The following is a 64,569-nucleotide window of genomic DNA, read 5'->3' on the forward strand; positions in this document are numbered from 1 at the left end:
CCCCTGGGTACTGGTGGCGGCTGTCCCCGTGTCCCCGTCCTCTCGCGGGGGGTGGCAGTGGCAGCCAGCCCTGTGTCCCGTCACCTCCTGCCCCGCCGGCGAGCCGAGGCCGCGTCTGCCTGAGCGTCACCGCGTGCCCCCGTCACACGGCGTCCGCGCGCACGCAGTCACACACGGGCAGGCCTGGTGCCGCACGACGCCACGCGCGCCATCGTACGCGGTCACACCCGGTGTCTCATGCGCGCAGCGTGACGTGGAGGGCCAGGCGCGGTGTCCTGGCCACGCATCCGGTGTCGCACACACCATGTCACACCTGGTGTCACACACACCCACGCTGCCACACACACATGGTGGCATGCACACAGTGTCGCACACACCCATGCTGTCACACACACCCAGTGTCACACACACCCCCAGTGTCACACACCCCCAGTGTCACACACAGTCACACACACACGCACACCCACGGTGTCACGCACCCATGCTGTCACACACACCCAGTGCCACACACACCCCCCCCCCCAGTGTCACACACCCCCAGTGTCACACACAGTCACACCCACGGTGTCACGCACCCATGCTGTCACACACACACAGTGTCACACACACACAGTGTCACACACACGCGTAGTGTCACACACACGCGTGGTGTCACGCACACCCACCGTGTCACGCACTCATGCTGTCACACACACACAGTGTCTCACACACACGCGGTGTCACACACACGCGGTGTCACACACGCGGCCGCCGCTGTCCCGGCCACGACCGGGTGGGCGGGGCGGCGGGAAGGGCGGCCCCGGCCCCGCCCTAGCCCCGCCCCGCTCCTGCCCCGCCCCCGCTCCGGGCCGGGGCGGCAGCGCCGCCTGTCACGCACGGACACGCGCACGGACACGCGCTCCCCTCAGGCCGCCCCGCCCGCCATGGCCCCCCGCCGCTGAGGCCGCGCCGCCGCCTGGGCGTCCCCGCGCCGGGCCGGGCCGGGTCCGGTCCGTCCCGGGTCCATTCCGGGTCCGCCCCGGTTCCGGTTCCGGGTCCCGGTTCCGGTTCCGGGTCCGTCCGGGTCCGGTCCGGCGGCGGTGGGGCCGGCGGGACCGGCGGCGCGGCGCAAGATGGCGGACCTGGAGGCGGTGCTGGCGGACGTGAGCTACCTGATGGCCATGGAGAAGAGCCGCGCCGCGCCTGCCGCCCGCGCCAGCAAGAGGATCCTCCTGCCCGAGCCCAGGTGAGGCCCCGCGGCCGTCCGGCCGTCCCGGCGACCGCCCGCCCGCCCGCCGGCCCTGCCCCGCTTCCCGCTGTCCCGGCGCAGCGCGGGCCCTGCCCCCGGGACGCGGCCCGGCCCCGGCTCCCGCGGGCAGGCAGGGCCGGGCAGGGCCACCGTGGCCCCGGCCCCGCTGCACCGGCCTCCCGAGCGCACCCCTCCCGCTCTCCCTGCCCCGCACGGCACCCGCAGGCGCCCCGCCTCGGGCAGGCACACGGGCGTGTGCACGCACACCTGCGCACAGGTGCGCACAGGCAGCCAGGCTGTACACACACGCGTCCTGCCTGCCACGGCCACGGATACACGGACACACGGACACACGCCCTCCGCGGTACACAGTCGCACCCAGGAGTGCGTGGTCGCTGTGTACACCCGCACGCCATCCCCTGCCCGGCACTCCCGCAGCTGCATCCGCACCCTTCTGCATCCGTGCACCTCCTCAGCACGCGTGCGCTTGTGTGTGCGCGCGCACACACGTGTACACACGTACAGAGTGCTGGGGGCTGTGTGTGCACACGTACGTGTTTGCGCACGCGGTGTACGCCGTGGCACGCGCAGGACCTCTGCCCTCCCTGTGTGCACACACACACCCCGAGTTGTGGTGCTCCCCGCTGTGCACGCCACCCCCGCGCCTGTGTCGCTCCCGTGTGCACACCCCCTTCTGCCCACACAACCTGCTTCACAACTTCCCTTTGCACGCCCAGCCTGCGCCGGCCGCGCGCGCAACCGGACCCGCGCAGCACGGCATGGTGAGCGTGGCGCGGCACTCCACGCGGAGCACAGCGTGGCACGCCACCGCACAGCATGCGGGGCGCAGGTGGTGCAAGGTGCAGTGCACAGGCACCCCGCGCAGCTGGATGTGCATAGCAGCCCGACACGACGCCCGCTGGCAGTCTGGGGTGCACCGCCCAGTCTCCACGCTCCCGGGACACACGCAGCCCTACACACGTGGGCACATGCTGCCCCGCTCCTCCCCAGGGGCAGGAGGGGACCCAGATCTGGCACCCCGGTCACCACCACCACTACCAGACCCCACTGCCCTCCTGCACCCCTGCTGCTGGGCACCAGGGAGGCTTTTTTGGGGCTACCCTCCACCCCAGGAGGGGGGACACACAGAATGGGAGGTCATGCACCCAATGGGATTAGGGGTGGCATGGGGACATAGGAGGTGCAGGAGAGGAAGGGCATGGTGGGTACAGGCAGGCATGGGGGGCAGTGGGGCTGACGGGAGCAGGCAGAGGGCACGGGGCAGGCGGGGTGCTGAGCCCCTCCGGTATCTCCCCAGCATCCGCAGCGTCATGCAGAAGTACCTGGAAGACCGGGGAGAGGTGACGTTCGACAAGATCTTCACGCAGAAGATGGGTGAGCTGGGGCCACGGGGGCTGTGGGGGGCACGTGGATGAGCACCCACAGAGGGACGCTTACAGTGTGCCTGGGCAAGCGCAGGTGGGCTGGGAGGCCAGATTGGTGGCAGCCACAACAGTGGTAGTGGCCGTGGCCATTCCCCTTCCCCTCAGCATGGCCTGGGCGAAGCAAGGGGGCTGTGGGGCCGGGCTGGGCAGAGGTGCCTGCGGGCTGCGTGACATAACCCCCTGTGCCATGTTCCCCACCCCACGTCCCCCGCCCTGTCACTTCCCCCAGCGCCAGCACTAACCGTCCGGGGCAGGAAGCGCCTCTCACTTCCTCCTGCCGGCTCTGGCGGTTTCCGGGCACGTCCGCCCCACGGCAGCCTGTTCTGCGGTGCCTGCCTGTGCCCCTGCCCTATTGCACCCCGCACTGCACCAACCGCCTTGCTACCCTACCGCACCCCTACCCCATAGTGCCCTATAGCACTGCACTGCTCCTCCCTGCCGGTGTCCCTGCCTTGCCGCATTGTCCTGCCAGACCCTGGCCAATCCCTAGCTTGGCACTTCCCCTTCCCCGAGCCTGCCGCAGGGGTGGCTGTGGGGACAGGCAGGCCCAGGGGACATCCCTGTGCCCCTTGGCCTGGGCTATGGGGCACGCACTGCTGCTGTGGGGCAGGCACCTCTCACACCTTGGCTCTGTCCCTGCCAGGGTACCTGCTCTTCCGGGACTTCGCCTTCAACCAAGCAGAGGAGGCCAAACCTCTGATGGAGTTTTATGAGGAGGTGAGATGGGGGGACCCATCTGGATGGACAGGAGGGTTAGGGATGGGATTTGGTACCTACAGGACCCACAGACGCGGTACCAAAAGCATGCAGAGTACCCAAGGGGCCAGGAGGTGATGCCCTGGGTACCCAGGGGACGTGATAACCATCAGGTGCCCGTGAGACGTGGTACCCAGAGGGGCTGGGGCCGTGGTTCCTAGTGTACCAGATCCCAGGGGCTGTGCCTGCCTGGTGTGGGGTGAGGGCTGTGCCCCATGGCGGCGCAGGCCTGGGAGTGGTGTGCCCCTGTGCCACGGGAGCTGTGCCCTTGCCAGATCAAGAAGTACGAGAAGCTGGATTCGGAGGAGGAGCGAACCGCACGGAGCCGCCACATCTTCGACCATTACATTATGAAGGAGCTGCTGGCCTGCTCCCACGTGAGTGTCGTGCTGTGCAGGTGCTGTGAGGCACCCCAGAGCGGGTGGGAGGGATGTACCTAGTGTGCCCAGGGCGCCTGGTACCCTGTGTCTTCAGAGGGAGCTCCAAAACCACCCCTGACTCTGGTCTGGGAGCCACAGACCCAGCCCTATGGATGGGGGGTCCTCTGTGAGTTCCCCTGCTGGTACAGGCCTGCCTGGCTCCTGTGGGGCTGCCTTGCCCCTGTGCCCCCATCCCTTCTGCCCAGGGTGACACGGTCCTGTCTTGCCTCACAGCCCTTCTCCAAGAGTGCCACGGAGCACGTCCAGAGCCGCCTGAGCAAGAAGCAGGTGCCCCCAGACCTCTTCCAGGTGGGCATCACCCGGCACAGAGAGGGGGTCCCTGCCACCTCTGGTACTCGGAGGGTTAATCCTTACAGGGGGCTGGTGGTTACAGGGGCCCCTGGAGGTGGGAGGGGGGGGCGTCCCAGAAGTTATGGGGACCCCAAGGGATGATGAGGGGATCCTCAGGAGGTTGGGAGTGAGGGGAATTGCTGGTGGTCCCATGGGCTGGTAGTCAGGAGACTGGGGGCTGGAGGTAGCCGCTCAGAGGGTGGAGATTGGGACCCTGGACATAGAGGTGACCCGGGGTGACAGTGGGGTCCTCAGGGATGGTGATGTTGGGGTCCCCAGAGGCACAGGTGACCCTGGGTGGCAGAAGTATCTCCAGGGGACTGGCAGTGGCAGAGGATCCCCTGAAGGATGGCAGTGGGGATATGTGAAATCCCAGGGGTGGAGACCTCAGGTAGTGGTGGGACCTGAGGGGTATGGGTGGCCTGGGTGGCACTGGGGACGCAGCGCTGAGCCCTGTCTCCCTCCAGCCCTACATTGAGGAGATCTGCCAGAACCTGCGTGGGGGCATCTTCCAGAAATTCATCGAGAGGTGAGATGGGGGAAAATCCCACGAGGATCAGGGTGTCCCATCCCGCTGGGGACCAGGGTCTCCTGGCCCAGAGAGGGGCCAGGGGTCCCTTCATAGGAGCTCCAGGGGTGTCTGTCCCCAGACCAGGGACTCAGGGGGGCTCTTCTCATCCCCAGGTCTGGCCCAGGGTCTCTCTGTTCCCAGACGGGGGTCCTGGGGGGTGCCTCCTGTCTCCAGACAAGTCCAAGGGGTCCTTCTTCCCTGAGACGGGTCCTGGGAGGGGTCTCTCCAGGGGCTCCACTCTTGCCCTCTCTGTGCTTCGTTGCAGTGACAAGTTCACACGGTTCTGCCAGTGGAAGAATGTGGAGCTGAACATCCATGTGAGCAGGGAACCTTGTGCCTCAGGGCACCTCGGGCACTTCTGGGCACTTCCCGAGAGGGGGATGTGGGCACAGTGAGAAGGCTGCTGCCACGGGGCTCACCAGGGCTGGCATGGGCACCCCCTCGCACACTCCCAGGGCTTTTGCTCGCTCACAGGTGGCTCTCCCGTACCTGCCCATGCTCACGGGGACATGTGGAGCAGCCACCGTGTTCCTCACCCGGGGAAACTGAGGCGGGAGCAGGACCCCCCACCATCACGGACACGCACAGCTCTTGAAACAAGGGCACTCACGCGCCCAAGCTCACCCCCACCGCCTTCTCGCCCTCTCCAGCTCACCATGAACGACTTCAGCGTTCACCGAATCATCGGCCGCGGTGGTTTCGGGGAGGTCTACGGCTGCCGGAAGGCGGATACAGGCAAAATGTAAGGGGGGATGCTGTCTTGTGGAGGGCTGGAGCGATCCGCCTGTGATGGGGGGAGCGCTGGGGCTGTGGTGGTGGTCCCGAGGGCATCTGCAGCGGTGTTGCCGTGACGACAGATGTTAGGGGGTTGCGGAAGGATTGCCATGGCTACGGGTCTCTGGGGGATACGGGGACGTCACGGCTGTGGGTGGTAGCTGGATGCGGTGATGTGGCCGTGGGTGCTGGCAGTGGAGGGACACGATGGCGTGGCCGCGGTTGGCGGGGCTGCGGGCAGGGCAGGGCCGTGGCGGTGGCACTGGAGGGACGTGGCACGGTGGCCGTGGGCAACAGCAGGACCCTGCAGGGACTCTTTGCCCCCAGGTACGCCATGAAGTGTTTGGACAAGAAACGCATCAAGATGAAGCAGGGCGAGACCCTGGCTCTCAACGAGCGCATCATGCTGTCCCTTGTCAGCACCGGGGTGAGGGGACGAGGGACCGGGCAGGGCTGGCACCCCAGCCACAGGCGGTGGCACAGGCGCGGGGAGAGGGAGGGTGTCCCCGGGGCAGCGCCAGCACTGCGTGACCCTGTCTCTCCTGCCAGGACTGCCCGTTCATCGTGTGCATGTCGTACGCCTTCCACACACCCGACAAGCTCAGCTTCATCCTTGACCTCATGAACGGTGAGAGGCCCTGGTCCCGCGGGACCCCATGGCTGATCCCTGGCCCCAGGGCCACGGCTGGCCTGAGCCACGGGCTCGAAGCCCCCTGCCCGCACCATCCTTTGGGTGCGGAGGGCAGCTCCAGGGTGACAACTGGTCCCTGTCACCGCAGGGGGAGACCTGCATTATCACCTGTCTCAGCACGGCGTCTTCTCAGAGGCGGAAATGCGGTTCTACGCAGCCGAGATCATCCTGGGCCTGGAGCACATGCACAGCCGCTTCGTGGTGTACCGCGACCTCAAGGTGACCAACCCTACAGTCACCCTGCAGACACCTCGGGCACCCCACGGGCACCCTCCTGCCCCTGCAGTAGTCTAGAGGCCCCATTGGCATCCCCGGGCCCTATAGAAACCCCTCCCCGGACCCTGTGGGCACCAACAGGTGTCCCAGGCACCCACAGACCCTGCAGGAGCCTTCGGACCCTGTGGGCACTCCCAAACCCAGAGGGCACCCCTGACCCTGCAGGAACACCCCCAAACTCCATGGGCATCCTGAGACCTCGGGGGGCACTCGCAGACTCCACTGGCACGTCCCGGTCCCACAAGCACCTCAGTCCTGTGGACACCCCCAAATCCCACAGAGCACCCCAGCCTGAGTCATGCGGGCACCTCTCTCTGCGCTTGGGCTCAAGGCTGGCACGGTGTCTTGGCAGCCGGCAAACATCCTGCTGGACGAGTTTGGGCACGTCCGTATCTCAGACCTGGGCCTGGCCTGTGACTTCTCCAAGAAGAAGCCCCATGCCAGCGTGTGAGTGTGCCCGCATCCCTGCCTGTCCTGCCTGCCTGCCTGGCATGGCCCCTGACCCTGCTCTGTGTCCCCGCAGGGGCACCCACGGGTACATGGCTCCGGAGGTGCTGCAGAAAGGAGTGGCGTACGACAGCAGCGCCGACTGGTTCTCACTGGGCTGCATGCTCTTCAAGCTGCTCCGGGGGTGAGTGAGCAGGCGCAGGTGGGCACAGGCGGGCACGGGTGGGCACCGCTGAGTTGCCCTCTCCCCTCGTGGCCGTAGGCACAGCCCCTTCCGGCAGCACAAGACGAAGGACAAGCACGAGATTGACCGTATGACCCTCACCATGGTGAGTTGGGGCACCCCGGCCTGTGCCCCGTGTGCCAGGGAGGGCTGAGGCAGGTGTGGATGGGGTGCCAGCACCCCTGTGCTGCTGTGCCCCCCACCACGTGCTGGCAGAGGCCTAGGGGGTGCACGGGGGCTGTGGGGGGTCAGGGACAGCTGGTCCCTGAAGGTGAGCAGCACCTGGAGCGTGTGTTCGTGCCCATCTCTACGTGCGTGTGCACACGTGTGTGCAGAACGACGTGCATGTGTGCAAGCGGGTGTCTGCACGTGGGTGTCTTTGTGTTCACGCACGCCTGGGGGGGTAGGTTGCACACGGGTGTGTTTGCAGCGTCTGCGCGCACACTTCCCCGTGCGTCGGGGTGTATGCTGTGCGCACACAGGTCTGCGCGTGTGCGCACGTGTGCCTGTCTGTGTGCGCGCCTGTACCCATGCACACGTGTGCCTCGGTGCTTGCATGCTCACGGTGTGAGCGGCCGTGCCCTCTCCCTCAGGCCGTCGAGTTGCCGGACTCCTTCTCCCCCGAGCTGCGCTCCCTGCTCGAGGGGCTGCTGCAGCGAGACGTCAACCGGCGGCTGGGCTGCATGGGGCGCGGGTGAGTCCCGGCGGGCACGGCGGGTGCCGGGATGGTGCCCGGAGCTGGGGCAGAAGGCGGGCAGGGAAGGAGGGTGTGCTGGCACAGCACTTCAGCCCCAGGGCTGCAGCCAGGAGCCTGCGGCGCTCACCCCACCTCGCTCCCCAGGGCTCAGGAGGTGAAAGAGGAGCCCTTCTTCAAGGGCCTGGACTGGCAGATGGTTTTCCTGCAGAAGGTGAGGGGCAGGACGCCAGGGCATGGGAAGGAGGCGGGGGGCACGGGCAGCCACCCTTTAGAAACCCCTTTCCTGCCTGCAGTACCCACCGCCCCTGATCCCACCCCGTGGCGAGGTGAATGCGGCCGACGCATTTGACATCGGCTCCTTCGATGAGGAGGACACAAAGGGCATCAAGGTAGCGGGGTGGAGGGGCTGAGCGTGGCGGGGCTGGGGTGGCGGGCAGCCCCTGACCCGGCGGTGCCTGCCCGCCTGCCTCCCTGCCCGCCAGCTGCTGGAGAGCGACCAGGAGCTGTACCGCAACTTCCCGCTCACCATCTCGGAGCGGTGGCAGCAGGAGGTGACAGAGACCGTCTTCGAAGCTGTCAACGCCGACACCGACAAGCTGGAGGCTCGCAAAAAGGCCAAGAACAAACAGCTGGGCCACGAGGAGGGTGAGTGGGGCCGGGTGCCCTCCGGATCCCCTCCCCTGACACCCCCCCAGCTCTGCCCGGCCTCCTGACCGTGCCCCGGGCTGACCCTGCCTCTCCCCCCGGCGCGGCGGGCACAGAGTACGCCATGGGCAAGGACTGCATCATGCATGGGTACATGGCCAAGCTGGGCAACCCCTTCCTGACGCAGTGGCAGCGCCGCTACTTCTACCTCTTCCCCAACCGCCTCGAGTGGCGCGGGGAGGGCGAGTCGCCGGTAAGGCGGGCAAGGGGCGAAGCGGGGGGCGCAGGGCAGCGCGGGGCGAGCATGGTGCTCAGCGGGCGCACCTCCACGCTGGCAGAGATCAGGGTGTGGTGGGCACGGGGCGCGAGGGATGTGCGCAAGCAGGCATGGCACTGTGAGGGGTACGGGGGCACGGAGAGGGGGTTTGGGGGGACCTTGGTGTGGAGTCGGAGGTCTGGGGGCGAGGGCAGGGCTGAGCCTGTCCCCCCAGCAGTCCCTGCTCACCATGGAGGAGATCGACTCAGTGGAGGAGACGCAGGTGAAGGAGCGCAAGTGCATCCTGCTCCGCATCCGCGGCGGCAAGCAGTTCGTGCTGCAGTGCGATGTGAGTGTGCCCTGAGTCACCCGCTGGGGCTGGCCTCCATCCCCTGGCATCACCGGCCACCCCTGCCAGGCACTAGCCACCTCCTGCCCCTCACTGGCCATCTCCCCTGGGTGCCAGTTGCTCCTGCTGGGCACTAACCAAACTTTGCTGGGCTCTAGCCACTCCCTGCTAGCTGCTAGCCCTCCCCTCTGCTGGGTGCTAGCCACCTCCAGGCCATCGCTGGCCACTAACTACCTCCTCCTGCCAGCTGCTGGCTGCTAGCCCCACATATTTAGCCCCCCAAGCCCTCCTGGGGCATGAATACAGAAAGCTTGGGGCAATCCCAGAGCCCTGGCACCCTGGGGAGCCCCGGCCTGACCCCTGCCCTGCCCTGCACAGAGCGACCCCGAGCTGGTGCAGTGGCGGAAGGAGCTGCGGGACGCCCAGCGCCAGGCCCAGCAGCTGCTGCAGCGGGTGCCGCGCATGCAGAACAAGCCCCGCTCGCCCGTGGTGGAGCTCAGCAAAGTGCCGTTCATCCAGCGCTCCGCCAACGGGCTCTGACCCCGTGCCGATGCGCCCGCGTGCCCTCCTTCCCCCTTCCCACCCCGCCTCTAATTTATTGGGTTGGGTTCCCACGTGCCCCCGCTCCTTTTTGTCATTCCCGGGCCGCCCATTGGAGGATGCCCGGCGCTGGTCTCACCCGCCGGGCACGGCCGCGGCGTTGCCATCCCAGCCCAGCCTCTGGCACGGAGCTGGCCCTGGGCGCATGGCACGGCTTGGTGCCTCTCCCCGGTGTGCCCCCCCACCCCCCCACCCCAAATCCTCTACGAACTCTCCGGCTAAGATGAAGGTAGCCCCCGCGCCCCCTCTCCATGCCCACCCGCTTCGCCACTGCTGTGTGTGCCAAATGGGGCGAGTGGGTGCCCAGCTCTGGCCGGGCAGGGAACCGGCCAGCTCGTCTCGCCCGTAGCCTTTGCCCACCTCCCTGCGAGCCGGCTGTGCCCGTCGTGTGGGTGCCAAGTCCTTGGTGTGTGCGTGTGTGTGTGTGTGCGCGCGTGTGCCCAGGGGCCCCCCTGTAAATACTGTGCCATGGGTCCCCTGCCCCTCCTGCCGTCCCCCTGGGCAAGGGGGGCACCCCCTGCCTTCCCCCCAAGCTGTGGGGCATGGGGTGGCCAAGGAGGAGGGAGCAGGTGGGATCCCCCCAAATCAGCCTCACGTGCCGCTGGCCCCGGTCCCCAGCCGGTGAGCACAGGGGGGTGTCCCCCAGGGCCCCCGGCCCGCCCTGGTCCCCAGCAGTATCTGTAAATATTGGTCTCCGGTGGGTCTGCTGCCGGGGGCTGGGGCAGGCAGGGGGCTCCGGGTAGGGCCGGGGCCGCGGGTGGGAGAGATTTTAATGAGCAGAGATGTGAGAATGCAAAACAAACAAAAAAAGAGTTTTTATAATAAAAAATCTGGAAAACCACCGTCCGGCTCCACCTCATTGCGGGGTGGCAGAGACGTCCCCGTGCCCCCCGTGCTGTGTCCCCTCACGGGCACGCCGGCACTTCGGGGACGTACCAGGGTGCAGGTGGGAGCTGTCCCCGTGGAGAGGGGGGGTGGCAGTGGGAGCAGGGGGTCGGGTCCCCCGTTGCTGCGCTGTCCCCGTGGGTGACCTTGGCTGTCGCCTTGCCGCGGGGCTGTGCGGGCAGCACCCCTCCTGCCCGCAGGCAGCACCCCTCCTGCCCGCAGCCTTCGGCGTTCCTGCGGCCCGCCGGGGCCGCGGGGTCTCCCCGGTGCCTGACGAGACGCGGGACGGAGCCAAACGGCCGCCCGCCGGAGCGCACCGGAGCCGGGGCAAGGCCGGGGGTCCCCGGACCACCGCTGCGGGGCCGAGGACGGCGGCGTGAAAGGGGACGGGGGTCCCGGGGCCCCGCGGGGTACCCAGGAGGAGGTGCCGGGGAAGAGGCGGCGCCCGGTAGCGGGGCAGGGTGCCGGCCGACGGGGCCCCCGCCGCGGGGCGGGCTCGGGGCGGGGCCCCACCGTGCCCGGTGCCCGGTTCCGGGGGCCGGTGCCCCGGCCGCCGTGCCCGGTGCCGGCCCCGCCCCGCGCCGCCGCGCTGCGCCGCCGCCGCCGCCCCCGCGCGCGCAGCCATTGCGGGCAGGCCCGGCGCTGCGGCCCGTCCGCCCGCGCGCTGCCCGGCGCGGCCCCGGGGACATGGTGGCGGGATGGCGCGGCCCGGCGACACCTTCCCGCTGCACCGCCTCGTCTGGCACAACCGGCACCAGGCGCTGGACAGCGCCCTGCGCGCCGGCACGGTGGGCGCCGGCACCGGCACCGGCAGCGGCACGGCCGGGGGCACCGGCACCGAGCGCCCCCCCCACCGCCGGGGCGGCGCGGGGGGGAGAGGGGAGCAGCGGGAACCCGGGAACTGGGGTGGGGGACCGGGGTGTGAGGGCAGCGGGGGCGGGGGAGCGCCGGGAATGGAGAACGGAGGACCCGGGGCTCGGGGACAGGTCACTGGGGGAGACTGGGAGCACTGGGAGCACTCGGCGAGACTGGGAAGACTGTGGGCAATGGGGAGTCTGGGAGCACTTGTGGCACTGGGGGAGACTGGGGGCATGGGGCTGGGGGACTGGGAGGACTGGGAGCACTAGGGGAGATTGGGAGCGCTGGAGGAAACTGGGGGCACTGGGGACTGGGAGCACTAGGCAAGACTGGGGGCACTGAGGGGGGGCGGGGGTAACTGGGATACTAGGGCACTGTAGCAGCAGAGGACTGGGAGCTCTGGGAGTACTGGGGGCGCTGGGACAGGGCACCGAGGCATTAGGGGCCCGGGGGCACTGGGGGGTGTGGGGCTGGGGGGACCGGGACCCCGCGGCCAGGGGGCAGGAGGACCTGGGGGCTTCGGGGAGGGGTGCCGCTGGGGACGGGGGGGCTCTGGGCCTCGGGAGCGAGCGGGTGCCGGGACGGGAGCAGGGGGGGCGCAGGGAGGGCTGCGGGGCGCCGGGGGCACCCCAGCCGGCGGCAGTGACCCCACCTGGCTGTGCAGCACGACGTGGAGCTGACGGACCCCCGCGGCCGGACCCCGCTGGAGCTGGCCGTGTCCCTGGGCCACCTGGAATCGGTGCGGGTGCTGCTGCGGCACAACGCCAACGTGGGCCGGGAGAACGCCAACGGCTGGACGGGTACATGGGCCCCCCCGGTGCCGCCGTCACGGGGGCGGGGGGGCACCGTCACGGGGTGCGGGCGTTGGCGGCGCCCGGCTGACGGTGCCCCCGCGCCCCAGTGCTGCAGGAGGCGGTGAGCACGGGGGACCCCGAGATGGTGCAGCTGGTGCTCCAGTACCGCGACTACCAGCGGGCGACGCGGCGCCTCGCCGGCATCCCCGAGCTGCTCAGCAAACTGCGCCGGGTACGGCCCTGCCCCGGGCGGGCACTGGGTGGGCACCCCCCAGAACTGGGGTCCCAGCAGGCTGGGGGATGGGGGGGAAGAGGGGAGCCCCTGGACCCCCCAAGTCTCCCCAGGACCCCCATCTTCTCCACAACCCCGCTCTTTCCCCGAGGAGCCCCTGCCAGACCCCACACAAGACCGTGCTCTCCCAGGCCACCCTGATCCCCACCCAGGGCCCCAGTAGGGACCCCCATCCCTGCCCCCAAGACTCCCCATCTCCCCAGTGATCCCAGCAGGGACCCCCCCCCCGTTCCTCCAGCCCCCCGTGTCCCGCAGCTCCTCCGTGACCCCTTCGTCTCTTCCAGGCATCTGACTTCTACGTGGAGATGAAGTGGGAGTTCACCAGCTGGGGTGAGCAGAGCCGTGGGGCCGGGGGCCGGAGGGGTGCCCCCCGCCCCGCGCCGCGCCACTGATGACACGCGCGTGCCCGCAGTGCCGCTGGTCTCAAAGGTGTGCCCCAGCGACGTCTACCGCGTCTGGAAGCGGGGCGAGAGCCTGCGGGTTGACACCACGCTGCTGGGCTTCGAGCACATGACGTGGCAGCGCGGCCGCCGCAGCTACATCTTCAAGGGGGAAGGTCAGCTCCCGTGGGACGCCCCGGGACCCCAGGGACCCTCCGGGACCCTCCAGTGGCCCTGGGGAGGACCCCAGACCCCATACACTATAAGTGCTCCCCCATAAGGACCCCAGATCCCCTACAGGCACCCCCTGGGGACCCCATTCCAGCAGCGCCGAGGGCCACCTCAGCCACCACACATACCAAGGACCCCCAGTTCCCCTCTGGGCCCCCCAAAGCCCCCAGATAACCCTGAGACGCAGTGACCCTGCAGGCTCGGGGGTGCCAGGGCAGCCCCAGCGGGCGCTGACCCGTCTCCCCGTGCGCAGACGAGGGGGCGGTGGTGATGGAGGTGGACCACGACAAGCAGGTGGTCTACACGGAGACGCTGGCCCTGGCCCTGCACGAGCCCGACCTGCTGCTGGCGGCCATGCAGCCCTCGGAGGAGCACGTGGCCGGGCGACTGACGTCCCCCATCGTCTCCACGCACCTCGACACCAGGAACATCGCCTTCGAGCGGTGGGCTGCCACCCCGGGAGGGTGCTGGGGGGGCAGCGGGGGGCACGGGGCCGACCCCGGCGCGGCGAGGGAAGGGGCCGTGTGAGGGCTCGCGCTGGGGAACCGCGTGCGAAGGGGAAGGAAACGCTTGTGCAAGAGGGCGAGCGGCGTGCGAGGAGCCACCCCCGCGGGGGGCTGACGCCTTCCCCCTCCCCAGGAACAAGTCGGGGATCTGGGGCTGGCGCTCGGAGAAGATGGAGGTGGTCAGCGGCTACGAGGCGAAGGTGGGCGCGGCAGGGGGACGGGGGGATCCCCCGGTGCCCGGCGGGGCTGATCCTGTCCCCCGGCAGGTTTACAGCGCCAGCAACGTGGAGCTGGTCACCAAGACGAGGACGGAGCACCTCTCCGACCAGGACAAGTCACGCAGCAAAGGTGACAGCCCCGTCGGCCAATCAGGGAGCCAGCCCACAGTGGGGACACGCCCCCCCTCCCGGTGCAAGGCCCGCCCTCTAGTGCAAGGCCCACCCCCTTCGTGGGTGGGACACCGGTCAGGCATTGGGTGCCACACGGGGTGTCACCGGTCAGGCGTAGGACGGCGTGGGTGCTGGGTGTGACCCGTCAGGCGTGGGTCACCGTGGGTGTGGGGTGTCACCCGTCTAGGCGTGGGTCCCCATGACAGCCCGGGCAGATGTGGGGGTGCCGTGCGCCCCGCCCGCGCCGCACCCCCGCGCCTCCCCTCTCTCCCCGGCCAGGCTCCAAGACCCCCTTCCACTCCTTCCTGGGCATCGCGCAGCAGCACAGCACCCACAACGGGGTGAGTGGCCGGGGCGCGGGGTCCCCCCCGGGGGGCTGGGGCGCACCCCCCCGGTGCCGGGGGGTCCTGGGCACCGGGCTGAGCGGTGCCGGTGCCGCCGCAGGCGCCCGTGCTGCAGGCTGCCAGCCCCACCAACCCCACCGCCATCACCCCCGAGGAGTACTTCGACCCCCACTTCGACCTGGAGACCCGCAACATCGGGCGCCCCATCGAGATGTCCAGCAAGGTGCAGAGGTGAGGCCACCCGCCCCGGGGTGATGCCGTCCCAGGGACGTGACGCGGCACTGGGGTGTCGGGACCCCCGGGGGTGGTGACGGGGTCCCACGGGACGTGGCACTGGTGGGGTTCCCGTGCCCACGCCGGTGCCCGGGCAGGTTCAAGGCGACGCTGTGGCTGTGCGAGCAGCACCCGCTGTCGCTGGCGGAGCAGGTGACGCCCATCATTGACCTCATGGCCATCTCCAACGCCCACTTCGCCAAGCTGCGCGACTTCATCACCCTCAAGCTGCCCCCCGGCTTCCCCGTTAAGATCGGTGAGGGCGGGGTCTACCCAGGGGCGGGGTCTACCCAGGGGCGGGGTCTACCCAGGGGCGGGGCCATTGACCCCTGTACCCCCAGAGATCCCCCTCTTCCACGTGCTCAACGCCCGCATCACCTTCAGCAACCTCTGCGGGTGCGACCAGCCGCTGGGCTCCGTGCGGGTGTGCACCCCCGCCCACCCCCCTGGCCCCCAGCCCCCCGGCCCCAGAGGTGAGGCGGGGGGGGCGCTGGGGGCAGATGCGGCTGGGGGGCTGCTGTGGGGTGAGGGGTGCCCTGGGGTTGTGGGGTGTCCAGGGGGTAGAAGTCATCCCAGGGCTGGTGTGTGTGGGTGCAGGGGGGGACCCTGGGGCATAAGGTGCTGCCGGGACCCTGGGCTGGGGGTGCTGGTACCACCAGGCTGCCCACGGGCACGGGGTGATGGGTGCTGCGGGGTGCCAGGGCGTCAGGACCTGCGTGCCCTCCGTGGACACAGGGTGGCGTGGCCGTGGGCAGGGGGTGCAGGGTGCTATGGGGTGCTGAGGGGCACGGGGCACCCACGGGTGCGGGGTGCCGTGGGACGCCGCGGGGTGCTGAGGGCGGCCCGTGGCTCGGGGGTGCGGCAGGCTGGCCCTTCCCGTGCGAGGTGGAGGCGGGGGTGTTCGAGGTGCCGGCGGGGTACACGGTGCTGGGCGCGGGGCGCAGCGAGCCCCTGCGGGACGAGGACGACGACCTGCTGCAGTTCGCCATCCAGCAGAGCCTGCTCGACGCCGGCACCGAGACCGACCAGGTGAGACCACGCCTCCCCCGCCTGACCCCGCCCCTGCTGTGGGACAGGCCCCGCCCTCCCACGGCCGGCCTCCCCCCCTCGGCGCAGGCCCCGCCCCTCAGCCCCGCCCCACCCCACAGGTGACCATCTGGGAGGCGCTGACCAACACCCGCCCGGGTGGGGACCCGCCCCCGTACGACGAGGACCTCCAGCTGGAGCGGTGAGGCACCGCCCACGGGGGCGGAGCCTGAAACCACCCTGCCCACCCTGTCTAGGGAGGGGCCAAGGCGGGAGGGGAGTGCCTTAAAGGTGTCAGGGTGGAGCAGAGAGGAGCGGCCCTGGGGGTGTGGCCTAAAGGGGAGGGGCTTCCTGCTCCCCGGAGGATGTGGCCACAATGGGCGGGGCTAACTGCATATGTAGGTGTGACTAGCGGGTGGGTGTGGCTCGCCAACCGAGGGTGGTGCTGTGAGGTGGGCGTGGCCACTCAGGGTGGGGCACGGGTGGAGCCCTGTGGGCGTGGTCTCTGCGAGGGCGCATGGCGACAGCGGCTCTCCCCGCAGGGCCCTGCAGGAGAGCATGCTGCTGCAGGCGGGCCCCAGCGCCGACCCCCCGGCAGCCGGGACTCCCCCCGGGGCGGGCGGCAGCAGCCCCCCGGCACCCCCAGGCTACGGCAGCTTCGCAGAGCAGCTGCGGCTGGCCATGGCGCTCTCGGAGCGGGAGCAGGAGGAGCGGGAGCGGCGCCGGCGTGAGGAGGACGAGGAGCTCCAGCGTATCCTGCGCCTCTCCCTCACCGACAAGTAGCACCGGGGCGCTCCGCATGGGGACAGGGACGTCCCACATGGGGACACCCTACGCAGGGACAGGGACGCTCCGCCGGTACCGCCTCGCCCGGGGACTGCCAGGCACGGCCTCGTATCGGGACAGCCTGGCATGGGCACCGTCCCGCACTGGGACACCCCAACCTGGGCCCAGCCCTGCCTGGGGACCAGCCAGTGCCAGGGTGGCACCCCCGTGCTGGGGACACCCCTGACGTGGGCACAGCCCCCACACGGGGGGAACTGATCCAGGGATCCCCCTACCCCTGGGACCCCCGATCCAGGGATCCTCTCCCAACCAGGCTCAAACCTCAGCCCAGGGACCCTGATCTGGGGACACCAACCCCAGGGACACCCCTATCCCCAGGACCCCCACCCTAGGGACCCCCTCTCTTCTTTGGTGTTACACGTCGACCCCATGGTGGGGGCAGGACGGACCCGTGTGTCCCCGTGGGATGCAGCTGACCCGCTGTTGGGGGCTGCGTGGCCAGGCACGGACCCCGGGTGTCATCCCTCAGTGGCAGTGGGGGGGCCGGGGGGGGCCCGGGTGTATGTACATATACCTATACATATATATATATATATATATACACATGGATGCGTGTAGCCTCTGCCTGGCAGCGTGATGGGTGGGATGGCCCAGGAGGCGGAGCCTGGGAAAGGGGCGGAGCCTGCAGGAAGGGTGGGGCCCAGGGGCGGAGCCAGCAAGCATGTGGGTGGCACTAGGGGGATTCCACAGGGTTTTCCTCCCCTTTGACCCCCCCCCGCCAAATCTGGCCCTGTGCCCCCATTCCCTCCCCCGGTTTATATTTCCTGGGGAGACCCCCCCCCACCCGCGGGGGGGCCCCCCCTGCTGAGCCACGGGGTGACAGGGGGCTCGGGGGGTCCGGTCTGGGGCGGGACGGGGTGCCCCAGCTCCCGGGGTGGGGGTGAGGGTCCCTGGGCACAGGGCTGAGGCAGGGGGACGGGGTGGGCTGGCACCCGCGGGGTCACGGCCATGGGACCTGGCGCAGCGCCAGGGTGAGGGGCTCCGGGGCGGGGGGTCCTGCGCACCGGTGACCCCGGGAGGTCTGGGGGGTTCCCGGTCCGGTGGTACCGGGGCGAGGCCGGGGTGGGGGGCGCCGCTCCGGCTGCAGGCCGTGCCCGGCGCCGGGCCGTGCCCGCTCCCCTCCGGGCGGGGCGGCGGCGGCGGCGCTTCCTGGTGCGGCGCGGCGGGGCATGGCGCTGGTCACCGTGCGGCGGGCGGCGGGCCCGGCCGGGGGCCCCGCGGTGAGTGCGGGACGGGCCCGGCGACACGGCGGCGGCGGAGGCTCGCCGGGGCCGGCCCGGGGGCGGCGGAGGCTCGCCGGGGCCGGCCCGGGGCCGGCGGAGCGGCTGGCGGGGGCGGGCGGGCGGGCGGGACAGGCCGTCCCGAGGGCTCCCGGCGCCGGTGGGGGGGGAAAGGCTGTCCCGGTGCCTCCCGGTGGGAGGTTACTGGGAGCCCCGTTGCCCCCAGCAGACCTTGCTCCCGCCTGGGGGTTGCCCCGTAGTTTGGGGGGTGGGGGAGGGCGGTTGTCCCCATTGCTCCCAACTGGGCTAAGTGTCCCCAGTGCTCCCAGTTCCCCTGCCCCCCGCCTCCAGTAACCACTGGACCTTCTCAGGGTGCACCCATCCCCCTCCCAGGGCACCACCCATCGGGGGCGGGGGGGCACGGGGACAGCACCCCTACCCCCTGAACCCCAGGGCCGAGCCCCAGGGATCTACTCCTCCGTGGGGCCCTGCCAACACCTCGTGCTGCTGGGGGGAGCGTTCGGCAGGGTGTCCCTGGCCCGCGGTGCCCAGGCGGGAGGTGCCAGGGGTGCCTGCCAGGCCCCCCCGGGCACGGTCCGTACCCCGGGGTGATGCTCCCCCGGGGCCACTGTCCCCCCCTCCCCATGCTTTGCAGGAGGAAGATGCGCCCAGGCGCGGCCAGCTGCAGCGGCGGTGAGAAGGGGCTCCAAAGCCACGGGACGGGGGACACGGGTCACCAGGGTGGGGAGGGGACACAGCCACCCCCCTGAGGAGCCCCTCTTTCTGAAGACCCAGACCCCCAGCTCTCCCCCCCTGCTCTCGGGGGAGCGCTCTGGGGGTACCCCAGCCGCAAGGGCTGGGTCCCGCTGCCGGCTGGGCCCCCCATCCCACTCAGGGCCCTCCTGCCCCCCAGGCAGAGCTTCGTCATGGTCAAGGGGGCTGCCCTACTGCTGCCCGCCGAGGAGCCGCCGGCGGCCGAGCCCCCCACGGCTGTGCCCCCCGACCAGGCCCCGGGGCGGCAGGAGCAGCACCTCCAGCTCATGATGCGGCTGCTGCGCCCCCAGGACGCCATCCGGCTGGTAGGGCACGGCCACCCCCCCGGGATGGGGACGGGGATGGGGACAGTGAAAGAGATGGATTGGGATGGGGACGGGATGGAGATGGGATGGGACAGAATGGGATGGGGATGGGGTATGGCCCAGCCTGCCCCCCAGTGTGCTTGATGCTCCTCCCCGGGCACTGGGGTCACTGGGGGGAGGCAGAGCCCACAGTTTCGCCCCTGGGGGTGGAGGGGACACCCCTCATGTCTCCCACCCCCCAGGCGGTGCGGCTGGAGTCGGCGCGGCCGGGGCGGGTGCGGTACCTGCTGGTGGTGCGGCCCGAGGAGGCAGGAGCCGAGGGGCAGACGGCGCTGCTGGGCGTGGACTTCGCCCACGAGGGGTGAGTGGGGCACGGGGGGGGGGGGGGAGACGGGAGACGGCTGCACCCCCTGACCTCTGCCCGCCCCAGGGCCACCTGCTGCACCCTGGGCATGGTGCTGCCCCTCTGGAGCGATACCCAGGTCTTCCTCGATGGCGATGGGTAAGGGGTAGGCGGGGCTTCACAGAAGGGGAGGGGCTTATGAGGGTGGGGCTCACAGATTGGGTGGGGCCTGTGGGGAGGGGCAGGGTCGGGGTGCCCACCCTGACCCACACGTCCCCCCGCTGTGCCCAGGGGGTTCAGCGTGACATCCGGGGGGCAGACTCGCATCTTCAAGCCCATCTCTGTCCAGACCATGTGGTGAGCGAGCCCCGGGTGTGTCTGTGGGTGCGGGGGACGTGGGCACCACCGTGGGCACGGGGGATGCGGGTGCCACCATGAAGCGGTGCACCACCACGGGCACAGCCGCGACGCGGACACACAGGCACCGCCACGGGCACCTGGGCACAGCCGTGGGGATGGGGGAGTTTGGGCACGGCCACCGGCCACTCAGCTATGCCCACGGGTTGTGCATGCCTGGGAGAGGGGAGGTGGCACCCACATGCCGGGGGGAACCCACCCATGTGGCACCAGCACCGGCACCGCCCCGGGGGTGCCCTGGCCGCGGCGGTGGGGAGGAGACGCGGGCACGTGCCGGTGCCGGGGTGGTGCGGTCGTGGCAGGTGGTGTGCGGCAGGGCCGTGCTGCAGGAGCTGCACCGCGCCTGCGAGGAGGCGTCCCGCGGCGGGCACATCCCCGGCGGCCCGGCGCTGGCCTGGGCCCGCGGCTACGCGGCAGCGCTGGCCTCGGAGCAGAGCTGCCTCAACGAGTGGCTGGCCATGGCCGACCTGGAGTCCGTGCGCCCCGCCTCGCCCCCGCCCCTCCGGTATGCCCCGCCCCCCTGCCCCACCCCTCTCAGCCTGCTGGCCAATCAGCGTGGTGGCTGGGCTGCGGGCGGGGCTTGTGGTAAAAGGGTGGAGCAATTGAGTGGGGCTGTGAGGGCGGGGTTCTGCTAGGGAGGAGGGGGTTGGGCTGAGGGGTGGGGTCTGGGTTTGGGGCGTGGCTAATGTATGGGGCGGGGTTTATCTGGATGGGCGGGGTTTATCTGGATGGGCGGGGCTTAAAGTCTAGGGAGGGCCATAGGGAGGTGGGGCTTGCATTTGGGGGAGGGGCTTGAGAGCAGAGGAGGCGGGGCCTGGGCAGGGCAGGGCCTGGGCAGGGCAGGGCCTGGGCAGGGCAGGTGCGCGCCGCCGCTGACATGGCGATGCGGGTGCCAGGCCGGCGGCGCCGGAGCTGTCGGAGCAGGCGGTGCGGGCGCTGCTGCGGGACGTGATGGCCACCGCTGACCTGGAGAGCGTCACCTCCAAGGAGGTGGGTGCCAGCAGGCAGGGGCTCCTGGAGGGCCGCGGGCCTGGCTCGCAGGCAGGAGCAGGCAGGGGCAGGCAGAGGCAAGGCCATCCCTGACCCCACGGCTGTGCCCAGGTGCGGGAGGAGCTGGAGCGGCGCACGGGGCACAGCCTGGCCCAGCACAAGGACTTCATCGACAACGAGATGCTGCTGGTGCTGGCACAGATGGACCGGCCCTCCCGCGTCTTCCCGCACCTCTACCTGGTGGGCAGCGGGGCGGGCAGGGCAGGCAGGGCGGGCAGGGCTGTCCACACCCCTCACCGCCGTGACCTCACAGGGCTCCGAGTGGAACGCGGCCAACCTGGAGGAGCTGCAGCAGAACCAGTGAGCGTGGAGTGGCATGGGATCATCTGGGGCGTCACAGTGGTGTGGGCATAGGGCCACCATGGGGTGTTACAGTGGGGTGTCACAGGGTCATCTGGGGTGTCATGGTGGTGCGGGGATGAGGTCATCATGAGGTGGCCCAGTGGGGTGGGTATGGGGTGATCATGGGATGCTAATGGGGTGGGCATGGGGTCATCATGGGACACCCGTTGGTGTGGGCATGGGGTCTTTGTAGGGGCACCAAGCAGGGTGGGCGTGGGGTCATCATGGGAGACTTGGCAGGGTGGGTGCAGCAGGGCTGTGGCACCACAGTGGGGTGGGCACAGGGCACTGTGGGGCACCCCATAGAGCATGGGCAGAGCCCCAACCCTGCCTGCCCCTGGCACTGCAGGGTCACCCACATCCTGAACGTGGCACGGGAGATCGACAACTTCTTCCCGGCACTGTTCACCTACATGAATGTGCGGGTGTATGACGAGGAGGCGGCCCAGCTCCTGCCCCACTGGAATGACACCTTCCTCTTCCTCTCCCGCGTCCGGTCAGTGGGGCCAGGGCAGCCTCAGGGCACAGGGGCACGGTGGGGAGAGGGCCACGGGGGCACACAAGGGGGCATGAGAGGCATGGAAGGGCTGGAGCCAGGGGTGTGCTGGGGGGACGTGGGTGGGAGTACCTGGGGAGGCAGAGGAGTATGGGGGGGTGTCTCGATGACTGGGGGTGCATTGGGGCACTGGGAGCCCGGGGGATACTGGGAGAACTGGGGATTTCTGGGGCATGGGGTCCTTGGGGATATGGGGAGCCCTGGGGCACTGGTGCGCTGGGGGTAGGGGGTCCCTGAGGTAGGGGATCCCTGGGGCAGGGGGTCCCTGGGGATACTGGGGTGGCGGGGGGGGACATGGGCAGCCCCAGGAGCTTGGTGGCAGTGCAGGTGGGTGCCGCAGGGCCGACGGGGGCCGGGCGCTGGTGCACTGCCGCATGGGGCTGAGCCGCTCGGCAGCCACGGTGCTGGCCTACGCCATGAAGGAGTTCGGATGGCCCCTGGAGCGGGCACTGCGGCACGTCCGGCACTGCCGCCCTGGCGTCCTGCCCAACCCTGGCTTCATGCGCCAGCTCGACTTCTACCAGGGCATCCTGCACGCCAGGTGGGCGGGGCAAGGGGCGGGGTGGGACACACCCTGTGGGTGTGGTGGGTGGGGGTGATGTAGCCACACCCCTTCTGGCAGGAGAGGGAGGGGCCTGTTGTGACCACACCCCCTTAGGCCAAGCAGGGTCTGCTTTTGACCTCTTGGGTAGTGTGGGTGGAGCCTGCCATGCCCACGCCCCTCAGGTATGGTGGGTGGAGCCTGTCATGATCACACCCCTCTTGTACAGGGTGGGTGGTGCTTCTGTGGCCATGCCTGGGTGGGCTTTGGTGGAGCTGGGTGCCCCACCCTTTGCTGCTATTGGCCGTGGAGGCGGAACCTGTGGGAGTCATGCCCCTGTGTCTGAAAGGGGAGTGGCTCCAGGGGCGGGGCGGGGGCGGGGCCACCTGCTGATGGCAGGTGTGTGGCAGCCGGCACAGCAGCCTATGGGAGCCCAAGGTGACGGAGCAGGTGCCCCAGCCCGAGGAGGGCCCAGAGGCCACCCCAGGGGATGAGGGTGGCCTGTCCCCCGCCCCCTCCCCACAGCCCCCTGAGGAGGCAAGCGGGACGGGGCTGTTGGGGGCCTCCCGGCGCCCCCGCATCTCCCTCTGCGCCGTCATGCGGAGCATCAGCCAGCTGGAGACCCCCGAGCCCCCCGAGCTGCCAGGGGAGCCCCTTGCCGGGGAGGTGAGCGTGGGGCAGGGGCGAGGGGGGTCGGGCCGTGGGGCAGCGGCGCTGGCTGAGCCCCCCCTGTCCCCTCCGCAGGTGTTCGCGGCCGTGGAGGCAGCGGGGGGGCCGGGGGGTGCTCCCCCGGGGGCACGGCCCTCCTCCCGGCCCCGCCGGGTGGTGCGCCAGGCCAGCCTGGATGGAGGCCCTGCCCCCGCCTCTGACCACGCCCCCACGGACGGCCACACCCCACCTCCTGCCAGTTGTGACTCCGCCCATCCTTCCACTACCGACCCCGCCTCTTGCCCCACCCCTGCTTCTGACCCAACCCCCAGTGCTGACCCCGCCCCTCACCTCCCCTCCACCCCGCCCCCCGCCCCCTAACCTGGGCGGGGGGCATGGGGCAGAGCCCTCCCCCGCCGCCATGGCACTAGAGGGAAGGGGCGGAGCCTAGGCCTGCTGCAGGCGTGGCCAGGGAGCCGGCACGCCCCCTCCCCACACTGCCTGCACTTCGGGGGACGGAGGCGGCCCTGCCCCATCCCCCCGCGCACAGGGCCCCGCTGCCCCCCCTCACCGCACCGGCACTGAGAATAAAGAGTGGAAACGGCCGCCCCTGGCGTGGGTCCTGCCCGGCGGTGGCTTTGTGGGTGGTGAGGACAAGCGCGGAGCCTCCTGCGAGGCCCTGCCCAGCTGGGGGCACTGGGACGATGCTCTGCTTGCCATCAGTAGGGGCCAGAGTGAACACGTAGGCTATAGGGACGCTCGTGCGTGGTGGGGGAGTTGGGTGTAGCCGCCTGCCGCCCTCACCAGGCTCCGGCGCCATCTTCTGCGCCGGGCGGGGGCGGGGGGGGGGGAGGCGGGGGACGACACGACGCATGCGCCCTGGGGTGTAGCGGGAACTACAACCCCCGGCGTTCCTTGCGGGGGGGGACTGCGCATGCGCACGCCTTCGTTCCTGGTTGCCATGGGAGCCGGGCGCAGGCCTGTCCCGGCCGCAGCGGCCTAGGCCGCGCTGCGAGAACCCGCACCGGAACAGGGGCAGGCCCGGCGACCGGCAACGGAGGAGTGAAGCGGAGCAGTGGGCCGGCAGCCTGCTGTGCGGCAGGCGGCAAAGGGGGCCCCGCCATGGCGTGCCCCCAGATCATACATAGAGGCCAGTTCATGGTGTCAGAGCCACACACCGAGGCAGGAGTGGGGTTCAGGCAGCAGGAGGCCAGGGCAGCCATGGGAGCCAGGCCCGGCAGGCACAGGGGCCTACAACTTTAGCAAGGTGGATGAGGGAACCCACCAGACCTACCACTACGGCCCCTGCAGCACCCTCAGCATCCGTCACCCAGCTCTTCGAGTGCATGGCCTTGGCCTACAGGTGAGGGGAAAGCCACAGACCGGGGTGCCTGCTGCTGCTGACACCCCAGAGGGCAGAGCTTCAGGACACAGCCTGCCATAGGCTGGGAGGGCAGGTGTGTCACCAAAGCCATGGATCAGGGATCCTCTCGAGGCTGGAGGAGCCAACCTGGAGCCCCACATGGAGCTAGAAGGTCACACATTGCTTCTGACTGTGAGGGCCTGTGTTGAGGAATGGTGACCTGACTGGAGCCTGCTCTGAGGCTGTTGCTGTCCATCTGCTGGGGCTGTTTCTCTGGTGGGGAGCATCCTGGAGTCTTCTCACCCCAGGGCACCTCGGGGTTGGGACTCTGCACCCAGAGCGCTGCTGGAGTGTGGCCAGAGCCCTGGCTGGCTTGCAGCACACCGGGAAGCACACCCACCTTGAGCAAGAGCTTCCACTGCTGGGCTCTGCCAGCACCCCAGCCTTTGCTCTGCTCCACCAGCCACGTCTCACAGCTGCCACTGTGAAAGGGGCAGTGCAGGGCACTCACAGCAGAGGAACCGGGCACGGCACCATCCTTGGCCCCATGGACGGAGGGGAAGTGCCACCAGTCTCTTCAAACCCCCCCTTCCCATGGGGGGACATGGGGTGGAGCGAGGGACCACAGTGCTGCCATGGGCTGTGCAGGGCATCCTGCCTGTGTTTTGAGAGAGAAGACAGACCCTGTTTCTTCTTGAAGCCTTTGCCATGGCTTGGGGTCTTTGTGATGACATACCTCTGGGTGCTCTTTGGGTGGGTTTTACTATCTCCCACTCCCAACCTGGAAACCTCCCTCGTTCTCCCCACCACGAACCTGGGTCCTGGCCTCCAGCATGCTGTGTCCCAGCAGATTTTGTGACAGTTGCTGCCAGACAGGCCAGGAGGGCATCATCAGTGCAGAGTGGCTGCCCCCTTCCCGGGACGTGGCCTGGGTTACTGCCACATCCGGCGCTCCACGGCTCGATTGCAGGCTTGGGATATAACAGATTTATTTTATTGATTAAGCAACAGAGAGAGCTAATAAATTAAGTAATCAATAACCTAAATAATTAACAAACATCCTATTATTAATTTATGATTAAATGATTCTGCACACAGCAAGGCTACTAATTAGGGCTTTTAATCTTATGACTCCTACAGGACTGCTGTTGAATGATGGCTCTATCGCTCTTCCAGGGCGGTGGGGAAGGTCCTGTCAGAGTCCCGGTGGCCTGGGGGGGAGACCGTGCCAAACCTCGCTCTGCAGGTCAACGGCACTCCAATCTGCAGGCATCTGTGCCCCCAATATCAGAAGATCCCCCCTGTGTGCTGACCTGATTTTGTACCTTATTCTCTGTTTTTTCCATTCCTGGGCCCTTTTTGCTACCCTTTCACCATCCTTTCTCCACCCAAACAGCCTGCTCTTAATAACTTTTTTCTCCATGGGTCCCAGCTTTGTTTCATCCATACCCAAATTGGATGTTTTTGCTACCTAGGTGACCTCCCCATTCCATGGGATTCCTGGTGTGGTTACCTAGGAAGGGGTGGCTTTGCTAGCAACCACCCACCCCTTTTTCCCCCAAGCCCTGGGCTGCGTTGGTCCCCACCAAGGTGGCACAGCCCAGGCGTAGGAGAGGAGAGTGGCGAAATCATCCCTCTTCCCTTTTCCCCACAGATGTGGGGAGGAGAAATTCCACCTGCAACTTTGTGATACCGCTGGAGGCCAGGGACAGGCAGGAGCGCCATGGTCCAGAGGTGAGCCCCCCACAGCCCCCCAGTTCCAGACAAATCCCGACTCCCGTGGGGTGCTGTGGCATGTCAGGCCGAGGGCCTCTGTGTGGGACGAGGCAGTGCCTTGTGGGCCAGGGGCCACAGGTGCAGAGCCTGCTGCCCCCTCGGCGGGAGTACCACGAGCGGAGGATGTACTTGTGCACGCAGGGACACCTAGACTGCCCCGCCACCCCCCTCTGACCCCCACCCGCAGTCCCAATACACCCCCCACCCAGACCAACAGGCGATGGCATGCTCCAGCTGAGCCCCTGCCAGCCCTGGGGACACCTCCGTCCCCAACTCAGCGCTGCTGGCTGCCACCACCCCCCTCCCTCCCTCCTTGGTGTTACCCTGGGGTACGGGCAGCCCTGGTCAGGGAAGGGGCAGGCAGCACTGCCCGCTCCATGCCAGCTTTGCAGGCACCTGGATGGGCAGCGACTGGCGTCATGGCTTCTCTTTCATTTTTTCCAGATGCGGAAGACGGAAGACAAACCAGCAGCGTTGCCCTCTCAGGTACCAGCGCCGTGTCTACACCTGGGCTCACAGTCCAAAGGCCTTCCCTCTCCCAGTTTGGCCAGTTCCACCAGCATTACTGGGAGTCCCAGCAGCACCAGCATCTGGACCTGGGCTCACCAGCTCCCCTCACCCTTTCTGTACCTGCCTGTGCTGCACCCCGGTACATCCCTCTGCTACCCCATGGGGGCCAGGGGCACCCATCCTTCCCGAGACTCCTGCCCTGTGCCCCTGGGGACTCTGCCCGGGTGTCGCCTGGGCTGGGTGCCGACTCCTTCTCCCCACTGCCATCTCTGGCTCCCTGCTGCAGCTCGGCAAGGTGACATCCATCCTGTGTCCCGCCGGCCCCACACCAACAGCTGAGCCGCCCCATGGGGCCAGCTGAGCCCCCCCACACTGTGGGTCAGGCTCCCTGTGCTGCTTGTGGTGTGTGTCGGGGGGGCCCTCTGGGGCAGGAGCACCCCTACAAGGGGGCAGGGGCACCCCCATAGGGAAGGGAGCTCTGGGCAACAGGGACACCTGTCTGCCCCAGGGCAAGGCGATCTGTGGGGCAGAGGAATTGCCATCTGCTCTGTACCGAGGGGGATCTGTGGGGCAGAGGGCATGGGGGGGCGCACAGATCCCTGTCATTAAACTCTGTGTGACTGGACAACCCACCTGGCGCTCTCCGGGGAGGGTACGGGCCCTACACAGGGGCTTTGCCCCCCGCCCCGGGTGCCCCCCAAACAGCACGCGGCAGCCCCCCTCCTTCACTCACACCAAGCCTTTAATCCGCCCGGTGCCCCCGGGCTGCGGCACGGCTGCGGCCAGGCCTGGGGAGCGATGGGCACGGCCCCCCACCCCATTCCTCCTCCGTGGGGCGCGGCGGCTCAGAGCGCGTACTCGTGCCAGAGGCTGCGGGGCAGAGCGGAGGGGGTCAGTGGGTGCCCGGTGCTCCCCACCCCCTGCTTTGTGGTGGTGAGCGGGAGAGATGCCGGCGGGGGGGGGACACCCCGGGAGAGGGTGGGGGTGCCCGTACGCCCCCCCAGACCCACCTGTAGGTGACGTCGGGGTTGTCGCGGTGCTGCAGGAGGGCATCGCGCACCGGGCCCGGGGGGCTCAGCCCCAGCGCCTGCGCCCGCTCCCAGCGCTGCAGGCGGGTGATACCTGCGGGAGGGGCAGGGTCAGCGGGGCACGGGGCGGGGGGGGCGCGCCGGGGGACCGGGGGCTCTCACCGGTGCAGGGTCCGTACTCCCAGGCGAGGTCGAAGCCCCGGAGCATCTCCAGGAGGGCTTGGTCCAGCGGGGGCTCCTCGGTGGGCGGGGGGCAGCCCTTGACCTTGACCTTGCCCAGGGCTCGTCCCACTCGCCGCCGCCTCCGCCGCGGGAAGGAGTCGGTGATGCGCCGGGGCTGTTCCATGGCCCTACGGGAGAGCGCGGCGGCGGCGATCCCGGCCCCGCTCCTGCCGGGAAGCGGCCCTCCCCCGCCCCGCCCCTGCCGGGAACCGGGCGGAAGCGGCGGGGCCGGGCCGGGCTGGCGGCTCGACGCGGGGGGCGCGGCCCGGCCGTTGTCACCCCCATCCCGGTGGTCCCCGTCACCCCCACGAGCCGTGACTCACGCCGTGCAGCCGCCACCCCACGCGGTGCTCTGCCTGTGTGCGTGTCCTACCCCCCTCCACGGGAAGCTCTGCCTGCCTGCAGCACCCCCAGCCGCGGTGCCACCGTCCCGGGGGGACACACGCACAGGGCAGGTGCCACAGATTTGCCTGAGGCTGTTCAGCCCTCCCTGGGGGAGCCCAAAATAGCTTGAGGCAGCGCCCCAAGTCCCTCTGTGGTGACTCCCCGGGGATGCAGCTGCGTCCCACGGTGGTGACATCGCCACCGGGTCGCGGCTGTAACGGCCAGTGACGAGCCAGGTGTGAGAAAACTGGTGCTGGAGGGAGACACAACCCTATAGCAGCCATCAACGAGTCCACACTGCTCTTTGGTTTGGGTTTGGTTTTCTTCCTTGCCCCACAGCGCGGGGACTTCTCTGCCCCGGAGGAGGGGTCACCGTGGGGACACACACACACACACTCAGGGTCCGGCCCTGCCCAGGCCGGGGTTGTGCAGGACGAAGCGGCACAGCCCAGGCAGTCGCTGGTGGCCCAGCACCTCCTGCAGCCGCTGCATGGGCCGGTTGCCCGTGGCCGTGTGCCCAAAAGCGGGAAAGCCGCGGGCCTGAGCACGGCGAGCGGCGAGGGCCAGCACTGCCCGCATGTGGCCGCGCCGGCGGTGGGCAGGCAGGGTGTAACCGTGGGTCCCCGTCCCGAAGGGGTCGGTCAGGGTCCAGCAGAGGGGCTGCCCGGCCCCGTCCTGCAGGCAGAGGTTGGGGAAGCGCCGCAGCAGCTCCGCCAGGTACTGCCGGCTGCGCGCGTTGCCCCCGTACGTCCACGTCTCGTTCAGCAGATCCACGTGCGCCGGGCTCAGCGAGCCCACCCGCAGGCCGGGGTCCAGCCTGCAGCGAGAGTCGGCCATCAGCGGGGAGCTGGCAGGGGGCTGCCCGGGCAGGGGGACGGGGGGGGGCTCACCGCGTCTCGGGAAGGGTGCTGGGGTCGGGGTGCAGGTAGGTGTAGTACTCGGAGACCTCCAGCTCGACACCCTTGGTCCCCGCGATGGCCTGTGACACCGTGGCCACCCCCTCCTGCAGCCCTGGGGGTGATGCTGTCAGGGGCCCCCGCTCCACGAGCACCCCCATTCCTGCCCCCCGGCCCCTCTCTTTCTGACTCCGGCACACTGTGCCCCCCCCGGGGTCCCCAAGGGCTCCCCATAAACACGTTCTCAATCCCCAGTAGCCCAATCCCTGCACCCACAGTGTGCCTGGCACCCCAATTCCTGCCCCAGTGTCCCCCAGCACCCCCAGGCCCAACCCCAATGCTCCCCAGTGACAGCACCCATCAAACCCCTACCACCCTGTGCCCCCCCAGTGCACCTAGTGCTCCCCAGTGCCCCCCGGCACCCCAAAATCCTTCCACCAGCACCTCCCAGTGCCTCCAGTTCCTTACTCCCTTATCACCAACAGCTCTCCCCAGTGTCCCGTGCTCCCAGTGCTCCCCAGTGCTGCCCAGTGACTCCTGATGCCCCCAGGACCCGCCCCTGAAGTCCCCGGGCCACCGAAGATGTAGAAGGTGGTGTCCCAGCGCAGGCAACCGGGGGTCTCCAGCAGCGCCCGGTAGGCACCCACGTCCCGGTAGAAAGCCGCATGCGTGTTCCTGTAGCAGTCATCCACCGGCATCTGTGGGACGCCCATGGGTGCCCTGAGCCCACCCGGCATGTGCCAGGGCACCGTGCCCCCCTATCATGCCCCCACACCCCCGCCGGCCACCTCTCCGCTGCGCCGCGCCAGCATGGCGCCGAAGTCGGGCCACGAGTCCACCACAACCTCGAACTCCCCCGGGTTCCCCCGGTTTATGTTCAGCACGGCCCCGTGGACCTGTGGGGCCAAGGGGTCAGCGCTGGGGGCGGGCGCGGGGGCAGATTTGGGGTGCCCGGAGCCAGCACAGCCCGGGTGCACCCCACAGCGCCCTGCCCTCACCATATAAGGCACCCTCTCCCCATAGGGCTCGGTGGGGTGAAGGCAGAGAGGGCGGTGCCTAAAGCCAGGCTGCCCACAAGTGGGTGGGGCTGGGGAGTGGGCGTGGCTGGTGGGTGGGGAGGGGCAGGCAGGAAGCCTGGGATTGGCTGCATTTTACCCTGCCTGGGTTGGGATTGGTCGGCTTGTGTATCAGGGAGTCTGGGAGGGGATTGGCTGGCTTGTGTGGGCCTGGAAGGGGATTGGCTGGCTCAGAACCAATCTGGGCTGGGATTGGCTGGAGCAGAGTACAACTGGGCTGGGATTGGTGGGCTTGGAGCCAGCCCTGGGACTGGGTGATGCCCAGGAGCAACCTGTCCTGGACTTGGGACACCCGGGGGGCAGGAGAGGGGGGGACACAGGGTGACACTGGGCTGCCTGTCCCTGGTGGGTGAGAGTGGGGAGGTGACTCTGGGGTCCCCACCACCGGGGTCAGCAGACGGGGGCGACACTGGGGTCCCTGTCACAGCAAGGGGCAGGGGTGACAGTGGGGTCCCCGTCATGGCGAGGGGCAGGGGTGCCAGCGGGGTCCCCGTCACCGGCAGGGCGAGGGGCAGGCTCCTCCGCAGGGCCCCCTCCAGGCGCTGCAGCTGGGCCGGGCACGTCAGGATCAGCATGGTCCTGCCAAGAGACCCTACAATAACAGAGGGACAGGACCCCCAGGCGGGGACCCCATCCCTGTCCCCATCCCCAGCAGACACCAGCAGGGACCGGCCCCAGGTGGTCCCCAGCCCCTCCAGCACTCACCCCGCAGCAGTCCTGTGGCTGTGGGTCCCGGGGAAGGCCGTGGGATGGGTGAGTGGAGACCGTGGGGCAGGCGGTGACACCAGCAGGTCCTTGCTTCTGTGGGGCAGGCAGTAACACCGATGGGTCCCAGGGCTACTACCAGCCGTCACGGTCTGGTGAGTGTCCCCTGCCCGGGGGGTGGCCCCATATGGGGGCAGGGGGCAGGGTCCATCCCACCGGGCACCGGGCGTGGGGCCAGCCCTACCTGCCCCGCAGCCGCCTGGGGACGAGTGCTCAGCCAGGACACCCTGCCCCACAGCCGCCAACACCCCGGAGCCCCGGGATCCTCGGTGTCACCGCCTGCCCCACGGCCATGCTGATCCTGACGTGCCCAGGCCAGCTGCAGCGCCTGGAGGAGGCTCTGCGGAGGAGCCTGCCTGCCACCCTGCCGGTGATGGGGACCTGGGGGACCCCTCTGCTTGCCCTCCACCCTGCCTGGGATGGGACCCCAGCCCCCTCCCTCCCCCCTCCATGCTGGGTGACAGGGCCTCCAGGGTCCCCTGTGACCTCCCTACCCTGTGCTACTGGTGACGGGGACCCGAGGGACCCCCATGCCCTCTCCTCCATCCTGCCAGTCATGGGGGCTCTGGGGACCCCACTTCCTCCCCTCTGCCCTTCTGGTTACGGGGACCCCGGAGTGGTCCCCACATGGTGTCCTGGCCACCCCCACCGATGGAGGCTGGCAACACTTGGGGTGCACCCAGGCACCATGGGGGGACAGTGGGACCCGTCATGGCCCCACTGCCCATCAGAGCCCCCCGTGCCACCCCCCCAGCGCTGACCCTGTCCTGCAGGTCCTGGGAGCCGTGATGACGGTGGCCCGTGGGAACCCCGCCGCCCACGAGGTGCTGGTGGACTCCTGGCCCCATTTCGGCGTCGTCCTGTCCCGCCTGCGCCCAGAGGTGCTGCTCTGGCTGCCCACCACCCTGCCAGCACCCCACACACCGTGGGGCCGGGGGGGGTCCATGCCACCTGTCCCCGCTCAGACCCCCGCTCCCCTCAGGAGCACGGGGACCCCGGGGACTTCTACACCAACCAGCTGACGGTGTATTACCGGGACGAGGGTGCCTGGCGGGCGCTGCTGGGGGGCACCGAGGCGGTGGGCTGGACCCGGGCCTTCCAGATGCATGGTAAGCCTGGCACGGGGCGGGGGGGGAACGGGACCCGGGCACGCCCCTGCCCACCGTGGCCCTGCCCGGGCTGACGGCGCTGCCCCAGGGATGCAGGAGGGGATGTACGAGGCCGTGCGCGAGGCGGCTGATGCCAAGGGGCTGCGGCTGGAGACGTACCGGTACCAGGCGCTGCTGAGCCCCCGGCCGCCCCAGCCCCGTGTGCAGTGAGTGCGGGGGCACCCAGGGACACGGTGGCATCGGGGGTCCCGGTCACATCCCTGGGTGGCACAGTGGGTCCCACAGCGCATCCCTGGGTGACATGGGGGTCCCCGAGCACATACCTGGGTGGCACAGTGAGTCCCTGAGCACATCCCTGGGTGGCACGAGGGTCCCTGAGCACATCCGTGGGTGACGTGGGGGTTCCCAATCACATCGCCGGGTGGCACGGCGGGACCCCAATCCCACCCCAGGGTGCAGCAGCTCCCCTGTACCATCCCTGCTGGGAGAGGGGTGCAGGTTCCCCTGTCCCCCCCCACCCCATCTCTCCGCTCTGCCCCATTGCAGGGTGCCACCGGGGCTGCGCCTGGCACCCGTGTCCCCGTCCCACGTCCCACTGCTCAACGCCACGTGGGGCTTCGGGGGCAACGCCCGCAGCCAGCGGTTCCTGCTGGGGCTGGTGCAGGCGCTGCCCAGCGCCTGCCTGCTGGGACCCCGTGGGCGCCCCGTCTCCTGGAGCCTGCTGGACCCCCTGGGCTGCCTGAGCCACGGCTACACGCTGCCCGCCTGGCGCGGGCAGGGCCTCAGCGGGGTGACGCTGGGTGCCCTGGGCCGGGAGCTGCACGCCCGCGGCTTCCCCATCTACTGCGGGGTGCTGCCCCACAACACCCCCTCGCAGCGGGCCGTCCGTGCTGTGGGCTTCCTGCCCCAGCCCGGAACCTTCTACACCCTGGTGGTCACCCCCAAGTAGTGCCCGGGGATGGAGGGGGGGGGGGCATAAAATGGGGTCACTCAGGCCTGGGGGGTCCTGGCTCCCCACCCTACCACTCCCCACACAGCAGGGGAACAGCCCGACCACCCCACTGAGCTCAGAGCCTGGGGCAGTTACCTGTTCACCCTGGCCCCTACTGATGGCACCGCTGGCTCCTTGGGCCCCCCGCCGTGTGGCACGGGCGGGGCAGGGGTGCTGGAGAAAGGCTTTTATTCGTTCATACAAGATAGATCTTCTGCAATAAATACCCCAATAAATAACATCTCCAATAAATAAACACTCATAGACGCACCAGGACAGCGGCCCTGGGGCCCCGCCTCCAGCCCCGCCCACCACAGCCCCGAGCCCCACCCTCCCGGGGGCCCACTGGGTTGCTAGGCAACCATGGGAGAGGCGGGGTTTTGGCAACGGGGGCGGGGCCTGTGGTAGGAAGGAGGCGGGGTTTGCTACACAGGCTGGTGAGCAGGGCTTATTGCCATCCGGGGAGGGGTGGAGCCTATCGCTCCTGGGGCGGGGCTTGCTGCTGGGTGGGGCGGGGCTTATTCCTATGCTTTGGGGGATTGGTCCTTTTAGGGATGGGCGGGGCTTGCACCCACTCTGGAGCCCTTGGGGGTGGGGCTTATTGCTGCTGCAGGGCAGGGGGAAGAGCCTGCTGCCCTCCCCCCGCCCCACGGGTGTGGGGACAGTCCCCAGGACACTGGGCACCCTGGGGGGGTGGGCACAGCATGGCGGTGGGGACACCACGGTGGCATCACCCCCTGCCTCAAGACGGTGGGGGCATGGGGGGGCTTTGGTGGCACTTTGGGGTCAGGAGCCCCATCTTTCAAGGCGCACTGGTGATGGAGGGGGGACACGGGTGGCTTTGGTGGCACTCGGGGTCAGGAGCCCCCGTCCCTTAAGGCACAGCGTGGTGACAGAGGGGATGTGAGGTGGCCGTGGTGGCACTTTGGGGTCAGGAGCCCTGTCCCTTAAGGCACTGTGATGATGGTGGGGCTGTGGGGTGGCTGTGGTGGCACTTTGGGGTCAGGAGCCCCATTTCTCAAGGCACAGCGAGGTGATGATGAGGATTGTGGGGTGGCTGTGGTGCACTTTGGGGCCAGGAGCCCCATTTCTCAAGGCACGGTGTGGTGGAGGAGAGGGGACATGGGGTGACTTTGGTGGCACTTTGGGGTCGGGAGCCCCATCCCGCAAGGCACAGCGAGGTGGCGGTGGGGACATGTGGTGGCCCATCAGGGTGAGGACCCCCATCCCGGTCCCGGCGAGGTGGGGGGGCTGTCGGGGCCGGGGAGGGGAGCTCAGAAGCCCCTCGCCTCCAGGCGCAGCGTGACCACGGCGGGCGGCACCTTCTTCTTGAGACGGTTGAAGTCCTTGGCCGAGCGCCACAGCCAGGTCTGCAGCTCCTTCAGCAGCCAGAAGTCATCCATCTTCTTGAGGAAATCATTGGGGGCGACGGGGGTACCGGGGGGCGCGGGGGGCCCGGCGGGGCCGGCGGGCAACGGGTAACCCAAGGAGGACATGACGCCGGCGATGCTGAGCACCAAACCTTGCAGGCTGGAGCAGAAGTGGCCGAGGCGATGGCGCAGCTCGGCGGTGCCCGCCTGCCCGTCCAGCGCCCGCAGGTAGCAGAGCAGCCGGCTGTAAGCGCGGTAGTTGGCGGCCAAGCGGGCGTTGTCGGTCAAGCCCCGCCACAGGTCCAAGTCCACCGTGGCGCTGGGCACCCGCTCGGCGCGCGCCAGGCGCGGGGGGTTGAAGTCGGGCTCATTGAAGGGGGGACCCAGGTAGTTCAGCTGCAAGGGAGGGGAGGGGGTGGCTGTCGGGCATCGGGGGCTGCCACGGGGGACACTGACGGTGGGGTGGGTCCCTGCCTGCCCCGTCCCAGGTTCTCGTGCTCACCGTCATGTCCCCTGTCCCCACGTCCTCCTCGTCCCAGGTCTCCGTGTCCCCTTGCCCCTCACAGCCCCCTTCCCATCAGCTACCCACGCTCCATGTCCTCCATGCGGACATGCCCCCCACGTCCCAGGTCTCCACGTTCCTCACGTCCCGGGTCTCGGTGCCCTCAGCTGGCCATGCCCACCACGTCCCCTTCCCCCTCATTGTCCCTGGTCCCCCCTGCCCACCACACCCCCAGTCTCCATGTCCCCCTGCCCGGGTCTCTCCGTCACCCTCCCACCCACGTCCCCAGCTTCCGTGTCCCCATCCCCATCGCCGCTCGTCGGCGCCCACAGCTCCGGGCAGCAGACCTGGAGGTACCCGTCGGTGGGGTCGAGCCCAGCCCCACAGCGGTGCCACCCTTGTCACTGCTTGGCACCCCACGTGCTGGCACCATCAGGGCTGAGCCAGCAGCACCGGGGGCACGTCAGGGCAGAGACGGGGAACCTCCATGTGAGCCGGCGCTGCCGGCAGGCAGGGAAAGGCAGCTGCCTGCACCCCTGCCTGCACCTCCGGGCGCAGGGCGGCTCCCGGGCCCCTGCTTTCGGTCGATGAGACATTTCCGTGGCCCCCGGCACGGGTGCAGCCGGGCACGGCAGGGGAGACCCACAGTTCCCGGGGAGGGTGGGCAGCGCCGGCAGCGCCGGCGCCGGGCAAGGGCACGTGAGTACAAACACGTCACCCGGAATTGCGGGACGTGCGGTGGCACGCGCGTGTCACGGGTGCCCCGGCAAGGACGTGCCTTGTGTGCGCACATGCACACGTGTGTGCAGGCATGCGTGTGTGTGTGAGCACTGATGCACACCCATGCGTGTGTGTGCAGGCATGGCGATGCACACGTGTGTGCAGGCATGCACGCGTGCAGCCACACTGATGTGCGCACACGTATGCGCGCGCACGCACACACACAGAGGTACATGCAGCCACCCCAGAGCACACACATGTGCAGACGCACTCCCAGATGTGTGCACACACGTGTGCAGGCGCACACCCACAGGCGCGCACACCCTCGCCCCGGTGCTGCCCTGCCCGCGCCCGTGTGTAGGCAGGGGGTCCCCAGCTGGTGGCGATGGGGCAGCACGGGTCTCCCTTCCCCTCCCCAAGGGGTCATCCGCCTGGCACTGCCCCACATCGCCCCCCTCCCAGCCCCGTGCCATGCCCGGTCCACGTGTGCCCTGTGCCACCCTGCCCCGGGCGGGTGGCCACTGGTGGGGCTGGGGAGCGGGTGGGCAGAGGACCCTGGCGGGGTGTACCCGCTCTGGGGAGCTCGGACCAGCCGGCGCATCTCCCAGGGGAGATGGCCATGGGGAGGATGGACAGGACAACCTGCCGGTGCCGTGGGGCAGGGCGGGGGGGGCACAGGCAGGGGTGGGGCGCGGGTAAGCCCCTACTCACGTAGGTGCCGGCGAGGGTGCGGAGCTGGTGCTCCAGGTAGCGGGTCAGGTCGTAGGTCTTCTGGATGGACTGGCCGGCGCCCAGCTCCTCCGTGCAGTTCAGGGCGGGCAGCGCCGGCAGGTTGCAGAGCGCGGCACACAGGAAGGTGAAGATCCCCCAAGAGTCTCCTGCGGGGGACACGGCGCCTCAGCGGAGGGGCAGAAGGGCTGGGGGGCACCTCCACCTCCCACCCCTGGGCTGGGGGTGACAGGGACACCCTGCCCCGGGCGGTGGGCAGCACCCCCCGCGCCACGGGCCGCTCTGTCCTTCGGCTCAGGCACGGCACTGCCGAGCCGCCGGGGACGCCCCCGGCCGCCGCCAACCTCCCGCCGTGGGACGACCCACCTGCAAGTGGGGAAACTGAGGCACGGGAGGGTTACGTGTAGTGGGGTCGGAGGGAACCCACACCTGCAACAGAGCAGCTCAGCGCCTTCCCCGGCACGGGGCAGCTCACGCCTTGGCACGGCCAGGGCAGCGCTGGGCGCCCGGCGCGATGCCGCCGGCACAGCCGGTGCACCGGGGACCCCCGCCTTGCCGCGCTGACCCCGCCGGCACCGCTGAGCCCGGGCTCCCCTCCGCACGCTCCCGCCTGCGGGCTTCAGCAACAATCCTTTATATGGTCTGGAGCGAGCGCGGCTCGCGGCGCTCCCGCCGGGACGGCACGGCCGGGTTATATTTGGGCACGGCGACTCACCCACCATCAATGCCGGAGCGGGCTGGGCATCCCGCAGGGTTGCCGGCAGCCCCTGCCCTGGCGGGGACCCCCGGCCACCCCCACCGGGGGGCCTTGGGGAACGGGGGGGGGGCCGGGACAGGGACCCCGAGGGGGGGCCGGGGCGTGGGGTGACCTTTGCCGACGCTGTCGGAAACCGCCGGCCGGGTCCCCATCATCGCCCCTGACGTCACGGCGGCCTTACGAGCTCCAGCCTCGTTAACCGGCGGTTGTGCAAAGGTCGCGGCCCGCGGCCAGGATGCTCCCAGCCAACTGGCACCTCTCGGCACGCCGGAGCCAGGCTTCCCGGCAACTCCTCCGCGGGGATGACCCACTGCCTGCACGGCTCCTGACGTGGTCAGCCTCCGCGGCGGCCCCCCGGGGAGCCGAGGCCGGCGGGAGCCCCGCGGTGCCCTCACACGTCACCGCTCCCCGTCACGAGCCGCCGGGAGGTTTGGAAACCCGGGAGCAGCCAAGCGCCGGTGACGCACGAGGGTCCTCGGGGACACCCCGGCTCTGGCCCCGCCGCGGCGGGTACCCGGCTGCGCCCGCCAGCCCCCGCCGCGGGGGGATGCCCGGCTCCCAGCTGCCTGTGGGTGTGCAGCTCCCCCGCGGGTGTGCAACACGCGTGCAACACGCTGCGCACGCCTGCGGTACGCCCCGCGGGCGTGCAGCACACGGTGCGGTTGTGCTGTGCATCACGCGGGCACGTGAAACGGCACGCGTGCGTGTGCTGGAGCTTGCGCGCGACACCGCGCAGGCGCGCGATACGCGCCGCGCGTGGGTGACACACGGCGCGGGTACGTGGTACACCGCACAGCTGTGCCGTCGGCCGTGCGGGAGTGCCACGGACCACGCAGGTGTGCGACACACCGCGCACGCGATGCACCGTGACGGCGTGCGGCGCGCCGCGCGTGCACGACACGCCATGTAAGTGTGCAACAAGCCACGCGATGCCACACGCAGGCATGACGGACCGCGAAGGTGTATGACAGAGCGCGCCTGTGCGTGATGCGCGGCGCGCGCCAGCGCACGCACACCGTGGGCTTATCTCGGCCCCGCCGCGGGCTGGCGCGGGCGCCCCGACACGCAGCCGTGCCCCGCGGTGGGTGCGTGCAGCCGCTTGCCCGTGGCCGGGCCCCGGCGTGCCGGTGCGTCCCGGCGCGCGGAGCGTGCCGCTGTCCCGCCTCGCGCACGCAAGCGTGCGTGAGACGGGCGTCGGGGCGGCCACGCCGCGGTGACTCACCCGCCCCCGGGGGTTTGCTTTGGCCAAGCTCGGCACCGCCGGGCTGGCCGGACCCTCGCCCGCCGCCGGCTCGAGTTTCCAGCGCTGGATTTACACCAGCGCTGGCCCTGCTGCGGCCAAACCAAACACAGCCGGAGGAGCCGGGCTGGGGGCGCGGGGGGGCCGGGCTGGCAGGGAAGGGATGGTCATGGAGCTGCCGGCAGCTCCCGGGCAGGTGGCCGGGGCACGGGGTGGAGGAGCACGAGGATGAGGATGAGGGAGGAAGGAGATGGAGAGGTGCCTGGCGGAGGTGGAGGTGGGAACAGGAGATGGCAGGATGCGCGGCCGTGGCGGCGGCACAATGCCGGCCGTGGCACAGCAGTGGCCATGGCACAGCAACACCGGTGGCAGGGCAGCGGTGGTGGCCGTGGCCCGGCGGTGGCCCAGCCGCGCCGGGTGCCCCACGGAACAGCCGCTCTCCCTCGCCCACCCCGCTCACAGCAGCTCGGAGCCGGGCGGAAAATATCTGGGCACCGGCACAGACAATGGCGGCGGCGGCGGCCCGGCGGGGAGGAGGGAGGCGCGGGGCCGGCGCAGCTGGATCCCGGTGACGTCGGAGAGGAAGAGCCCGAGGGTTTCAAAACCGGCCCTGGAGCCTGGCCAGGATGCTCCCAGCCCACGTAAGCGGCTCACGGCGCGGCTGCCCAGGGTCACCCACTCGGTCCCCGGGGGCAGCTGGGGAGCCGGGGCTGCCGGGGGGGCACGGGACCGAGCACCCCCCCCAGGCAGCGCTGGGCTGCGGCGGGCGGCGGGGCGCGCTGGCGGTGCCACGGGCAACCCTCGCGCGCGTGGCGGCGGGGATGTCGCTCACCCGCCTTTGGCGGGATGCGCACGGAGCCAGGGGCATGCCGGCGGGACCCCTGCCCTCCCGCGAGCCGCCCACCGCCCCAGCAGCGCGGGCGGCCGGCGCTGGCCAGACCTCCCGGCGAGCGGCCGAGGCGGGAGCGCAGCCGCGGTGCCGGGTGAGCTGTTCCCCGGGCATGCTGTGGGCAGAGGCGCCGGGGTCAGGAGCGACCGCAAGCCACCCGGAGCCGCTTTCCCGAAATCCTCGTGCAAAGCAGCGCCCGGGGCGGGGGCGGCAGCCGGGAAGGGGGGACCCTCGCAGCGGAGCCCCCGGGCGGCGCGTGGAGCCGAGCCGGCCCCGCGGCCCCCGACACCTCGGCGGGAGCCGCCGTATCTGATGGGCCGGTGTCCAGCGGCGAGCAGAGCCCCCTCCCGCCCAGCGGCCCCATCCCCGGCGCTCGTGGGAGAGCCCAGCCCGGGAGGTCCCGCGGTGGCCAGGCGTGAACGCGGCGCAGGGCTGAGGACAAAGCAGCCCTGCCCGCGGGCAAGGCAGGGAGCAGGCAACAGGCAGCGGCCACCTTCCCCGCTAGAGCTGCCTGCAACCCCGACCCGCGGCGCTTAACCCTTCCCCGCACGCCGTCACGGGGCGATGTCGCAGCCCGAGGCGGCAGCCAGCCTCTGCCCGCCGCTCCGCTCGGCGGGTCTGGGAGCGGGTGATGCTCAAGGACACGGGACAGGCACCTCTGTGTCCCCAGGCTGCTGGCGTTTAACCCCGCCGCGGCTGGGGAGGTGACGCCGTGGCGTGGGGCAGGCGCAGCAGCAGCGTGGTGGAGCCGGCGCAGCGGAGACGCGAGGATGCTCACGCTCCGCATGTGCCCTGCGCCCCGACATCCGCGATCCCGGCGGTCCCCGAGAGCTGATGGGAAGGACACGTGTGTCCTTGCTCCCTGGAAGTGTCCACGGCCACTGCACTGGGGTCCCCGTCCCATCCCATCCCATCCCATCCCATCCCATCCCATCCCATGGGATACCACCTGCCTGCTCCCAGCCCACACCTCCCTCCGACCCCTCTCCCAGCTTTCCAGGAGCCACCAAAACCCATCAGCCCTGCCTGCAGCTCCTGCCTGCAGCTCCTGCCTGCAGCTCCCGGTGCCCACCGGGCCCCCACCGAGCCCCTCGTCCCCGCGCGGCTCCCGCCATGCCGGGTGCGTGCGGGGCCGGGGAGCGGCTGGGTGTGCGGGGGGAGCGCGGCCCCGCGTCCCGCCGCCCCGGCCATGCCTGCGCTCGCGGCGCTGAGTGTTTACATCCTGTCTCCTCCGTGTGTTTATAAATGCGGCCGCACACGGGAGACTCCAGCGAGGCCGTAATTAGCTGGGCCTGGATTTCCCATCCGGCTCCAGCCAACGGCACGATGGAAACACCCCCGCCGGCGAGGGGGGCGCGGGCCCCTAATCCCAACCAGACCCCACCGCCCCGCACGCACAGCCGGCCCGGCACAGGCACGGCCCCCACCTCTGCCGGTGCCAGCCGGCACCCATGAGCCGTGCGGGGCACCCCGGCTGCCTTCCCCCCCGTCCCGGCGCGGGTCGCGGAGCCGTGCAGCCCCCCGGACCCCGGTGCCAGCCCACGTGGCACCGCGGAGCCCTGGACGGCACAGCCCTCTCCGTTCCCTGGCACCTCCAGACCCGCCACCGTCGCTGGCATCGCCCGGCCAGCAGCCACCACCGTGTCACCGGCACCGGCTCAGCGTGGGACCGGCGGGTCTGCGCGGCCGTGCCCGCTCAGCACGGCCATGCCCGGACGCCTCAGCAGGCCCCATGTCCCCCAGCACCCTGGCCAAGCCCAAGACACCTCCGTCACCCACCAGCCACGCGCCACCCGGGGCCACGGTACTGCCGGGCCGGCGGCTCGCCGGCACAAGCCAGGCCGGCTGCCGCCCAGATGTCCCATCTGCGTGGCGGCGAGCGCATCCCGGCGCGTCTGCCGGGCGCTGGTGCTCGGCAGGCGGGCGAGGGACCACGGGTACCCTGTGCCGGGCAGCGGGGTGCCGGCCCGCGTGGCACAGGGGCCGGCAGGTAGGAGCGGGGCCGGGGGGGTGATTTATGGAGCTCCATGCCACTTAGCGCGGCATAAATCTCCCCCCAGCCCGGCCCTGTAAGCAGAGCCCTCCGCATTTCCCTTCGGAGGCTGCTCGCGGGCTGCGCCTAATGCAGCCCAGATGTGCGCCGCCACCGTGCCCTCGCGCCGCCTGCTAAATAGGCACGGGGACACCGGCGCTGCCGCGCGTCCCCGAGCCCCGCCGGGGCCGGAAAGCTGAGCTGACGCCGGCCGGGGATACCCCAAAACGGGGAGTGGGGCCGGGGCAGCCAAGCGCTCGCCCTGCGGCTCCTCACGCTGTGCCGGGCTTGGCGTCCCCTTCCCTGCCCGGCCCGGTGCCGGCCGCTGGCTGACCGCAGGCCCCAGGTCCGGTCGTGCCAGCGGCTCGCCGGCCACATCCACCGGCCCCAGCGGCGGGCGGGAAGGGGGAGAGGAAGGGGCGAGGGAGGGCGATGGAGCCACTTGGGATCCCGGCCTCGCTTTTCCGGTTCCCCGGCGCTCGCCCTGCTTTGCCCGTCCTGCGTCACGCTGGCACCGCGGGAGCTGGAGGCGCCGGCCTCGTGCTGCCGCGGCCCCGGTCCCACCGGGTGGGAGCCCGGGGAGCCTCGTGGCACCCACAGTTTGACCTTTTAAGGGTGTTTTCCAGCATTTTCCCCGTCCTTTCCGGGCGAGGAGCCCCTGATCCCGGTGTGCCGTGGGGCTGGCCAGCCCCCCAACCGCCCCGGCTCTCCCAGGACCCCCGAGGCGGCCACTCGGGCCGGGGGAACAAAGCCGTCCCGCAGCCGTGGCCGCAGCCCTGGGGACGGTCTCCTCCAGAAAGCACCGTTTCCCCGGCACCCCAAAAATCCCGCTGCCGTCTGCCGGAGGAATCTCGCCCGCTTCGGCAAAGGCGTTCCGAGGCGAGCCCCGAAATCCAGCCCCGGGCAGGAAAAATAACTCTTCCTACCCCCCAAATCCCAGCGACTTTCATTTTCCTCCCCTCTGTCAGTGCCGGGGTTTAATTCTCCGTGCTCAGCGGCGGTTCCCTCCCTGGTAATCACAAACATGCATGGAAAAGAGGGAACGAGAGAAAGGGGAAAAAAAAAACACACACACACACACACACACAAAAAAAAAACAACAAAAAAACAAACCAAATCCAGAGAGGGGAAAGTCTTAAATCAATCCCAAAGCCAGACAGACGTTTTAATCACATCAAATTAAAATCAGCAGCGGCTCGGAAAGGAAAAACCATGGCAGGCAGAGCGCAGGCAGAGCGCAGGCAGCCCCCCGCCCCGGCCCCGGCCGGCAGCACCCAGCGGCTCGGTCTTACCTGAGAGCTCCCCAGCAACATTTAGCATAGTCGGGGTGCAGGGTGGGGTTTGGGGGGGCACGGAAGGTGCAGAGGGGAGGGCGAGAGGAGCCCAAAACGGAGGGGCTTGGCTCTTGCTCCGCGCCCCGAGCGGCCGGCCGAGCCCGCCTGCTCGCCTCTGCCCTGGCTCGCTCGCTCGCGCTCGCTCGGGGTTTGGTTTGGGGTTGGTTTTTTTTTTTTTTCCCTCTCTTTGGTTGGGTTTTTTTTCTTTTCCCGCCCTATTTGTTTTGGTTTGTGTTTGCTTGGGTGTTAGGTGGAAAAAAAGAAAAAGGGGGGGGGAAAAAAAAAAAAAAAAAGCTGTCCGGGTTGGGTGGGTTTTTGGTGTGCGAGTGTGTGCACGGCTCGCACCACGCTCCGGCTGCCTCGCTCGCCTCCTTTCCCCCTTCCACCTCCCTTGATTTGCTCTTTTGATTGGTGTCCAGGAATGCAAGAATAAAAAAACGCGAGCTCGCGTACACCCTCTCCAAGCTGCTGCCTCCCTCCTTGGCTTTTTTTTCTTTTCCTCTCTCTCTTTTTCCTTTTTTTCTTTTTTTTTTTCCTTTTTCCCTTCCCCCCCCCCCCCCCATTTCAAGTGTTAAGCAGAACCAGGTTGCTTTCAAGAATGTATTTGATGCAACTGCACACAGGAGCGGGCTCCATTCATTCCCTCCCGCTCCCCCAAGCTTCCCCCCCACCCCACGCCATCCCACCCCACAGCCCGGGGGTCCCGGCGCGGGGCAGAGGTGGGGAGGCTGGAGCCGAGTCCCCCGCGGCGGTGTGGGGAGGGAAGGGGAGTCCCGGGGGTGCCGCGGGCCGGGCCGGGGGCAAGGGGGGGACCCCCGGCTTTCTCCTTGCCCGAGCCCCCCCGGCTCTGGCTCCCGCACCGCTTTTGTTAGGGGCCGGTGCGGGGCGAGTGCGTGGCCGGTGCGGGGTCTCCTACCTGCTCTCAGCTCCATGCGGGACGGGCGCGGGGCCGCGGCGGTGGGTGCGCGGTGGGGGGGTCCCGGGCAGGCAGCTGTCCCGCACACCGGAGCCGGGACTGCGGCTCCCATTTGCCGGTCGGAGCCCTCTCGCCTCTTCTCCTCCCGACGTACAGAGCCGCCGCCGCCGCCGCCCGGTTCCCCCCCGGGGAGGGGAGGGGGGGTCCGGGGAGGGGGGAGAACGGGGCGAGGTGCGGCGGAGCGGCTCCTCTCGCCGCCCCGCAGCGGGGCCAGCGCGGGGGGGGGGCGGCGGGGGGTGCCAGCCTGCCCCCCCCCCCCACGACCCCCCACCCAAGCGGGGAGGGGCGGGATGGGAAGGAGCGAGGACAGGGCAGGCAGCGAGGGCCGGGCCGGTGCGAGGAGGGTGGCGGGACAGCCCGACAGACAGCCCGACGGACAGACAGACAGGCGGGCGGGCGGGCAGGGGCTCTCCTCGCCCCCTCCCCTGCCCCAGCCGCAGAGGGGGGGCTCCGGGGGCGCGGACAGTCCCCCGGGACGGGAGGGGACGGGGCGGCGGCAGGTGAGCGGCCGGGAGCGTGGGGCGTTGGGGGGGGCGCGGCCGTGGGGACCCCGCTCCCGGTGGGCGCTGAACCGGAGCCCTCGGGAGCGGCGGCGATTCAGCCCCGCGCCCGCCGTACCGGCTGGCCGGGGCGAAAAGGGGGGGAACCCTCGGGGCTGCCCGAGCTCCCGCTGCCCGCACAGCCACGCATGGACATGGAAGGACCCCGGTCCCACACACGACACCCCCCCCCCCCGCGCCCCGCGGGGTGCGGGAGCCCGTGGCCACTTCCTTTCCCGATTCAACCCCCCCCGTTAAGACGAACCCCCACCCCACCGCCCGTGGCGACCTCGGCAACGACCATGGCGTTTCTCATGATCCACCCGGGACGAGTGGGGTGGGCACACGGGGGGCGGGCAGACCCCCAAGGGCCATGCGTGGTGTAAAACCTCACCGAGCCGGGGCCCGACGGGATCCCCCAGCCAGACACTCCCCCCCACACCCCAAACCCCTTCCCCTCGTGACCCACAGCCACGAGTGGGTGCTGCCACGCAGGCGAGTGGCGCATGGCCGCCGCAGGCCAGGGAAGCCGGCGGGACTCTCTCGGCGGCGAGGGGAACGTCCTTGCCTGCGCTGGCTCCCCCGAAAAAAAGCTTTGTTTAAAACAAAGGCGCTGCTCGGGAGCGCCGGGAAGGGCCGGGAGGTAAAAGGCGGATTCGTTCCGTCTCCAGCCCCCGGCCCCGGCCAGGTCTGAACTCTACCGGCTCCATTACCAGCAGCAATCACGTCCCCCTGGCTCTCCCCAGGCCGCGGAGCAGCGGGGTATGTGGTGGGGCCATGCCGAGACCAGCCTTTCCCCCAAATCCATGGGGACCCTCCATGCCGAACCCACCAGCCTCGGGTTTAGGGACACCCCCTTGTACAGATAAACCACGCAGGGGCACACGCTGCAGCGGTGCCAGGGTGATTTATGGGTTGGGAGCCATGGATTCGGTGTTGAATCTGCCAGGAAGCACCCACCAGACCTGCTTTGGGGCAGCGGGGGGTCGTGGGTCCACCTTGGTTAAGATGGGGGATTCTCGGCACGCTGCTCCAGCCAGGGCGATGCCGCTCACTCACTCGCTGCGGTGAAGGCGACGCAGTAGCCCTGCGGGACCAGTGACGAGCCACAGAGAGAGGAAGGCTCCCCGGCGCTCACTCGGGGGGTGCCGCGGCCCCAGGGGTGAGGCTGGGGGTCGTGGAGGTGGTGGTGGGACAGCCCCCGGGTGCCGGGACAGAGCTGCCCGAGCTCTCGCGTCGGGAGAACCGGCGAGAGCGGCTCGGCGGAGGGAAGGTGCCGTGGCCCGGCTCCCCCGCAGCGTGCCGGGGGGTGTCCCCACCTCCACCCCTGCCCGCTCGGGGCGTGGGGCCAGCCTCTCCGCTCCCCCAGCCGCAGTGCAGGGTATCTGGTTTCCCCTCCCCGAGCGAACAGCCCCCCGCCAGCAGCGTGGAGCAGTTGGGAAAAGCCGCCTTCGCGTCCCCGGGGGGGGCTGCGGCGCAGACGGGGCTGCGGGAGCGGGAGCGGCTGCCAGCCCGGGGGGCCATCAAGTCCTGCCCGCTGAGGCGGCAGCAGGGCTGCCCGCCCCTGCCCTGTCCCCTCCCCAAAAAGCAGCGCTGAGGTTGTTCCTGGTGAGTTTTCCGGCTCCGCGGCTCAGGCTGGGCCAGCACCTGAGAGAGAAGAGGGGAGGAGGAGGAGGGTAACATGGCCAGCAGACGTGGCAGCCCCCTCAAACAGCCAGCAGCCGACCTGTGAGCATGGGGCACCCCCCCAGCCGATGCCTTCCTCCCCGGCTGCCTCCAGGCCTCCCCAGCCCCATCTCCTCTGCCGGAGAGCCCCGCGCCAGCCGGCAGTGCCGAGATGGAGCCCCTGCCACCCCTGCCCTGGGATGGGGGGCACAAGGCACAGGCGGGTCAGACCGCTGGAGAGCCCCAGCCAGGCATCATCCTCCTCCTCCTCCTCCTCCTCCTTGGCAGGCCCTGCCCGCCCGCCCCGCCCTGGGCAGCGTCCAGCGATAGCCCTGCGTGGGTGAGGTCGTGCCCAGCCTGCCCGCGGGGACCACGTCACCGGCAGCGCCGTGGGCAGCTGACCTCACCTTCGTCCCAGCCCGGGCGGCGCGGGTCCCTCCGCCGGCGCCACTGCCGGCCCTGCCTCCCACTGCTGACCTTTGCGGCGGGCAGCTCGCTGCCTGCCTGCCCGCAGCTGCCCCACGGCCCCTGCCTGCCTGCCTGCCTGCCTGCCTGCGGCCCCTCACCCTCCTACCTGGCCCCTCCGTAGTCCCCAGCTCCGTCTGCAACATCCCAGGGCCGCACCAGAGCCCTGGGCCCCTGGCAGACCAAGGAGGGAGAGAAGAGGGGCTGCTCCATGCCCCACGTGCTGGGGTGGACCCAGAAAACCCCACAGCAAGGAGGGTTTTGGCCCCAAAGCGCCTGCAGCCCCTCCGAGCAGCGGGCTGGGGCAGGCAGGGCATCGTCCTGGCTCCTCGGGGGCACCGAGCAGATGCTCAGCCCAGCGGTGGCAGGCGCCCGTCCCCTCCTGCGGGGCAGGGAGCAGGAGCCCAGCTGTGGCCGTCTGTCTCCCCGCGCCGCTGCCTGGGCAAGGGCACCGCGCCATGTGCTTCGGGACACCATGCTGGAAAGGAAGCCGTGGCTCTCAGGGGAGCGGGCAGCCGCCAGCGCTGGGAGATGGCTCTGAGACCGCAGGGCGGGAGGAGGCACCCAGGGATGGCAGGGAAGGTGAGAGGGATGAGGGTCCCTGACCCCAGGGGTGTGCTGGGAGAGGCAGAGCAGGGGTGGGCTGAGCCTGGGGGTGCTGGAGCCCCCCAAGGGCTGCCAGGCTCCTGCCCCCGGCCCGTATCCAGCCCAGTCCCCGGTTCCTCATCAGCACTGGCTCAGGGCGGCCAGGGGAAGAGGGAGGGGTGCGCGTGGCTTTGGCCACTGCTGAGGTGTGTGTGTCACGACCGCAGCCAGCTGCGTCCTATCCACAGCCCCATAAAACGCTGAGCCCCGAGGCCAGAGCCCCTCCTGGGGATGCCGACTCCAGAGGAGCCCGGCTGCTGTTCAAGAGCTGGAACAGACTCTCACATACAATCCCATCCTCCTCCTCCTCCTCCTCCTGGGAGGAAGGGGCCGGTAGCCAGTGCTCACCCCAGGGATGGAGGGAGCTAGATCCAGCTGACCCCGGGGGGCCGGACCCCAAGCCCAGGCCAGAGCAGGCCTGGGAGTCTCCTGAGCTCCCTGCCTGCGGTCCGAGCCCAGCGCACACATGTGGCTTGGCCCGCAGAGCAGTCCCACAAAGGTCAAAAGTTTGTGTACCTGGAGGGGATGCACTGCCGAGGGGCGTTGGGTCCAAAACCCCAGAGGTGGGGCATTCGGAGAGGTGCCGAGCACCAGTGGCATACCTGAGACAGAAAAGAGGAGGAGAGGCCGTGGCCACGTGCTGGAGGACAGTGGCCATGGGAGAGGTGCTCTGCGTCCCCCTCTATGCCTCCCCCCTCAGGTGCCAGCCCCGCTCCACAGGCTGCATACTGGGGCCCCTCGGCTCGGGCTCCGCGGCCACCAAGCCCAGGAGGAGGGACTTGGGCAGCCGCTGATCCTGCTGCGGGCGGGAGCCGGCTGAAGAACCCTGCTGCGAGCGCGAGTCAAGTTCCTTGCAGCCAGATCCCCCGGCCTCCCTCGAGGCCCCAGCCTGAGAGCCGGTCGCTCCGGGCTGGCTGGCTGCAGGAGGAAAGTGGTTTGCAGAGTTCCCCCTCGCTCAGCCTCCCCGGCAGCACCCCTTACCCTCTTTATTGCTTTTATACCCTCGCCTGCCTCAAACATGTCACCAGCCTTCCAGGTACAAGCTTCCCACTTTCCAGCATGGCACAGCCGGCAGCGTCTGCAGGATGAAGAAGCCGTTAACCGCTGCCAACCTGGTTACAGCATCCCTGCTTGCCCATGTGCCCTCAGCCCTTGCCCGGGAGGCTGAGGCCCACAGGCACAGGGCAGGGCTCCCTGGAACACCAGGCTCCCAGCAGGCACCAGAGGGGGCACGGCTCCACCAGCTACTGCACACCCTCATATGGGCAGCCACCCAGCTCTGGGGAGCTGCAGCCCTTCCCAGCCCCATAGACATAGCCCATGGGTGGGCACTGGAGAGCACTGTGCCACAGGAGTGTGGGCAGGGGCTGGCGGCAGCAGCTTGATGGAGGGAGCTGAGCTGAAGGGAACCAGAGAAGAGGGTGAACCTGATGGAGGGCAGCCTTACCTGCGATGCTGCTGGGAGGGAAGGTGGCAGTCAGGTGTGAGGGGATGCTCACCAGGCATTGACAGGACAGCTGCTGAAGGGAGAGGGGGGTGGCTGGTGCCATCTGAGGGGCAGAGGAGCAGGCATGAGGAGGTAGGCTGGGGTCCTGCGAAAAGCCACAGTGCAGGCTTGGGCTACCAAAACCGTGGGGGATGGCACAGGCCGCCTGGAGAGGCTCAGGGACCCCAGAGGGTCCTGTTGGGAGAGGGCTGGGGCCTGCAGGCCGCAGGTGGGCCACAGAGCCCAGGGATGAGTCAGCAGGCCCAGGGAAGGACCCAGGGGCAGGCAGGTGGCCACAAGGGCAGGACAAGGGCCTGGCGACGGGACGCGGGCGGGCTGGGACGCGGGGCCGGGACAGGCAGCGGGACCGGGGCCACGCCGGGCCCCGGGAGTCGTGCGAAGGAGTGCACACCCGCCGCTCGTCGTCGAGGCCCCATTGGCTGAGAGTCACGTCACTCCAGTCTCCGGCGGCGCCTGCGCTCTGCCGTCCAATAGCGAGCTACGGGAGGCGGGCCTGCCAGCGCGTGCGCCGCCGGGCGCCCGGAGTATGGGGAGGGGCCACCTCCCGGTCACGTGAGGCGAAGCCCGGCGCGAGAACGGCGAGTCGAGAACGTCGCCGAGCCGTCACGCAGCCGCGCTGACCAATAGGCTGGCAGCGAGGGCGGGACAGAGACATACTCCCGCCCAATGGGAAGGCGGCGGGCGAGGGCGGTGCGGGAGCGGGAAGGTGCGGGCGCGGCGCGGAGGTGAAGCGGGCGGAACCACTGGGGGCCGGATAGGGGGACGGGAGACACCATTCCGGGGGCCGCTGGGGAGGCGGCACCGCCGAGGCGCTCCGCGGCGGGCGGGGGAAGCTGAGCGCGTCCATCAGGGGCTTCGCGGGGGGGGCCGAGCCGCGGAGCACCGGGTACAAGCACCTAGTGGAGGCGTGGCCCCGGGGGCGGGGTTGGGGGCGGGGCCTCCGCTCGGGGGCGGGGCCCGGGGCAGGCGCGAAGGCCCCACGTGCGCGCCCGATGCCCAGCGCTATGAAGTGCGTCGTCGCCGGCGGCAACGTCAAAGGTGAGCGGGGCCGGGGAGGGGCCCACGGGGGCGGCGGGGGGGGGCAGGGGGGCCCTGCCTCACCCCCCTCCTTCTCCTCCTGCCCCCCCAGTCCTCGGCCGAGCCGTGCACTCCCTGTCCCGCATCGGGGACGAGCTCTACCTGGAGCCCACTGAGAGCGGGGTATGGGGCGCCGGGGGGGCGGCTGGCTGGGAGCCGGGGGGCCACCATGTGCCCCCTGCTTCCATCCCCACCGGGCAGGCGGTGTCAGTGGCGGGGGGTGTGTGTCCCAGCTGTCCCTGCGCACCGTCAACTCCTCGCGCTCGGCCTTCGCCGCCTTCCTCTTCGCGCCCCTCTTCTTCCACCTCTACGAGCCGGGCGGCCCCCGGCCCGACGGAGAGCGCTTCCGCTGCAAAGTCCTCATGAAGGTGCGGCACCCCCCGCCGGCACCCCGTCGCTGTGGGGCAGGGGGACACGGAGCAGGCAAGGTGACCGTCTCCCGTGTCCGTCCCCTGCCCGCAGTCCTTCCTGGGTGTCTTCCGCTCGCTGCCCTCGCTGGAGAAGACGGTGGGGAAATGCCTCATCCTGCTCAAACCCCGGGCGAGCCGCCTGGTCGTGCAGCTTCACTGCAAGTACGGTGAGTGCCGGCGGGGACGCGGCGGCGCGGGGCACACGCGCGCTGGCATCGCCGTCCTGCCCCGCTGAGCCGGTGCCCTCCCTGCCAGGCGTCACCAAGACCCACAACCTGGCTTTCCAGGAGTGCGAGCGGCTGCAGGCCGTCTTCGACACCCGGCGCTGCGCCAGCAGCCTCTGCGCCCCGGCACGGTGAGCGGGGCCGGCGGCGGCACCGGGGAGGGGGTCACCGGGGTGGGGGCGAACTGCAGGTAGAGGCGGGGGGTGGGAAAAGGGGACATTGGGTGGCACTGGGATGGGCAGGGGCTGCGGGCGGATGGAAGGAGGGACCCTGGCTGGCCCCACGGGGTTTGGGGTGCTCAGCCCTGGGTACAGGCCCCCACCTCCTTGTGCCCACAGGGTGCTGGCGGAGGCCGTGGTCCACTTCCCCCAGACGCTGGCTGAGGTGACGCTGGGGGCTGGCCCTGGGGGCAAGATCAGCCTCCGAAACTACGTGGAGGACGAGGCGGGTGAGCCCTGTGGGGCAGGTGTACCCCTTCCCCGGACTTGGGGTGCCCCTTCCCTGGTCTTGGGGTGCTGCCACAGCCCCCCGACCCACCGCCTCCCCCACTCCCAGAGCCGAGCAAGACGATGGTGACGGAGCTGTGGCTGGCTGAGGATGAATTCCAGACGGTGGCCGTGGCCCCAGGCTCCCACATCACCTTCTGCCTCAAGGAGTTTCGGGCGAGTCCCCACCCCAGCCCCCACTGCCAGCCCTGGGTCACCCCACAGCCCCCCTCAACCTCCTCTCTGTGCCCAGGGGCTGCTGATTTTCGCCGAGGCCTCCAACCTGCCCCTCACCATCCACTACGACGTGCCCGGCAGGTAGGAGTGAGCACCCCGGCCCCCCTGTGCCGGCCCTGGCCCTCCACCTCCTTAAGCCCTCTGTGCCCCCAGGCCAGTGGTCTTCACCCTGGAGGATGCTGTGCTGGAGGTCCACCTGGTGCTGGCCACCCTCTCGGACCCAGTAAGCAGCTCGCAGCCTCCCATGGCCAATGGGTAAGTGGGGCTTGTATCAACCTTGGAGAGGGTGACAATCCTACCTCAGCCCTCCAGCTGTCATTAGTAGGGACCAGAGTGAATGGTCCCCACTCTGCCCCTGCTTACTCGCCCTCTCCCCAACAGCGTCTCCCACTTGCCCGCCCCATCAGACGACTTTGCCGATGACCTCGAGTCCTACATGATTGCCATGGAAACCAGCGCCTACGAGGAGGGCTCAGGGGTGCCCCCCAGCCCCACCTTCCCCCTGCGCACCCCATGTCCAGGCGAAAGCGACCCCGAGGAGGAAGAAGAGGAGGAGGAAGAGGAGGAAGGAGCTGTGCCAGGGACCCCTCCTCACAAGAAGGTCTGGGATGGGCATGGGTGTGCCTTGGCGGCAGGGGGATGGGCACTGCCCCCTCCTGACCCCCATCTCTCCCCACAGTTCCGCTCGCTGTTTTTTGGCTCGGTGCTGACGCCCGGGGGGCCCGGCCCGGCCCGCACCCAGGAGGTGCTGGCAGAGGACAGCGACGGCGAGTGCTGAGAGCCCCAAGGGCGTGGAGCTGCCGGCACCCCACCCCTGCCTGACCCCCCTCCTCAGCCACCAGGACGGGCAACTTCCCCAATTCAGCATCACCCCCTTCAAAAACAGGCACCGCCGCACGACCCATTACAAGTTTATTCCCAAAAAATCCTTCCCCCACCTCCAACTCCACCGCCACCCCAGGGCTGGGCTCTGGGCTGCCCCCTCGCCCCGGCAGTCCCTGCCCTGGGGCTGTATTTGGTTTGGTGGAGTGTGGCGGCGGGGGGGGAACGACAACAAGGATCTTACAAATAAAAAAACAGTCGAAAGAAAAGCGACCTGATGCTGAGGGCGGGGGGCCAGGCCCCAGCCGGGGTGGGGGGTGTCTTGCGGCTCATTTCTTGGCTTTGGCAGAGTTGCGGGGAGGAGTGACAGGGCGTCCCGCAGGGTTCAGCCCGCTGAACTGCCCGTATTTGCCCTTGTTCTTGTCAGCCGGCTTCAAAATCTGGGGGTGGGGGGGGAAGGAGTGAGTGGAGGGGCTGCACGCCATGCCCCCTCCTGCCCCAGCTCCCAGCTCCCCTCCTGCCTGGAGGGTGGAAGCTCTCCCAAACTCCACAGGTACCAGGGGACCCCTCCCCTCTCCCTCCTGCCCCCCCAGCCCTTGCATGCGCCAGCTCCCCCTCCCCACAGTCCCTCCCACCTGCCCGCGGTCCCCGTAGGCGTGCCCCCCGCCGCTGGCGGTGCCCCCCCGCCCACCTGAAATGAACACATAAGCGTTTCGTCCACGCTCATCATGGCGCCCGCGTTGTCGAACTCCCCGCAGTAGTTGGGCGCCGAGAAGAGAGTGACGAGCTGGCGCTTGGCGAAGAACTCGTAGCCGTCCTCCACCACCTGCGCGGGCGTCGGAGCCGGGGCTCAGCCAGGCACCCCCAGGGCAAATACCCAACCCCCCAGGGCAAATACTCCCGGGGTCCTGCCTACACAGTCCAGACAAGTCCCCCAACACCCCCAAGTTCAAACACCCCCCATCTGGGGGCAAATACCTCCCTCGGAACCACCCCTGTACAGACCCAGGCAGGAAATACTATGAAATACTGCCCTTGAGGGGCAAATACTAGGGGCAGAAACCCCTGCCCCATACCCTATACCCACTGGGGACCCAAATCTGCCCCCTTCGGGGCGCAGACACCCGAACCCAGCAGTCGGGTGCCCAGCGGTACCTGGTGCGCCCGGCAGATGAGGTCCAGGTCATGCTTGTGCAGGAACTTCGCCACCACCTCTGCCCCGAAGGTGAAGGAGACGCCACGGTCGTTCTCACCCCAGCCCTGCACGTCCTTGTCGGGGTCTGACCAGAGCAGGTCGCAGAGCAGGCCCTGATCCGGCACATCCGTGGGGCGCATGATCCGCCGGATCTGCTCCATCGACTGCAGGTCGGGGGAGAGCCCTGCCCAGAGCCGGGGAGCCACTTCAGGCCCTGCCTCTTCGGCAACGGCCCCCGTCCCCCTGAGCACCCCCAAAACATCGGCACAGAGCGCCCATCCTCCCCTCCAGCCCCCGGCAGCTGCTTCCCCAAAGCCCCGGGCAGGACCGTGCCCACCTCCGTGGCAGCAGAAGATCTTCTCATCCACGATAGCGGCGATGGGCAAACAGTTGAAGCAGTCAGTGAACGTCTTCCAGAGCTTGATGTTGTACCGCCGCTTGCCTGCAAGGCAGCGGGAGTGGGTGCCTAGTGCTGCCCCTTTGGGGGTACAGGGGCGTGTGGGACCCCCACGGGCCATCCCACATGGGTTTGTGCCACCCAGGTGAAGCACAGGCAGCTGCCCAGAGGCCCGCTAGCCCCGGCAGAGCTCCGGCTGCACGGGATCAATGCCACAGGGTGGCACTGCATCACGCAGGGGGTGTCCTCGGGGTGCACGCTCGTAGAGGTGGTTGGCAGAGGCACAGGGGTCCAGGGTGGGTACGTGGCACTCAGTGCAGAAGGTGCTGGGAGCACTGGGGTGGTACAGGTTGGTTGTGGGTGCAAGGATAGCACGGGTGTGGCAGGGGGACATGGAGGTGGCAGGAGGTCTGCCCCCGGTCACAGCAGCCGTGGATGGGGTTGGTGCAGGACAGGGTGGGGATGACACCGGGTAAGGGGTGTGCAGGGATGGCAGAGGGGTCATGGGGGGACATGGCCGCAGCCCACACACTCACACTCGTCGTAGAAGCCATAGATGCGGTTGATGCTGGCGCACTCATGGTTGCCACGCAGCAGGAAGAAGTTCTCGGGGTACTTGATCTTGTAGGCGAGCAACAGGCAGATGGTCTCCAGCGACTGCTTGCCCCGGTCCACGTAGTCGCCCAGGAACAGGTAGTTGCTCTCAGGAGGGAAGCCCCCGTACTCAAAGAGCCGCAGCAGGTCGTAGTACTGCCCGTGGATGTCACCTGTGGGGGCAACAGGGCATGCATGTGACCCCAGCTCCCCACAGCCCCCCACACCATGCCCATTTATGTCCCTGGGGAAGCATGGGGCCATGCTGGGACCCCCAGCTGGCACCTGTGCCCATCCTGGGGGCTCACCCAACCCATGCCCAGGGTGGCCATCTGGCACGGCACCCGACCAGCCCTCACCACAGATCTTGAGGGGTGCCTCCAGCTCCAGCAGGATGGGCTGGCTGAGGAAGATCTCCCGCGATTTGAGGCACAGCCCCCGGATCTCGTTCTCTGTCAGCTGGACGTTCTTCCCCGGCCGCGACCCTTGGACTGGCCCCACCAGAGAGACAGGCGTCAGGAACCCTGCCAGCGCCCCACGCGCACCCCACGCGCGGGCACCGAGGGACAGGCATCAGGGCTGTCACATGCCGTGTGCCCAGAGACCAACAGGAGCGATGGGTACGAGGGGTTTGCCTGTCCCCAACACGCCAGAGAGGGTCCTGACCTGCCCCAGGATGGGTGGGCATGGACCACTCCCTGCCCCAGGGCACCCCTTTCCTGCCAGAGCTGGGGGTTGTGGCAGAGCCCCCCAAAACACAGGGTGTGCAAACCCAGATCCTCCCCCCGCCCCAGTGCCTGTCAACCTGGCCCTGCCGTGCCCCAACACACCCCTCACTCCCCATCCCCTAACACTGCCCCCCCCGGCCTAACCCAAATCCAGCAGACCCCTTACCAGCCCCCCACTCCCCTGAGCCCCCAACACCCACCCCCAAACTTTCCTGCCACCTCTCAAGCCTCCCAGCCCCGTATCCAGGCCCCATCCCCTGCACAGCCCCCCAGTATCCAGCCCCCCAACAGCCAGGCTCAAGTTCCCCACTTCTACCTGCCCCCGACACACAGCCCCCAGCCCCCCAGGCCCACCTCCCATATTCTCCAGGTCCTCCCACCCCCGAAAGCTCAGCCCGATGACCCCCCCCCTCCCCGGGGTACAGTCCGTACCCCGCGGGGACCCCACCCCGAGACACTGCCCGGCCCTACAAACCACCCCACAACGCCCGCGGCCCAAACCGCCCCCACCGAGCCCGGCCCGCGACCCCCCCCGCCCCGAGGTTCAGGCACTGCCCCGGCCTGCCGCTGGGGCAGACCCCGGGGTGGCCAGCCGTTGGGGGGCCGGGGGCGCTTGGGAGCGGGCTGCAGGCCGTTATGGCGGGCCTGAGGCCACCGGGGGGAGGAAGTGGAGCAGGGGGCTGTTGGGGGGGGAGGCGGGAGGCCGTTGGGGGGTCCCGAGGCCGTTGAGGCGGGGGGCCGGAGCTATTAGGCGTGCTGGGGACGGCGGGTGCCGGCCGTGGCGGGGCCGCTCACCCTCCAGGAGGCGGCTGATGATGGAGTCGAGGTTGAGCTTCTCGGTGTCCGCCATGGCCGCCGGACGCTCCCGCCCCGCCCCGCCCCGCCCCTCGCGCCGCGCGCCCAGCGGGAGCGGCCGGCGGGGACAGCGGAGCGGGGGCGGGAGGGAGCGTCGCCCCCTGCCGGCTCGGAGGTATCAGCGCGGCACGGGGAGGGGGGTCCCGGAGGCAGCGGGACAGCGGGCCACGCTCAACCCCGCCGTCGGGGGCACGGGGACACCCCATCCCCAGCGTAGGAGCACCGCGGGCACCCCCGCCCGTGGCATCCCGGGCACGGGAGAGCCCCGGTACCCGCATCTCGGGGACAGCCTGGGGACAGGGGCGGGGGGCGGCCCAGGAGGGAGGGGGGCAGATGGGGTCCCCGGGACCGGGCTGTGACGGGGGACACGGCGGGACGCGGTGCCTGGAAGAGACCGTGGGGTTGCTCAGGCCGTTGCTCAGGCCCCCGGGGCACCCCACGGCTTGGGCAGGGACCCCGGTGCTACCCCCCACGCTCCCCCTCCCCCGCGGCGTGTGCCCGCTCCGGGACCGTGGGGCCACCGTTGTGAGCGTCACCGGGCCGTTGCCGGGAGGCTGTTGCCATCCCGGTGTCCCCAGGGGCACCCCAAAGCCTCCCACCCTCCCACGGGCACCCTGGGCACGGCTCCGGGGAGGGGTGGGGGCGGGCTCCGGGGCCACGGTGGGGACCGAGCCCCGTCGGTGCCGGGGCTCGTGGGCTCCCCTGCCTGCCCCCCTGCCTGCCCCCCTGCCTGCCCCCCTGCCTGCCCCCCTGCCTGCCCCCCTGCCTGCAGCAGCCATTATTCAGTCCCCGAGGTGGGGCCCAGGTAAACAGGCAGCGGGCACAGACCGCGGGGGGCACCGCCACTACCCACGCGGGGCTGTGCCACGCCACGCCGTGCTGTCAGGAATAGCTGCCGGGGGCGGGGGGAGCAGCCGCCTGGCCCCAGCCCTGACATTTCTGCTCCGCGGTGTCAGTTTTACCGCCGGCCCCGGGTGACCCCACCGGGCTGTCCCCGGCCCCCCCCCGCGGCTCCGTACCCCGCGCCCCCCTCCCCCGGGCCCCCCCCGCCCCGCCCCGCCCCTCCCCGGGGCCGCCCCGCCGGGACCGGGAGCGTACAGAGCCGCTGCGCCGGGCGCGACAGCACCGGACAGACCCACCACCGGTGGGTGCTGGCGCGAGTGGGAGTGTGGGGTCCAGGGGGGCGGTGTGCGTGGGGTGGGCGCTTTTTTTTGTGAGGTGGGTGCGTGTGCACGCACCGAGGGGTGCCGGTGCTGGGGGGGGGGGGGTGCATGCGTGCGTGTGCACGCACACGCGTGTGGGCACGTCTGCACGTGCATGGGTGTGTGGGCGTGCCTGTGTGCGCGCGTGTGCACGGGTGCACGCCTGCGTGTCTGCACATGCACGCGCGTGTGGGTGCGCGTGTGGGTGCGCGTGTGGGTGCGCGTGTGGGTGCGCGTGTGGGTGCGCGGCGCGGCAGCGCGGGTGGGCGCACCGGCCTCGTGGGGCGGTTGCGGCCGTGGGGCGCGTGCCGGGGCGGGTGTGCAGGCAGCGGCTGTGGGGCGGCCGTGGCAAGCTGCGCGTGGCCCGCTGGTGGCCGTGCTGGTGGCTCCGTGCCTGACGGTGACGGTGACGGTGACAGTGACACCGTGGGCAGCTGGAGCTAAGCTGGGGGACGTGCGACGTGGCAGCTCTGCCATGCTGGGGGAGAGGGGGACGGGGGGGCCGTGCCCAGCCTGGCCAGCTCAGGGACGGGGACACGGGGACACCCCTTCGCACGGAGCCGCCACCCCGGGTCCCGCCGCAGCAGCGTGTCCCCTTGGCCTCTCTGGGGACGGGGACGAGGCCAGGGACCGGGACGCAAGCCGGGCTCGGGGCGAGGGTGCCAGCGCCTGGCGCAAGGTGCCCATGCCCCCCCCCAGCCGTGGAGGGGACAATGGGGCTCTGTGCCGCCCGTCGTGCCCGCCGCCTAATCCGGGGCACGGGGCCGAGCGCCGGGCACCCCGGGGTGGCGCGGGGGGGGGTTTAAAGGCCAGAGCCGACCGGTGTCCCCCGTGCCAGGCGTCCGCGAGCCCTCGTCTCCTGCGTGCTCTCAGGCCACGGCTCCCACCCCAAGGTACTGGGGCAGACGTGGGGGACGCAGCTGGCCCAGTTTGGGGACCGCAGGGCCGTCCCCCAGCCAGGGACGGAGGGGGCACAGGGTGGTCCCCGGGCTGGCCGGTGGGGACACAGACCTGCAGGGACCCCTGTGGCAGCCCCGTGTCTGGGTCTTGGGGGGGCGGTCCTCGTGCTGGTGGGTGCCATGCGTCCCCTGACCCTGTCACCGGGTCCCGGCCACCCCGCAGGGCTGTGGGAGCTGGGCTGGGGGAGCCTGGGTGGGCACCGCTCAGCTCCGTGCCTCAGTTTCCCTCCATGCCCAGGTCTGCCAGGCACCCAGCTGGGGGATGGGGCACCCCCACGGCAGGGGGGAGGCCCCCGATCCCTGGCTCCGTGCCCCCAGGGCACCTTGGCACCCTGGGACAGGGGTTGCCCCCGGCTGTGCCGAGTTGGCGTGGGATTACGCTAATCCCTGCTCGGGCTCAGCTGGAGCTGCCGGGTCACCGGGGCTGGCACCGAGGGGACAACCTGGGGTCACCGAGGGGTGCCCCAGGAAGGGGGTGCCTGGCCGTGGTGGGTGCTGCAGGAGGGGTGCCCCCAGGGAGCTGGGGAGGGGGCTCCCCGTCACTGGGTGGGGGTGGCCGAGGAGCCCCGCTGACGCTGCCCGTCCGTCTCTTGCAGCCCCTCGGTCACCAGGATGGTGAGTGGCCCCCGGGGGGGGGTCGGGTGGACGTGGGTGCCTCATCCCAGTGGGGCACGGACCCGGTGGGCCCCGGCGGTGCCGGGCACTGCCGCGGGGAAGCGGGCTGCGTGGTGCGCTGTGCCCACCCGCCACGTGACCCCACGGGGACAAGGGGACGCTTTGTCCGGGAGCTGGTGGCCCCGGAGGCTGGCACTGCCCCGCTGTCCCCGAGGCGGCAGCTCTGTGCCCGGCCCCCGCGGCCCCCCAGCACCCTGACCCCCGCCCCATACCCCTCTGCCCCGTGCCAGCCCCTGACCCCCACGGCTGCCCCATCTCCCCCATGCCAACCCCTTTGCCCCATGTCTGCCCCATGTCCCCCATGCCAGCACCCTACCCCCATGCCCACCCAGTGTCTGCCCCAATGCCAGCCCCATGGCAACCAGTTAGCCCCACGCCAGCCCCTTTCCCCCAGTGCCAACCCCACACCAACCCATTAGCCCCATGCCAGCCCCTTTCCCCCAATGCCAGCCCCATGCCAACCCATTAGCCCCGTGCCAACCCATTAGCCCCAGTGCCAGCCCCACACCAACCCATTAGCCCCATGCCAGCCCCTTTCCCCCAATGCCAGCCCCATGCCAACCCATTAGCCCCATGCCAACCCATTAGCCCCAGTGCCAGCCCCACACCAACCCATTAGCCCCATGCCAGCCCCTTCCCCCAATGCCAGCCCCATGCAAACCCATTAGCCCCATGCCAGCCCCTTTCCCCCAATGCCAGCCCCATGCCAACCCATTAGCCCCGTGCCAACCCATTAGCCCCAGTGCCAGCCCCACACCAACCCATTAGCCCCATGCCAGCCCCTTTCCCCCAATGCCAGCCCCATGCCAACCCATTAGCCCCATGCCAACCCATTAGCCCCAGTGCCAGCCCCACGCCAACCCATTAGCCCCATGCCAGCCCCTTACCCCCAATGCCAGCCCCATGCCAACCCATTAGCCCCATGCCAGCCCCTTTCCCCCAATGCCAGCCCCATGCCAACCCATTAGCCCCATGCCAGCCCCATCTCTGCCCCCCGCAGCTCTCGGTGGACCAGACAAGCGTGGATCGGGCGCCGAGCCCGAAGGAGCAGGCGTGGGCAGGGCCGGAGGCGCTGTGCCCGGGCTGGCTGGAGGACGAGACCCCTGATGGCGAGGTGCCCGAGGACAGTGGGGACCCCGACCCTGCCACCCACGCCTACGAGCTGCTCCAGAGTGCCCTGCGTCAGGAGGGGCTGCCCACACGCTGGACCGCTCCGCAGAGCCCCGCACGGGTGGGGGGGGCGTGGGGGAGTCTGGGGTGGGGGGCACTGGGGCTCGGGGGGCTGGGAGCCGGGGGTGGCAGGGACTGGGATGGCGGTGGGGGCACGGGGGGTGGCGGGGACAAGGGTGGTGCTGGAGGCACGCTGCCAGGCTGGGAGTGAGGGGGTGGGCTGGGGGCTCCCGGCCGGGCTGGGGTGCCAGGGACAGGATGGCAGTGGGGTCCCCGTCCCGGGGCCATTAACCCTTGCCTTGCTGGCAGGATTTGGCCCGCTGGACATGACCGTCTGCATCCTGGGCTCCCCCACCTCCTTCCTGCCCGTCCTGCTGGAGGGTGGCACCCGCTGCCCAGGTGGGTACGGCCCCCTCGTCCCCACCCCATACGAGACACCCGTGAACCCATAGCGGGTGCTCCTCACATCCCACCTGACTGCTCCAACCCTGGACCAAAGCGTTCCCCACTCCCGCCTGTGCCCACGTGACTGGACTGGGAGGGAAACTGAGGCAGGGCACGAGGATGGCACCAGCCCCCCGTGCCCCACATCTGCAGCCCCATTCACCCCAGTACACACCAGTGCCGGCAGCAAATGTCACCCCCGGGTGCTGGGGCAGCCGCAGCATCGCTCCCCCGGTGCTCCCTCCTTGGGTGGGTGCCCAGGGGGGGTCTCTGGGCGGGGGGCTGGGGACAGCCAGTGCCCGTGCCCCTGCCCTCCCGCAGGTGCCATGGTGCTGTGCCTGTCGCCCGCCTGGGCCAGCCGGGTGCCCTCGGAGACGTCCCCAGGTGCCTGGTCCCTGCTGCTCTCCCGAGGGGTCTCCTTTGAGGCGGGGGGCCACAGCACCCTGGAGACCTTTGCACCCCCCCGCCGGGCCAACTACGTGACGGCCACCTTTGTGGCCGGGGACCCCGAGGGCGGCTGGGTGGGCGAGCTGGCCCGCGACCTCGACTGCCCCACGGGGGCTCGGTGCCGCTCGCCCGATGGCTCGAGGACCCGCTGATCGCCCGTTGGGTGCTGGCGGCCCGCGCCGGCCTGCCCGTGCCCCCCACCCTGGCCTTCATCCTGGGGCCGGGGGGGCGACCTGCCCACGGACCGGTGGCCCCCGGGGTGAGGCTGGTGCGGCTGGAGGACCCCCAGGGCCAGGAGAGCCTGGTGCAGGAGGAGGTGGGCGCCTTCCTGGGGGGCACCGCCATGGAGCCCTACAGCCAGGTGGGCACGGGGACACGGTGGGACATGGGGGCCACCCACAGGGCACGGCGGGGGGATGGGCAGGGACACGTGGGGCACGGCTGGGGTGTAAGGGTCAGGGTCATGGGCACACTGGTGTGTGTGGGGGCACCCACGGGGCATCCAGGGACACCTGTGGGTCACGCGCCAGTGGGGTGTCACCAGCGACACGGGGTGACAGCCGTACCCAGGTGGTGGGGTGGCTGGTGGGGTGGTGGCGGCACGGGGTGACGTGTGTGCGTGGGGGGGGGTGGCCACGGTGTGGGTGACGCGGGGCTGTGCGCAGGTGCTGGTGCGGCCGGCGGGGTGGCGGTGGCGCGGGACGGGCGCCCGCAGCACCCACGGGAAGGAGGAGGGGGCGGCGGTGGCGCAGGCGGTGGGTGCCCGGCTCCGTGGGCTGCGGGAGGAGGAGAGCGTCCTGCTGGAGGCCCTGGTGCCCACCGCCCGCCTGCCCGCGCCCCCTCCACGTAAGGCCCCCGCCCTCGGGCGCCCAGCACCCTGGGATGGGAGGGGAGGGTCCCCCGGGCTCCCCCGTGTCCCTGGGGCTGTTGCCCATCCCCTGGGGTGGGTGGGTGGGTGGGTGGCCATCGGGGCACCCAAACTCCCGGGTTCCTGGGGCAGGGCATGAACGTGGCCACCCTGGACCCCCGCCATCCCCTGGGGGGGGGGGGGGAAGGTCACCCTGGACCCCCGCAGTCCACCCTGGGGTAGGGGTTGGGGGAAGGTGGCCACCCCGGACCCCCACGGTCCCCTGGGGCAGGGCAGGGCGGTGGGGTGACAACCTTCGACTCCCTCCAATCCCGTGGGGCTGGGGGGTGACGGTGGCCACCGCGATGCCACACGGGGTGCCATAAGCCCCCGGGGGTCCGGGCGGGGAGCCCTGTCCCCGGGCGGCGGCCGTGCCTGCCCTGTCCCTCGCCCCCCAGGCAGCCCAGCCCCACGGCTGCCCGTGGCCCTGCGCATCTGCACCCTCGTCTGCAGGTCCTGGGGGGACCGGCCCCAGCTCTGCCAGGTAACGGCCCCACCCGCCCCGGGCTCCTCCCCTTCGGACGGGTGGGGCGCGATGGGCGTGGCCGTGGGCATCCCCACCCGCGGGTGGGGCGCGGCCGCGTCCCCGTGCCCCGCTGGCCCCAGGCTCTGGGGCGACAGCCGGCGTCCCCACGCCCGTCTCGGCGTGTCCCCGCAGGTGGCGCGGCGTGGGGCGCGCGGAGGTGCCGGTGCGGCACGGCGCGGCGCTGCCCCAGGGCCTGGACTCCAGCCTGCAGCAGTGGGGGGTGGTGGCCCCCGGCCAGCGGCAGGCCCTGGCCACGCGGCTGCGAGGAGCCGCTGAGGCCGCCACGGCCGCCCTCCTGGCCGCCGAGGCCGAGCTGAGCCCCCAGCGGCGCGGCGGCGCCCGCGCCCGCACCGACCTCCTGGGTGAGCACCGGCGAGGGCCACGCCGCGGTGGCGGCGCTGCGCCCGCCGTGCTGAGCGCGGTGTCCCCGTCCCCAGGCGTGGACTTCTTGCTGGCGTGCGTGGATGACGCCCTGGAGCTGGTGGCCCTGTCTGCCAACAGCCAGCGGTGCCTGGAGACCTGCCTGCTGGTCGAGGCCATGGGGCACGCCGTGGGGGAGCCTCCCGGGGATGTGCCCCGGCTGCTGGCCGAGGCCCTGCTGCACCGGGCGCAGTGTCACCTTGTCGAGGGCAAGGACATCCTGCTCATTGGGGCCGGCGGCGTCAGCAAGAGCTTCGTCTGGGAGGCGGCACGTGACTACGGCCTGAGGGTGAGGAGGCTGGGGTGCTGGCTGGCTGGCACTGCCATCAGTAGGTTTCAGAGTGAACGCCAGGTCACAACCTAACTGTGCCTGTGCCTCAGCCTCAGGCGGTCTCTCCGCTGTCCCAGTTGATGGGGGGGGTGGGCACAGCTGCGGTGCCAGGGGTGGGTGCCCCCCCAGGGTGACACCCCTCTGGGGATGCAGATCCACCTGGTGGAGTCGGACCCGGAGCACTTTGCGGCGGGGCTGGTACAGACCTTCTTGCCCTACGACAGCCGGGAGCACCGGCGGGACGAGGAGCACGCAGAGCGGGTGACGGAGCTGGTACGCGCCCGCGGGCTGCGGCCCCACGCCTGCCTCTCCTACTGGGACGACTGCGTGGTACTGGCGGCACTGGTGTGCCAGCGGCTGGGGCTACGCGGCAGCCCGCCCGCCGCCGTCCGCGTGGCCAAGCAGAAGAGCCGGACCCACCAGCACCTGCAGCGGTGCCGCCAGGGCCGCCCGCCGCCCGCCGCCTTCGCCGTGCCCTGCCGCCGGCTGCAGAGCCACGGGGACGTGGAACGGGCGGCCGGTGCCGTGCCCTTCCCCGCCGTGGCCAAACTGGAGTTCGGGGCGGGCGGCGTGGGCGTGCGGTTGGTGGAGAGCGCCGGGCAGTGCCACGCGCACGCCGCCCGGCTCTGGCGCGACCTGCGGGACGACGCCGATCACCCGGGCATCGGGCTGGGCTGGGGCAACGCCATGCTGCTGATGGAGTACGTGCCGGGCACCGAGCACGACGTCGACTTGGTGGTCTTCGAGGGGCGGCTGCTGGGCGCGTGGGTGTCCGACAACGGCCCCACGCGCCTGCCCGCCTTCCTGGAGACGGCCGCCTGCCTGCCCTCCTGCCTGCCCGCCGACCGGCAGGCGCAGCTGGTGCGGGCGGCCCTGCAGTGCTGCCGGGCCTGCGGCCTGCGCGACGGCGTCTTCAACGTGGAGCTGAAACTGGGGCCGGCCGGTCCCCGGCTGCTGGAGATCAACCCCCGCATGGGGGGCTTCTACCTGCGCGACTGGATCCGGGAGATCTACGGCCCCGACCTGCTGCTGGCGGCCGTGCTGGTGGCGCTGGGGCTGCCGCCGGTGCTGCCCGCTCGCCCCGTGCCCCGCGCCCACTTGGCCGGCGTGATGTGCCTGGGCTCGGAGCACGGGCCGGCCCTGGGGGCCGGCGGGGGGCTGGCGGCCCTGCGGGCGCTGCGGGATCGCGGCCTCGTCCGCCTCAACCGCCTCTTCGAGGAGACGGCGGGGGCCGGCGAGTACGAGGAGCCCTGCCTGAGCGTGGCCTGCGGCGGCGAGACGCGGGCGGAGGCCTGCCTGCGCCTGCTGGGGCTCTGCCAGGCGCTGGGCATCGACTCGCCCCGCTACCCCGTCGACCATTTCCTATCCCACTTCAAATAGCCCCGGGCAGGCAGCGGGGCCGGCGGGGGCGCGGGGGGGGACGCGGGCAACCCACCCGCCGCCCCGGCACCCCCTCCCGCCGCCCCGCCGCCCCGGTCCCGGCACCCTGGTATCCCGCCCGTTACCCTGGCGCCCCATTCCCTGCTCCCCCACACCCCCCCATCCCTCCAGCCCCTGGTCCCTGGCACCCCCCCCGCTCCCCTGTCCCTCCCCACCCGCCCCGTCCCCCATCCCTGGGCTCCCCGTCCCCCCGTCTCCTGGCACCCCCAAGCCCTCCCCCAGCACCCCCAAACACTCGTTCCCGGTGTCCCTGTCCCCACAGCCGGGGTGGGGGGGGGTGTCCAGTGCCCCTTCCCATGCCAGGGGACACGCAGGGGGACAGCCGACCCCCGGCCCTCCCCGTGCCCTTCTCAAGGCGGGGGGCAGCCAGGGTCCCCCGTTAATGAACTTTTGCTAACGAGGGCTGAGGGCAGCGCCCTGGGGGCACCCAGGCCACCCCACCAGAGCAGTGGGCGCAGCCTGGGGTGTGCTGGCACCCGCCGGCATGGGGAGACCCTACAATAACAGACCCCCGTGGGGACACCCTGCAGTGATAGACCTACGTGGGGAGACCCCACGACAACAAACCAGCGTGGGGAGACCCTACAATAACAAAGGAGCACCCAGGGACTCCCGGTGGTGGCAGAGCAGCTGGGAAGACCCTCCGGGAAGGGACCTGTTATGGGGAGTCCCTGTGATAAAGGGTTGTCACTGGGGAGACCCTACAATAACAAACCAGCCCCAGGCACCCTATGTAACGCCCGGGACGCGGTAGAAGCTGGCACGCGGTCCCGCCGCAGAGCAGGG

General features: G+C 70.3%; 10 protein-coding genes across 11 annotated transcripts; 6 read left to right on the top strand and 4 right to left on the bottom strand.

Moving 5' to 3' along the window:
• Positions 1-1,112: 1,112 nt before the first annotated feature.
• Positions 1,113-9,668, top strand: GRK2 (G protein-coupled receptor kinase 2; the record flags this gene model as incomplete). The annotated part of the gene is made up of 21 exons (XM_082000574.1): positions 1,113-1,225; positions 2,547-2,623; positions 3,317-3,390; positions 3,705-3,806; positions 4,083-4,157; positions 4,667-4,728; positions 5,036-5,087; positions 5,421-5,512; positions 5,872-5,971; positions 6,094-6,172; positions 6,324-6,454; positions 6,864-6,958; positions 7,035-7,142; positions 7,221-7,287; positions 7,775-7,875; positions 8,023-8,089; positions 8,172-8,267; positions 8,361-8,523; positions 8,640-8,776; positions 9,015-9,128; positions 9,507-9,668. 21 exons carry the CDS (start codon positions 1,113-1,115, stop codon positions 9,666-9,668), a joined length of 2,067 nt encoding a protein of 688 aa, XP_081856700.1.
• A 1,643-nt stretch (positions 9,669-11,311) lies between these two features.
• Positions 11,312-16,489, top strand: ANKRD13D (ankyrin repeat domain 13D; the record flags this gene model as incomplete). Its single annotated transcript, XM_082000576.1, has 15 exons — positions 11,312-11,401; positions 12,136-12,271; positions 12,373-12,497; positions 12,842-12,887; positions 12,970-13,113; positions 13,422-13,611; positions 13,808-13,874; positions 13,941-14,022; positions 14,343-14,404; positions 14,508-14,638; positions 14,779-14,936; positions 15,022-15,153; positions 15,546-15,709; positions 15,829-15,908; positions 16,249-16,489. 15 exons carry the CDS (start codon positions 11,312-11,314, stop codon positions 16,487-16,489), a joined length of 1,848 nt encoding a protein of 615 aa, XP_081856702.1.
• Positions 16,490-17,721: 1,232 nt separating this feature from the next.
• Positions 17,722-23,487, top strand: SSH3 (slingshot protein phosphatase 3; the record flags this gene model as incomplete). Its single annotated transcript, XM_082000575.1, is given in 15 exon segments — positions 17,722-17,772; positions 18,428-18,465; positions 18,686-18,851; positions 19,064-19,087; positions 19,089-19,212; positions 19,282-19,360; positions 19,486-19,551; positions 19,928-20,116; positions 20,508-20,601; positions 20,713-20,841; positions 20,915-20,961; positions 21,353-21,499; positions 21,900-22,100; positions 22,511-22,766; positions 22,845-23,487. Coding segments are annotated over 15 exon segments (1,896 nt in total). The 3' UTR covers positions 23,130-23,487.
• A 3,792-nt stretch (positions 23,488-27,279) lies between these two features.
• Positions 27,280-28,227, bottom strand: POLD4 (DNA polymerase delta 4, accessory subunit; the record flags this gene model as incomplete). The annotated part of the gene is made up of 3 exons (XM_082000202.1): positions 27,280-27,519; positions 27,588-27,892; positions 28,217-28,227. The coding sequence occupies 3 exons, from the start codon at positions 28,225-28,227 to the stop codon at positions 27,290-27,292; spliced, it is 546 nt and encodes a 181-aa protein (XP_081856328.1). The 3' UTR covers positions 27,280-27,289.
• Positions 28,228-28,427: 200 nt separating this feature from the next.
• On the bottom strand, positions 28,428-30,578 carry LOC309405737 (glycine N-acyltransferase-like protein 3; the record flags this gene model as incomplete). The annotated part of the gene is made up of 5 exons (XM_082000594.1): positions 28,428-28,848; positions 28,922-29,042; positions 29,505-29,625; positions 29,716-29,823; positions 30,501-30,578. 5 exons carry the CDS (start codon positions 30,576-30,578, stop codon positions 28,428-28,430), a joined length of 849 nt encoding a protein of 282 aa, XP_081856720.1.
• A 482-nt stretch (positions 30,579-31,060) lies between these two features.
• On the top strand, positions 31,061-32,826 carry LOC309405433 (glycine N-acyltransferase-like protein 3; the record flags this gene model as incomplete). Its single annotated transcript, XM_082000203.1, has 5 exons — positions 31,061-31,138; positions 31,542-31,649; positions 31,751-31,877; positions 31,966-32,083; positions 32,424-32,826. 5 exons carry the CDS (start codon positions 31,061-31,063, stop codon positions 32,824-32,826), a joined length of 834 nt encoding a protein of 277 aa, XP_081856329.1.
• Positions 32,827-34,142: 1,316 nt separating this feature from the next.
• On the bottom strand, positions 34,143-43,468 carry CLCF1 (cardiotrophin like cytokine factor 1; the record flags this gene model as incomplete). Its single annotated transcript, XM_082000598.1, has 3 exons — positions 42,400-43,468; positions 36,172-36,338; positions 34,143-34,634 (listed from the first exon to the last, which is right to left on the bottom strand). The coding sequence occupies exons 1-3, from the start codon at positions 42,425-42,427 to the stop codon at positions 34,143-34,145; spliced, it is 687 nt and encodes a 228-aa protein (XP_081856724.1). The 5' UTR covers positions 42,428-43,468.
• Positions 43,469-49,242: 5,774 nt separating this feature from the next.
• On the top strand, positions 49,243-51,449 carry RAD9A (RAD9 checkpoint clamp component A; the record flags this gene model as incomplete). Its single annotated transcript, XM_082000204.1, has 11 exons — positions 49,243-49,276; positions 49,368-49,438; positions 49,549-49,683; positions 49,778-49,892; positions 49,981-50,080; positions 50,288-50,397; positions 50,505-50,611; positions 50,688-50,752; positions 50,825-50,926; positions 51,053-51,272; positions 51,351-51,449. 11 exons carry the CDS (start codon positions 49,243-49,245, stop codon positions 51,447-51,449), a joined length of 1,158 nt encoding a protein of 385 aa, XP_081856330.1.
• A 236-nt stretch (positions 51,450-51,685) lies between these two features.
• On the bottom strand, positions 51,686-55,257 carry PPP1CA (protein phosphatase 1 catalytic subunit alpha; the record flags this gene model as incomplete). 2 transcript variants are annotated; one of them, XM_082000592.1, is made up of 7 exons in its annotated part: positions 51,686-51,933; positions 52,185-52,319; positions 52,649-52,872; positions 53,026-53,130; positions 53,622-53,852; positions 54,039-54,170; positions 55,203-55,257. In XM_082000592.1, the coding sequence occupies 7 exons, from the start codon at positions 55,255-55,257 to the stop codon at positions 51,823-51,825; spliced, it is 993 nt and encodes a 330-aa protein (XP_081856718.1). In that variant the 3' UTR covers positions 51,686-51,822. The 2 variants fall into 2 exon arrangements, with proteins under 2 accessions (XP_081856718.1, XP_081856719.1); XM_082000593.1 differs by lacking the exon at positions 54,039-54,170.
• Positions 55,258-58,897: 3,640 nt separating this feature from the next.
• Positions 58,898-63,723, top strand: CARNS1 (carnosine synthase 1; the record flags this gene model as incomplete). The annotated part of the gene is given in 11 exon segments (XM_082000570.1): positions 58,898-59,294; positions 59,297-59,329; positions 59,578-59,667; positions 60,034-60,264; positions 60,267-60,520; positions 60,825-61,005; positions 61,465-61,550; positions 61,725-61,729; positions 61,731-61,954; positions 62,030-62,301; positions 62,497-63,723. Coding segments are annotated over 11 exon segments (2,907 nt in total). The 5' UTR covers positions 58,898-58,990.
• Positions 63,724-64,569: the final 846 nt, after the last annotated feature.

The sequence above is a fragment of the Phaethon aethereus genome (genome assembly GCF_964289735.1).
Source record: "Phaethon aethereus genome assembly, chromosome: 5".
In the NCBI taxonomy this organism is placed as follows: domain Eukaryota; kingdom Metazoa; phylum Chordata; class Aves; order Phaethontiformes; family Phaethontidae; genus Phaethon; species Phaethon aethereus.